The sequence below is a fragment of the Elaeis guineensis genome, chromosome 5 (genome assembly GCF_000442705.2).
Source record: "Elaeis guineensis isolate ETL-2024a chromosome 5, EG11, whole genome shotgun sequence".
NCBI lineage: Eukaryota > Viridiplantae > Streptophyta > Magnoliopsida > Arecales > Arecaceae > Elaeis > Elaeis guineensis.
In genome coordinates this window covers 10740334-10811912 of record NC_025997.2, presented here as the reverse complement: position 1 = coordinate 10811912, position 71579 = coordinate 10740334, and the positions used below count along the sequence as shown (strand labels likewise).

Genomic DNA, 71579 nt, shown 5'->3' with positions numbered 1-71579 from the left:
TTAAGTATCCAGAGCTGAGAAGCCTCGTCTCTGGCTTTAAGGTCGCCCGTTTAAACACGGTTGTCCAAAAGTTCTCTGCCTCCTATTCTAAATAAGGTCGCCTTCGTGCCACAAGGACGGCACCCGAGCTTGCCATTTTCTTTACGTTTCCTTGCTTTAAAGTCTCCCATGGCAACAAAAAAAGGTTTCCCGTCGTCTGGGTTATGTCCAGACTCAAGACTCACCTTAACTTAAGCCTTTACCTTGAATAGCTAGCGGTCTATTTACCAAAAAAAATATCTTGGGGTCTTCGATCGGTCGCGTTACCTCTGGATTTTGATATGTTTACCTGAATTTCTAGCTGGACTACATAATTTCATGTCGTGTCGTGGAAAACATGTCAAGGTTGACTATATTAACTGTGCTGTAAAATTACACCCTATTTGGTATTTTTACCCGGGAGGGAGTGGCTTTGTCAGGTTGGATCTGCTAAAATTGCAACCTGGTCAACTGCCTCCTCCGGACAGCAGAACCAGACCGGTAGTAGGATAGATAAGATACAAGTACATATATGCCCATTGAATGCACTGGCCCTCTGAACCAAAATGAAGGCTTAGCCAGAGAGTTGACCTTGCATTTGATTCATGTTAGAGTTTTAATTTGAAAAAAAAATTGAACTTGGAAAAAATAAACCAACCTTATCCTCTAATTGTTAGGTGTTTTCAAAAGCTTTAAAACTCCATTCTTTTTCTTAGGGACCTCTTGCTTAAATGGAAAGTCCTTTCCCTCAAAGGGTAAGTTGGGCTTTTGAGAGAAGTAGGCTTGTGGGATTTTTCTTGGTGAGCCTGCTGTCTGTAGAATGCCCTGATATCAGTGAACACATCTTTTCCCTGCTCTAAGACTGTTTCTGAAAAGGGCTTTTTTTTCTTTTGTTTTTTTTTGATGTAACGTTGCAAGGCTTTATAATTTTCTGATTTTCTGTATTAAGATTTTGATATTTATAATCAGGAGAGTATACAAGTGATTTTTAAACTCCGAAACACGCCTATTAACGATTTTTTTGAGAACCAACGGAAGATCCCCAGCTGATACTGGGGTGAGCACAAAACTCAAATTGAGATAATGACACCTTCAACGTACGAGTTGAGCAAGATAAGGTTTCAAATATCAAAGTATTTCTAAGTCATTTTCAATAGCAGAACATAATTAACCCTAAAACACGCCTATATACGATCTTTTCGAGAACTAATAGAAAATCCCCAGCTGACACGGGGGTGAGGGCAAACCTCGTACAATTTGAAATCCTCGTACAAACCCTTAAAACTTTAGCAACTGCACTAATTGACACCCCCAACGTACAATTTGATCTTTTCCTGCCCAAAATTAAGGCTTCAAACATCAAAGTATTCCCAAGTCATTTTAAATAGCTTAATTCATAATTAGTTTAAACGTGAATTTCAAATCTAAACATGATGATTATAGCATTTGAACATCAACACTGAAGAATCCATGTAGCAGTAAATGGTGACAGGAAACACCAGACATGGCTTCTTTATGCTTGACCAAGACAAGCTTGGAAATCAGTGCACGGGCAAACCTATAACCAAATCTTTGCCATCCTTGATGTCTCTTTCCTACCCTATTAATGACAAATTTTCAGAAGAAGATGTAGGGAGGTAGACCAGTGTAGCCACCTTGAAAATTAAGCGCCCTCCTCCTCTAGACTTTTCTCTGGTGTATGAGGATATTTTATGTGCATATTATGCACCACAAAGTTCTTGGATAGTCACCACATCACTCATCTCAAAAATAGAGATGGAAGACATGCACCACAAAGGATCGTACCTGTTGGGTGGATGTCTGGCCAGGACACCACCTCCCAAGACCCTTTCAGTACCACGCGATGCAGCAGGAAGAAAGAAGAAACAAAACAGAAGAAAAACAATCAAAATACGTGGATCAGCCACAAAAGGGCTCGCCTCCACGGGGCATGCAAACTTCACTATGAAAAGAAAATTTTACAAGAGGAGACCTCACCCTCAACCCTTGTACACCCAATTCTCTCTCACATGAAGTTCCCCTCACAAAAGCTCTCTCTCTCTTGGAGACCCCCTGAACCCCTGAAGAGCCTGGCGACCGCTGTCCAGGAGCCTCCTGCTCCTTCTCTCACAGCGCCTCACGCCTCTCTCTCTCTCCTCGGTTCGTACGGCGGCGAGAAAACCAAACCCACTCGTTCTCTGCTGTGTCTCAGGCCTTTTAAAGCCTTAAACATAGGTTAGAGGGTGATTAGGAATCCTTAATCAAGCCAAATCACGTCCCAAGCCGTCCGATCAACACCGGGAGCTCTCTGGACCCTTAGATCGCGCTCCGGTCCACGGAATAGGGCCGTGAACCGCGAGAAACGAGTGGGAAACGTCCACGCGGTCCACAGGCCGCGCCGTAGACCACCCGGTCCACGGTGGACCGGGGATGGGCCAGCAGGCTGCTGGGTCGCGCGTCCCGCACGGGCCTGGGCCTGGGTCGCGCGTCCCGCGCGGGCCTGGGCCTGGGACGCGCGTCCCGCGCGGGCCTGGGCCTGGGACGCGCGTCCCGCGCGGGCCTGTGTCCCGCGTCCCGCCCGGGCCTGGGTCCCGCGTCCCACGCGGGCCAGCGGGCCTGGGACGCGCGTCCCGCGCGCCGCTGCCGCCCGCCGCCGGTCGCCGGCGGTCCTCCGCCGCCTCGGTTTTCGTGCTATCTTCGAAAGCTCGTATCTTCTCCATCCGAGCTCCGATTCAGGTGATCTTGGTCTCGTTGGACTCCGTTTTTCGCCGCGAACCTCACTGTGGGCTCAATGTGGGCTGAATCTCGAGGCGTCAAATCCTAACAATCTCCACCTCGACTCGATATTCGGCCTCCTCCAAACTCCGAGAGCTTCTGGATCTCCTCGCCCCCATGCCCTGGGGCAATCGCCTGCTGATCATGGATGGGCAAACATGAGAGTCGAGCCAGGCTGCTCGATCCCATCTCCGTCGTATGCTGTGCTCCTCCTGATCTGAGACCTACTCGGGGCATCATCCTGCGGCAATAGGAATCTTACCTTGCGACGTCGCCTCTCGTCCTCCCGAGTCTCTTGTCTCGTGCCCGATCCGCCTCCTGGAGCTCCACCTCGCTCTGGGCTCCACCTGGCTCCCGATGCTCCACCTCGCACTGGGCTCCCTGCCAGGTAATAATGTCCTCTGCTCCCCTTCTTCCCCTCCAGCACAATCCTATCGCCGCGTAGCACCCTTAGGATTCCTCCACCAGCTACCGTCCTGTAGCCTCTCGAATCCAGTCTGCTAAGTGAGATAAGATTCCGCCTGAAATCGGATATGTATCGGACCTCCCCCAATCTCCTCACTGCACCGTCATGTGTCCTCCAGCTGACCGTCCCAATGCCTCTGATCGCACAGCTCGATCCATTCGGCAGATATACAGTGCTCTCACTGTTCTCCAGGAAGTCAAACTGCTCCTCTCTGCAACACACATGATAGGGACATGCAGAATCTAATATCCACTGCTGGGAAGAAGTAGATACCTCGTCAGATATCTCCAGGACATCTCCATCTGAATCGCTGCCGGCCGTCGCTACAGCAGCCACCGTCCGATTTTTCAGTTGAGGGCAATCTCTGGCTAGATGCCCCAACTCCTCACACCGGTAACATCTGGTTTTGCTCAAGTCCCTCCTGGACTTAGACCGCCCTCGATGCGATCTCCTGTCGCTCCGTCTACCGCCTCCTGCACCTCCAGAAGCCACCAAAGCTGAGCTATCGACACCTGAGCTCGAAGCTGGGTTCTCCCTCCTGAGAACCTCGTTCTGGAGTATCGCCGCGGTGACCTCGTCCATCTTGATAGTGCTCTTCCCCACTAGAAGAGCAGTCACCAAGGACTCGTACGAAGAAGGAAGCGACGCCAGCAAAACCAGCGCCCTGGTCTTCTCCTCAACGTTCTCGCCAACGCTGAGAAGGTCGGTGAGGATCTTCTGGAAGTGGCTCAGATGCTCCTGCACGCTCTGTCCCTCAGTCATCCGCAGTTGGTAAAACTGCCTCCAGAGGAAAAGAGTGTTGGTGAGAGACTTCGCCATGTACAACTCCTCGAGCTTCGACCACAGCACCGTCGGGGAAGTCTCGCTCAGCACATGGATCACCACCTCATCCGCCAGGTACATGCGGATGGTACTCACCGCCTGCATCTGTAGCCGTTTCCAATCCCGCACCTCCATGGTGGTCGGTTTCTCATCGCACAAGAGAGCTTCGATCAACCCCTGTTGGATGAGCACGTCCTTCACCCTTGCCTGCCACAAGGAGAAATTGCTCTTACCATCAAACTTGTTGATCTCCATCCTGATTGTTCCTGTTTTCTCCATCTTCAGTCTTGCTCACCACCACTGCAATCTGCGTCCTTGTACCGCCTTGCTCTGATACCACTTGTTGGGTGGATGTCTGGCCAGGACACCACCTCCCAAGACCCTTTCAGTACCACGCGATGCAGCAGGAAGAAAGAAGAAACAAAACAGAAGAAAAACAATCAAAATACGTGGATCAGCCACAAAAGGGCTCGCCTCCACGGGGCATGCAAACTTCACTATGAAAAGAAAATTTTACAAGAGGAGACCTCACCCTCAACCCTTGTACACCCAATTCTCTCTCACATGAAGTTCCCCTCACAAAAGCTCTCTCTCTCTTGGAGACCCCCTGAACCCCTGAAGAGCCTGGCGACCGCTGTCCAGGAGCCTCCTGCTCCTTCTCTCACAGCGCCTCACGCCTCTCTCTCTCTCCTCGGTTCGTACGGCGGCGAGAAAACCAAACCCACTCGTTCTCTGCTGTGTCTCAGGCCTTTTAAAGCCTTAAACATAGGTTAGAGGGTGATTAGGAATCCTTAATCAAGCCAAATCACGTCCCAAGCCGTCCGATCAACACCGGGAGCTCTCTGGACCCTTAGATCGCGCTCCGGTCCACGGAATAAAGCCGTGGACCGCGAGAAACGAGTGGGAAACGTCCACGCGGTCCACAGGCCGCGCCGTGGACCACCCGGTCCACGGTGGACCGGGGATGGGCCAGCAGGCTGCTGGGTCGCGCGTCCCGCACGGGCCTGGGCCTGGGTCGCGCGTCCCGCGCGGGCCTGGGCCTGGGACGCGCGTCCCGCGCGGGCCTGGGTCCCGCGTCCCGCCCGGGCCTGGGTCCCGCGTCCCACGCGGGCCAGCGGGCCTGGGACGCGCGTCCCGCGCGCCGCCGCCTGCGGCCGCGCCGCTGCCGCCCGCCGCCGGTCGCCGGCGGTCCTCCGCCGCCTCGGTTTTCGTGCTATCTTCGAAAGCTCGTATCTTCTCCATCCGAGCTCCGATTCAGGTGATCTTGGTCTCGTTGGACTCCGTTTTTCGCCGCGAACCTCACTGTGGGCTCAATGTGGGCTGAATCTCGAGGCGTCAAATCCTAACAGTACCCTTGAGGTCATCACTCCTATATATCCCTATTGGTGATTGCCATGAAATCGAGTAATCTATCAAAAAATCTGATAAAGGATCTAACAGTGGGCCGGGGCCATATCCATCCCCACATGCAGCCAAAAATTGAAAGCTAAGGATGAGAGAATGATTTAAGTATCCCACTTGCAGCTATAAACAGCAGCTACTCTGTAGCTATCGGACCATACAGCAAACATCAGTCCTCTGCAGGACAATCATGATGTGAATGACATAAAATTACTTTCGTTCATCTGTTGCTTAAAAACCACAATATCATTGATATTTTTATCCTTAAAATTCATATTGACATTGACCGATAGTTTCTCTAGAAAAAGAACGGTCTTTAGTAGTTATTCTAACCTCCGGAGATGGCAAGCTTGTCGGTGGTAAATCTTTTCTTTGAAGCTTTCCAGGCTCTGTAATAGGCATTTTTTTCCCCCTTCTAATCAAATGGTAAAAAAAGTAGAGCTACCTTTTCACGTTGAGAAGGGTTTTTCTACTTCCCCTTTCTCACCACCTTCACTTTCCAAGTTGACAGCAGCCCGGACATTCTCAAGATCTTTGGCACAATCCAATGTCCTCTTGTTGTGACAGCTATTTGCTGCACGGCCGGAGCATCATCTAATTAAAAACCTATTTCCTTCTTTGCATCCTTCTAAGCTATCTATCATCCAGCCATCCATGAACAACCAATCAGTTCCAAAGTAGCATCAGAGCCCGGACTTCATCTCCTGGACCGTGTATATACCGAGGGCTTAACTGGCAATTCCCCTCAACTCCACCATACTCAACTGTGGAATTGGTAGGAGAATTTATTTGAGTGCTCTTGGTCCCCATTACCACCCTTCCAATAGCACTATTTGAAGCTAAAATAACAAGCAAACATCATATATCGGATGCTCTAAATTCTTTATTCGCTTCTTGTTGACAACAGTCATCATCTCCTGAGCTCTTTTCCTAAATAATATAAAAAAAATTATTTACATAAATAATATAAAATCTAACTTATTTACAGAAATAATACAAAAGAAAAAAACACCATTTTGAATGGCATTTTCTCCCTGCCACGTCAGCCATTTTTTTCCACATAGGCATCCTCCGAAAAAAAAAAAAAAAAGAAAACGTCATTTTGAATGGTGTTTTTAAAAACGTCATTCAAAATGACATTTTTTATTTTTTCCCACCCCCCAAAAAAAAGAAAAAAATAGAAAAAGAATGAAAAAAAATAAATTTTAAAATTTTAAATTAATAAATAAATTAAAATTTTAATTTTGAATGAAATTTAAAATATAAAAATTTAAATTTATAATTCAAATAAAAAATATAATTTTAGAAAATTTTTTTAAAATAATTTTTTTAAAAAAATATCTAATCAAAAATCTTAAAATTTTAAAACATTAAAAATATCATAGAAAAAGAAAAAGAAGAGAAAGAAATGCGAAAGAAATAAAAATTATAAATTTAAATTTAAAAAAATAAAAATTTTAAATTTAATTCAAAAACATCATTTCAAATTCTTGCCAAAAATATTCAAAAAAATAAAAAAATAAAAAGTACCATTAAAAAATAAAAAAAATTAAAAAAAATAAGAATTATAATTTGAAATTTAAAATAAATAAAATTTTTAAAATTAATTAAAATAAAAATATCATTTCAAATTACTTTTTCAAATTCAAATTAATTTATTTAAAAAATATTCGAAAGAAATAAAAAAATATTCTAAAAAAATTTCATAAAAACAGAAAGAAATGAAAAGAATAGAAAAATTATTTAATTATAAATTTAAATTAAAAAAATAAATTTTAATTAAATTTTGATAAAAAATAAATGCCATAAAAAAGTGAAAAAATGAGGAAAAAATGTGAAAACAAAGAAATTTGTAATTAAACTTTAAAAAAAAAGAATTTTAACTTCAATTCAAATAAAAAATATCATTTCAAATTACGTTGTCCATTTCAATTTATTTTTTAAAACAATTATCTCAAGAAAAAAAAATATTTTAAAAAAATAAAAAATACCCTAAAATAAGAGGAAAAAGAAAAAAAATAGAATTGAAAAAAATAAAAATTATGATTCTAATTGAAAAATAAAATTTTTAATTTTTAATTTTAAGAAATAAAAATTGTAATTATAATTGAAATAAAAAATATCATTTTAAATAACTAAATTAATTTAAATATAATTATTTAAAAAATATTTTAAATAAAGAAAAAAATACATAATAGAATGCCAAAAGGATAAAAATGAAAGAAAACTAAAATTAAAATTTAAAATTATAAAAATTTTAAATTGAATTTAAAAAAATATCATAAAAGAAGTAAATAAAAGAGAAAAAAATGGTAATAAAATAGAAATTATAATTATAAATTAAAAAAATTAACTTTAATTTAAATTAAAAATTATCATTCAAATTATTATCCTCATTATTTAATTAAATTTATTTATTAAAAAATTATAAAAAAATAATTAAAAAAATTATGAAAAAAATTTAAAAAAACCAAAAAAAAAGAAAAGAGCAAAAAAAAAAGGAGAAAACGTCAAAGGGAATGGCGTTTTCTCCTTCCCCCCCTTCTTCTCTCCTTCTCCCTTCTCCCTCTTCTCCCTTCTCCGGTGTCTCTCCGACGGCACGACGGCGAGCTCTCAACGGTGGTGAGCTGCCTTCTCTCTCTCCCTCTTCCTCTCTCTCTCTCCCTCTTTCACTCTCTCTCTCCCTCTTTTTTGTTGGCCGGCGGTGGGCCACGTGCCGGTTTATAGGTATCGAAATATTATTTTTTTGATTTCAAATTTACTGTTTTAAATTTGATAAAATTTATTTAACATTAATACATTGTGAAACAGATGGAACGTTGCATTCAACATTCATCACGTATCGATGAGAGTGGCACGGGTTTATAGGTGCCAGTTGGATACATTAGTTGATACATATAGACGGGTAAATTTTAAATTTTTTTACAAATATTATTTTACAGTATTCATAATCTATTAAAATTTTAGCTTACTAATTTTTTTTATTTTAACTATATCAGTTTTTGTAGGAGCCATATACAGATGAGATATTGGCTATACTGCCGCAGATGTGTACAGTTGGACACGACATATGGACTGCTAGGGTGTCACTTATTTATTTTGATGTGGTAGAGTGGCATCTTCCGATCGTGTCCTGCGGCAGTTTGGTCAGATTCAGGATATCCCAGAGCAGTGTGATACCAGTCAGAGACTTCATCGTATTGATCGATGAGGGAGAGCTCGTATTGACTGGCGTATCAGACATGCAGAGTACATCGATATTTGGGATGCACGTTGAGATCACATTGTTCATGGTGATCCTATTTTGAGAGGCCGTTCATATACCGATGACTACATGGCTTGATTTTTTAGCATTACGGTGTGAGTCATTGGACAGTCTCGGTATGCAGTTCCTGCATACGAGGGCGAGAGTTCTACTATGCATCTTTTGGTAAGATTATAAAAATTATTTTATATTATTTGTGTTATATTTTTATTTTATATTTTACACTATACTGATTGTTTTATTTTTATTTTGTAGACTGATTCTATGTCGGATCTCGTGTTGGACGCTCGTCGTGCTTTATCTACGACTGATGAGGACGAACAAATTCAGATACTGCGGGAGATAGAGAGAATAAGTTTTGGAACATTGGTGACGATTGGTGTTGATCTATATAGCTGTGCGCCTTGCTATGGAGCAGCTTCAATGCCAGATATGAGATATACGCCGTCACCATATGTTTCACATATGCCATCATCGCATATTCCGCAAATGTCATCATTAGATGCTGCACAGATGCCACCACCTTTTGATCCACAGATCGCAGCGCCTTCTTCTTCCTACATCCCTCAGATGACATCATCGGGTACCAGTTGGCCACATGAGTATGATACTTTCTTTTCAGGTCCATCCATGTATCCAGATGAGAGGATTGAACGGATCTCTCAGTCCGTAGATGATCCGACAGTATTAGTTATTCCTGAGCAGCATGATCAGCAGATCTCCTCCATTGATATAGAGGAGGAGCCATCACAGCAGAAGCAACTGGCGATGACCTTCCTGAGAAGATCCAAGCGACCACGGGCACCGCGACGTCTTTGTGGAACTTAGTCTTTGTTATATTTGTACTTAGTATTTTTTACATTTTTATTGTACTATTTTTTGTACATTTGATATTTTTATTCTATTTAATAATATTAAATATTAATTTTATTTTATATTATTTAATTTCAAGTGATCGGATATTATGCTTTGTGCATATGGATACACATACTCGAATGTGTCTCAGAACATTAGGAGAAAAAAAGTTATACTAAAAGAACTATAAAAATTATAACGTAAATAATAATATATCGAATGTTGCTCTTTGAATTGATTTTGATGATTACAAAGTATTTGAGAGAATTACTAATGATTTTGGCTTGAAAAAAGATTTATTATATTTCAGGGGCAAAATCGTAATTTTATCAGACCTGATTCGAAAGCCTCAAAAGCAAGAACAAAAGATGTGTAATCTATTAGAGGCAATTTCAATATTTTTGAAAGTGTATTTTGTAAGAAAAATAGGTTTATATTTTTGAGTCGACCCCATGAATCGATTCATAGCTAAAAGGACTGAACGGCACGCAAAATTTTTGACTGGCACACTCTGTGAGTCGACCCCTTGACTTCTTTATGATAATTTTTATTTTTTAAATTTATTTTTTTTGATATTTTTTTAAAAAATTTAATTTTAAATGAGAAAAGTAAATTGAAATGATATTTTTTATTTCAATTAAAATTAGATTTTTTAATTCAAAATTATTCCTTATATTTTTTTACCGACCCTCTCACACCAGCGGGCAACGAAAAAGAGGGAGAGAGAGAGAGGAAGAGGGAGAGAGAGGAGGCAGCTCACCACCACCGAGAGCTCGCCGTCGTGCCGCCATGCCGCCGGAGAGACGTCGGAGAAGGGAGAAGGGAGAAGGGAGAAGGGAGAAGAGGGAGAAGGAGAGAAGAAAGGGGGGGAAGGAGAAAACACCATTCCCTTTGGCATTTTCTCTTTTTTTTTCTTTTTTTCTTTTTTTTGGTTTTTTTAAATTTTTTTCTTAAGTTATTTAATTATTTTTTATAATTTTTTAATAAATAAATTTAATTTAAATTTTTAATTTAAATTAAAGTTAATTTTTTTAATTTATAATTATAATTTCTATTTAATTACCATTTTTTCTCTTTTATTTACTTCTTTTATGATATTTTTTTAAATTCAATTTAAAATTTTTATAATTTTAAATTTTAATTTTAGTTTTCTTCTATTTTTATGTTTTTGGCATTCTATTACGTATTTTTTTTCTTTATTTAAAATATTTTTTAAACAATTATATTTAAATTAATTTAGTTATTTAAAATGATATTTTTTATTTTAATTATAAGTATAATTTTTATTTTTTAAAATTAAAAATTAAAAATTCTATTTTTTGATTAGAATTACAATTTCTATTTTTTTTCAATTCTATTTTTTTCCTTTTTCTTTTTTTAGGGTATTTTTTATTTTTTTACAACATTTTTTTTTGAGATAATTTTTTTAAAAAATAATTTGAAATGGACAATGTAATTTGAAATGATATTTTTTATTTGAATTAAAGTTAATTTTTTTTTAAAAAATTTTAATTTATAAATTTTTTTTTCACATTTTTTCCTCATTTTTTCACTTTTTTATGTCATTTATTTTTTATCAAAATTTAATTAAAATTAAAAAAAATTTAATTCAAATTTATAATTATATAATTTTTCTATTTTTTTCATTTCTTTCTATTCTTATGAAATTTTTTTAGGCTATTTTTTTTATTTCTTTCGAATATATTTTAAATAAATTAATTTGAATTTGAGAAAGTAATTTGAAATGATATTTTTATTTTAATTAATTTTAAAAATTTTATTTCTTTTAAATTTTAAATTATAATTCTTATTTTTTTTAATTTTTTATTTTTAATGATATTTTTTATTTTTTTATTTTTTTGAACATTTTTGGCAAGAATTTGAAATGATGTTTTTGAATTAAATTTAAATTTTTTATTTTTTTAAATTAAAATTTATAATTTTTATTTCTTTCACATTTCTTTCTCTTCTTTTTCTTTTTCTATGATATTTTTAATTTTTTAAAATTTTAAGATTTTTATTTAGATATTTTTTTAAAAAAATTAATTTGAAAAAAAAATCATCTAAAATTATCTTTTTTATTTGAATTACAAATTTAAATTTTTATATTTTAAATTTTATTCAAAATTAAAAATTTAATTTATTTATTATTTTAAAATTTATTTTTTTCATTTTTTTTTATTTTTTTAGAAAGAAAAAATAAAAAATATCATTTTGAATGGTATTTTTAAAAACGCTAATGACGTTCTTAAAAATGTCATTTTAAATGATATTTTTTATTTATTTTTTTTTTTTGGAGGATGTCTATGCGGAAAAAAATGACTGACGTGGCGGGAAGAAAATATCATTCAAATTAATATTTTTTTTATATTATTTGTATAAATAAATTAAATTTTATATTATTTATGTAAATATTTTTTTTTATATTATTTAGAAAAAGAACTCTCATCTCCCTAAACAGTATCATTGGCTGTTGGACTAGACGTAGAAAAAGGTGAATGGTGACAAGTCCAATCCCATCTTATCCTGAGATAATTATTCTCAAGACCCAGAAAAAGAGAGCCTTTGAGACGACTGTAATCACACCGATCCAAGGTTGACTGACTTCGAACATAAGGCAACGCCTTTTGGACAAAGAATTCTTTTCTAACTTCCAGTCTCATGATTTGATTCCTGGAACCCAGAAGCCTTGATGGAGAGAATGATGGTAGTTACCAGCTCCTACTGTGCTAACCCACTAAACTAAGTGGCTTCTAATACCAGGCTGATCGCTGAGGGACGACAGGGGGGGATACTCGCCTTCTCCAAGCTGCTGCCGGCATGGGAACGGGCCTTCTGCTGCTGCTTGTATTTGTTGCAGGCCTTCAAGTCAGTTCTGGCACCACAGATCTCACGGATGGTATTTCTCCTATCTCTGTCCCTCTGTATTGTTAAGTTGATAAAGAAAAGACGGAGGTTTGTCTTTGTTGGATGTGGATTCCACATCCCCAAAATTTAGCAGTGGTCCGCTGAGAGTGTTGTAGTGCTATTACAACACAGATACATGAAGATGCTGTACCTCCTATAATTTCTGTCAGAAAGACCTTTCTCCATAAAAAGTCCTTTTGTCTGTAAAAATCACACACACACAATTAAGCTTCAGTTATACAACAATAGAGTTGAATTACCCACTCATACATGCAAGAGAAATTTTAGCAAGAGGTCTCTTGATATCAATCCACGTTGATTCAGATAAACCGAGCGCCTTAGCCGAGTGATCCTTCCACGGCACCCATTGACTCATAGATTCAGTTGCCGCAACCATATTTCAGGAAATATCCATCATCTGGTTGGTTTAGAAAGTAGAAAATTCTTTCCATAATCTAACAATTCATTTCGTAATACCTTTTTGGGTTTGGACTTCAGTAGGGAGATTTCTGGTTCACTTCAGAGATTTCTCCTTTCAAGTGAGGGAAGCATATAAAACTAACCATGAACCAATGAATCACTTACAGCTGCTCTTCTCCGATCTCTAATGGGTGAATGGCAGAACACACTACCAAATTGGGGGCAGTCGGATGATCCCTGTGGTACACCATGGATAGGAGTCAACTGCAGCAATTCCAGAGTGACTGTCCTGTAAGCTTCTGAAATTATCATCAGCTGATATTGCCGAGTCTCTTTACTAACCCATCATATTTTCAGGAAACTGTCAACTATGGGCCTCAAAGGTACTTTAAGTGGGGACATAGGGCAACTCAGCGAACTGCAGATCCTGTAAGTTTGACACTGCAGATCAGATAAAATTTGAATTATTCCAGTGTTGCATGGATGTAACAACATGCAGGATGCTAATAAAAGATTATAAAATACAACTATATTTAACCTCCTGGATCAAATAGATAGTGCCTTAAAAATCAATAGAATGGGACGCCTGCACTATGCCATTTTGGATGCAAATTTCAACAACCAACTTCAAATCATTAGCACTTATCAACTTCAGAGCTTGACAAATGTAACAGGGTCTAAACCTTTTTAAGTAAGCCACTAATACGCAAGCTCAGTCGTATTATTAGGATTTAACAATTGCACCTGCAGGGACCTGTCCTACAATAAAGAGCTCGGCGGTCAACTTCCTGCAAATATTGGAAACCTGAAGAAGATCAACACCCTGTAAGTTCAACGGGCCTGTTACCGGGACCCATACTTCAATTCAAGCTTATCTAGACATTTTGAAGTTTCCTTGACACTCACAACTTTCCTATTTCATAGAATCTTGATCGGCTGCAACTTCGGTGGTGAAATTCCAGAGGAATTAGGAAATATAGGAAACCTCTCATTCCTGTAAGATTTACTGTAACATTCGTATATTCTGCTCCATCTTCCTGACTGAAATGATTAACAGGTTGAAGGATTTGATTTTTATTCCAGAGCTCTCAATTCAAACAAGTTCACTGGGAGGATACCTGCTTCCCTGGGTACCCTTTCACATCTCTACTTGCTAGATGTGGCGGACAATCAGTTGAGTGGGCCTATCCCCATTTCAAATAATGGGACTCCTGGACTGGACCAGCTTTTGCACACAAAGCATTTGTAAGTCTTTGATATTCTTCATGACTCTGCCATCAATGATGTAAATTACACAACATGTAGACAAGCGTATGTTATTTCTGTCTAATGATTATCTGTTTTTACTTCTGTCTAATGAATATATGTCGCTATTTTGTGTGCTAAGCAGTCATTTGAACAAGAATCAGCTATCAGGTCCCATCCCTGAAGAGCTCTTCAGCTCAAATATGACGCCGATACATGTGTAAGTTGCTATATCCCTGTTGCTAGTTTCCGTCTCTTGGATCTATAGTTTCGACTCCTGATGGTTATCTTTGGTTAGACTTTTTGATGGAAATCAACTTACTGGAGAAATTCCATCTTCCATAGGGCTATTAAAATCTCTTCAGGTTTTGTAAGTGTCCTTCAACCGGATATGCCTCCAGTTATACTATCACATCAATCAGCAATCTCTTTTCCAACTTGATCATATTGTATCAGGTGTATTGATCATAATTTGCCCTTCTGTAACAGGAGACTTGACAGAAATTTTCTGAATGGCTCAGTTCCGTCAAATATTAACAACCTGACAAGCATCACTGATCTGTAAGCTATCTATTAACCAATCAAAATCCGACAAAAGAATATCAGATATATAATAGCTTACAGTTTTTCCCTATTTGCATCTTTCAGTAACTTAGCAAACAACCAGTTAAGTGGAGCTATGCCAAATCTAACTGGGATGAACGACCTCAACTATGTGTAAGAACTCAACTATGTTCTAGTGGTACTTTCATGCCTACCCTTCATTTTCAAATTAACCGGTAACTTGCAAAGCCTTCATATGGTCCACAGGGATTTAAGCAACAACACATTTGATCCTTCAGAAAGTCCAGCTTGGTTCTCGCAAATAGAGTCTCTCACTGCTCTGTAAGTTCTCTGACTGCCCATGAAAATTGCAAGTAATTTTGTTTTAACTAGCTGGAAGTCTTAACAAAAACCTTCATGTTGGTGGTCATTCAGAGTGATACAATTTGGAGGGCTTTATGGGCAAGTGCCACAAAAGCTGTTCAGCTTTCCTCAACTACAGCAAGTGTAAGTTTGCCATAACAGATGATTGACTGAAAAGTGGAAGAGATCCAATGAAAGGAAATCTTAAGTACTGATACACAACAAACTATTTGATTGTTGTAAACCTTTGACAGAATACTTGATGACAACAAATTCAATGGAAACCTTGACATGGGCCACAACTTTAGCCAGCAATTACAGCTCGTGAGTTTCAAAAATAACAACCTGGAATCCGTCACCCCGACTTCCAGATATAACAATACTTTAATGTGAGAATTCCAACATTCCAATCTACGATTACTGAGAAATGAAGTGCATCCCTGTTTTGCCCATCACAATATTTTTTTGATTACCTTCATTTCCTGTTAAATGCAGTCTTGCTGGAAACCCTGTGTGCAATAATAAGCCCGCAAATATAGATTGCAGCCCTCAGGGAAAGCCATCGGCACCTTACTCCACCAGTCTCGCCAATTGTGGTCCTAACCTATGTTCCCCAGATCAGAGTCTCAGTCCTTCAAAATGCAACTGCGCCTATCCATATGAGGGAGTGATGTTCTTCAGAGCACCTAGCTTCCGAGATGTGACAAACAGGACATTGTTCCAAAAGCTGGAGATGTCCATGTGGACAAAACTTGGCCTAGAACCTGGCTCAGTGTTTCTTGAGAACCCCTGTTTCGATGCTGATTCTTTTCTGTGGTTGCGAGTAAAACTCTTTCCATCTAATGGAATGTACTTCAGCCGGCCTGAGATTCTGAGAATTGGGTTTGATCTGAGCAGTCAAACTTACAGACCTCCAAATATTTTTGGACCATACTATTTCATTGCATCATCATACCCTTTCCCAGGTGTCCACTCCATTCCTTACTCAACAATATAAAACAAATGAATTTGTTATACTGAACAAAACTTACATTCCAGATGTTGAAGGAAGATCCTCGAGAAGCATTGGTTTGATCACTGGAATAGCAGTTGGTTGTGCTCTTCTACTCCTTGGACTTGTAGTATCAGCACTGTATGCCTTGAGACAGAAGAAACGGGCACAAAGAGCAATGGAACTGAGTCGACCTTTCGGTAATGTGCTTCATAAAACATGCCATTTATAATATCTTTCTTCAGCAAGTGAAGCATTTATCCATCAGAGAAGGCAGGATGTGTCAAATTGCATCTTACACAGATCGGTCAACAGGCTTAAATCTTAGACTCAAGACCACAGATCCATCAATATTCGTATAACTGATAGATACGATTTTCATCTGCTAATGTACCTCATCATGTACTGTACTAGAGAAAAGCATCAAGAAAGCACATAGAGCTTTCTGATAGTATTCTTTTTCTTTCAGCATCATGGACTTGCAGTGGTGAAGATAGTGGTGGTGCACCACAATTGAAAGGAGCAAGATGGTTTTCATTTGATGAACTAAAGAAGAGCACCAACAATTTCTCGGAAACTAATGAAATTGGATCAGGTGGCTATGGAAAGGTAATTTGATAAATCCTATGCCTGTCGGAAAATATCATATATTGGGAACATATGACAAATATTCAGACTACTCTATTTCCTCTTCAGGTCTACAAAGGAATGCTTTCAAGTGGGCAACTAGTTGCGATCAAGAGGGCACAACAGGGATCCAAGCAAGGTGGACTTGAGTTCAAGACAGAGATTGAATTGCTATCCAGGGTTCATCACAAGAACCTACTAGGACTTGTAGGTTTCTGCTTCGAGGAAGAGGAGCAGATGTTGGTATATGAGTTCATGCCTAATGGAACGCTACGTGAAAGCTTGTCGGGTACGTTCTCCAAAATATCTCAAAAAATTTGTTATAGTCATTTACCTTTTTATAGTTATTTATATATTTTGTTGCTACAATAATCTACTGCAGGGAAGAGTGGAGTACAACTGGATTGGAAGAGGAGAATCCGCATTTCACTAGGCTCAACAAGAGGATTGGCTTATCTCCATGAACTTGCTGATCCTCCCATAATTCACAGAGATGTTAAGTCAAGTAATATCCTATTGGATGAAAACTTAACTGCAAAGGTTGCAGATTTTGGCCTCTCAAAATTGGTATCAGACAGCGAAAAAGGATATGTTTCTACACAAGTAAAAGGAACGCTGGTGAGTGTCAGTCTATATACTAGTGCGAGTATTTATTTTGTTTATCAGCATCTTGCAGTACCACAAGCTTGTTTTTGTCTCTGTCATACATTGCAAAAGAATCATCTATGTGAAATATTATATCACGAAGTATACTAGTCGATTCAAATGATACATGCATTAGAACTTGATTGAGTGTATGCAACTAAGAATTTGACATAATCAGCATGGCTTTTCAGCAACTAGCATGACTGAAAGATAGTGTTCTAATCATCTCAGTTTCATCTTTACAGGGTTATGTAGATCCTGAGTATTACACAACACAACAGCTGACAGAGAAGTGTGATGTTTATAGCTTTGGAGTGGTGATGCTAGAACTGATAACTGCTAGGAAACCAATAGAGAAGGGCAAGTATATTGTTCGTGAGGTGAAGATGGCAATAAATGTAAAAGATGAAGAGTACTATGGTCTCAAGGAGATAATGGATCCCATAATTCAGAATACAACATATCCAGTAGCTTTCAGACGATATGTAGAATTGGCTATGTGCTGTGTCGAAGAATCAGCTGCAGACCGCCCAACAATGAGTAATGTTGTAAAGGAAATTGAGACCATGTTGCACGATGATGGTCTGAACACAAACTCAAATTCAGCATCTTCATCTGCCACAGACTTTGGAAACTCTAAGGGTGCTCCTCGTCATCCTTACAATGACTCATATCCTCAAAAGGATGTTAGCAGCAGTGCTTTCGCTTACAGTGGCGGATACTCTCTCTCAGCAAATCCTGAACCCAAGTAGCAGATATTCCTTTCTTTTTAGATGATCTTTCTTTATTATATATTTCCACCACATATTTCTCGGAGCACTAAACAAGTATATTTTGATGAATAAATGTTACTGCATTTTGTATGTCCAGAAAAAATTTCCCCCAAAAAGCAATGCCAATATATATATATATATATATATATATATATATATATATATATATATATATATATATATATATATATATATATATATATATATATTTTTTTTTTTTTTTTTTTTTTTTTTTTTTTTTTTGATAATATGAGGGGTACTCTAATTACCTCAATAGCAAATTGCTATTGATATCAATAATATGAGGCTTTTCTCACAAGATTTTAACATTTCAATTAACGTTTATAATATGTCATAAGTTTTCACCCTTTCTTATAATTTCTAATTCTTTTATCTTGTGAATTATTCTTTCTTCCATATTTTCCTTTTAAAGAAAACAAAAGTATCCCTTGTAGATGGTCCAGAAGTAAGTAGCTTTGTTGTAAATGAAACAACACTTGGTAATCAACTAGATAATTGTTCCCACACCGTCCACATAATGCAGTCTTTACCTAATGTATGGCACACCATATAACAAAAGAAATTGATATATTTATATGCTCAAGGACATTCTAGTAATTACAACCTCAAGGAACAAATCAAGATGAAAAATGTTACTGACGGCTGATGGAGATCCAAGATCATGTCACGTTGCATGGGAGATCCAAGGATTTAGGAACTTATATTGGAGTTAATTTTAGTTGTCAATTCTGTATTTTTATTTATCTTTGGTTATTTTTAGTTCAAACGATTAGTGTGAATCAGGGGCTGTGATTAAAAAAAATCTCAGATTTAATTGATAGCTTGATGATCTAGTTACTGCAATGATACTGTTAATGCAATATTATTCAGGCTACAAGTCCTGGGTACTGCTTTCAAAGAAAAGATGTGAACAGTAACTGCTACACTATGATGGCTATTTTAGGGAGAGTAAAGTCCTCAGTTTGTTTTTTCTTTAAATAGAATGAAATTTTGGGTTATCTTTTCTCCTTCCCTGAGGTATCCAACTCAACCTGATCCAAAATGGGGTGGATATGAGTTCGAGAAAAAAAAATTACCCAAAGTGGATTCGAATCGGATACAAATAATAATATACCCCACCATAATATATATATATATATATATATATATATATATATATATATATATATATATATATATATATATATATATATATATGTGTGTGTGTGTGTGTGTGTGTGTGTATCGTGTACTCTCTCTCGTTAAATAAAATCTTCTCTCCCCCTCCCTCCAACCCCGACACCCAATGCTGAACCCTAGCCGAAAAGCAGCCTGGCGGCTCTCCACTTCCCTCCCAACCCGACGGCTAACACCCCAACCCTAGATCCTTAGCAGCGGCCCGACGGGTCCCCACTCAGTACTCCAACCCCCCGTCCCCTCACCCTGGCACCTAAACCCTAATGATGGCCCGATGGATGCTTGTGGTGGATGTGGAGGGTGCCTGTAGTAGAGAGGAAGCGATGAGGCCTTGCTCCGGCTAGGTGATGGACGAGGATCATACCGACGGTGGAGAGGAAGCGGGATCGAAAGTTCCCTCGAGAGAGGCGACAGCTTGGTGTAACACCCTATGCGATAAAAGAGAGAATTTTAGTAGTAGAAGAGAAAGAAATAGTTAAACAAAAAGGGGAAAAGACACTTATATGTGAAGTAGCACCAGAGAATGGGAAGGGAAAAGCATCATTGATCATCTGGAACATAGATCTGAGACCAACGAAGAAGCTTCAGCCCTAGACGGTGGTAGGGTTTGAATACGAAAGGAGAGAAAGAGAGGAAAGGTTCGGCCAGGATCTAGGGGATGTTTGGTTGAGGGGAGTGGAGGTCTGGAATCAAAATCGAAATGGATGACTCCCATTTCAACCGTTTGGTTGTGAGGAGTTTCATTCTGATTTCGATTCCAGGATAGAATGGGAATGGCTCAATCTATATAGAACTCAATCCCTACTCTCTTCTATGGATTTAAATTTTCATTCCCATTTCGATTTTCATTTCGGTCACGAACCAAACGCTTCGAAGGATTTGGTCATTCTGATTCTGATTCCAAGCCATTCTAATTCTCATTCCCATTTTGATTTCTGTTACAAATCAAACATCCCTTAGAGCCTTCCAGATTTTATATATCAGTCGTATTAACGTGGGGTGAGAGAGATCCAACTCGATCCATTTTTTTCAACCCGTCAAGAAGTAAAATGAGCAGCCCAAGTCCAGCCAACAGAAGTCCAACCAGGCCCATTCAGATGCCAAACAAATCATTTAAATAACCAACCATATATTTCATTTCACAGGCATTCTATTGTAATTTCAGCTTAATAGCTGAGTATAAATAGAATGTAATAGAGCTAAAGGAAAAAAAAAAAAGGAATGAATAGTCAATTTTCCCTCCTAAAATTCTCCCACTCTTCCTCCTCTCAGATCCATCTCCCAGATCTCTTCTTCTCTTCTCTGAACTCTTCTTCTTCTCTCTAACTTACCTGAATTCCTCCCCAAATCCTTATTCTTCCTCTCTGCTCTTAATCCAAACCCTTCCCTTCTTCCACTGTACCTGGGATCTGCACAGATCTGGGTACTGTCGGCCAGGAATTACTACTTCAAAGCATAGGAATGTACAAATTTACCTGGGATCTACACAGATTTGGGTAAGATCGGCCATGAGTTCCCACATTAGAGCATAGGGATGTTACACTAGGGCTCCATTCGCTACTTCGTTGGATCGAGCGTCGTCGACTAGAGGAGGCGCCGTTGTTGCTCAGGGGAAGCATCCTCGTCGCTCGAGGGAGGTGCCATCATCTAAGTTTCCCTATTCAGCCGCTCCAAGCCTCCTACCTCCGGCCTCCCACCCAATTAGGCAAGATTTTTTCCCAGATATTTTGATTTTTTTTTTGTATGTTTGTTTGTTGTTTTTTTTTTTGGTTTATCTTCTTTTCTATCAGAGATTGGAGGGGCCTGGGATTTTTGATTGAAGATCAGAAGAGATGGAAGATGGATTTCGCGTATACTCGACCCGAGTCGGCTACGGGGTGGGTATGGATTTCGATTTTTGTCAAATGAAGCAGGTATCGGTATTGGTCGACCCAACCAATACCCTCCCTATTCTTCGTACGGTGTGCTTCCTGGGTGATATTCTCTATGTTTTAATTTTATATTTCCTTATCGTTTAACATCTGATTATGTTTTCCCTACTTTCCTTTCAAGTACTAATCCTCAAATTTAGTTCTATCAATACTTATCCCTCTAGCAAGACTTAACCCTTGCTACATAAATTAATTTTTAACATCCAGCCAAATCCTTTTCTTTTTTTCCCCTTTTGCACCTACATCTCAACACACCCCTTAAACCCTGAATCCAAAAATCTTCTTTCCTGTAGAGAGCTTGCCTTGTTAGTTCACTTGATATGAAAAATCAGATCTAACTTCTGAACAGACACCACTAATATATTGTTTGGATTGGAGATACACGGGATTTCATAAAGGGAGAGAAGGAAAGGATAAAGAATGGAGGGTAGAAAAGGATTTTCTCAACCCCTTCGTATCCCTCACTTACTCAATTTTTTATACCCCCGATTTGAGATGTAATGGAGGAAAAATTTCATACTTAATTTTCATTTCCCTAACTTATTCTTAATAAAATTTTAATATTATAACTAGATCATTGCATACTCTATCTTCTCAACTGTCCCTTTTCTCTTCGCATAACTCAAAAACCCTATAGAAATTCATATGTTTTTAGTTAAACTAGAAAATGCTATGGGAACATCAATCTACGTAGAAATTCATATTTTTTTAATTAAACTATCTAGAAATTCATATATTAACCTTTTTATTTGTCAAAAGGAACGGATATTTCAAAAAGCTAAAATCATTCTCGAATAGATTTGTATGGATTCATATGAATGCCAACAAAAAAAAAAAATTAAAGAGAGCAGATTTGATAAGTATATTTGTCAAAAGGAATAGACATTTGTCAAAATATCATAAATATAATACATCTATTAATGAGAAAGGACATATTTATCAAAATATATATAAATTTTTTTTTACCTCTTCCTTAACTCCTCTATCCAAACAAAGATAAGGTATGTATCCTTTTTTATCCTTTCCCTCTCTTTCCAAACAAGAGTTCGTTAATTTCGTTATCCTCCCCTCCCTTTCCCTCCATTACCCTCCTCTCTCCTCTCTTTATGAACTCTCGTGTACCCTCAATCCAAACAAAGTGTAAGGCATTAACTCCATTCCTAAGAACCTCCAACCCTCTTATTTCCTATCTGAGCCCTAATTTCATTATGTTTGGATTCATAGCCCTATCTACTATCACATTTGCATTGAAATTCCATCTTTCATTGTTTTATTTTAATCAAAACTCAAGTCTGAATTGAATAGGTTCAGTCCTAAACCCAATCAGTTCCCTTTTGCAGATGGTACTACATCACAACATGACTTACACAGGATGGAACATAGACAATCTTTTGCTGAATCATTATTCTTAATCAACGATAGGCAAATTTACCTGAAGAAAATATCAACATTAACAACATTTGATTCTCATTTAAAACTTTACTTGAGAACAGTACGAGGGTTAAAATATCTATGAACAAGCACCGGAACCAGAGAAGCATAGACCTGCTAACAAAAAAGGTTGCCAGATCAATCTCCAGGAAACCTTTTGCATTGCATGAGCAGGAGAGAACTACCTTGACGCTATTTCTATCCTCAAGAAGTCCTTATCCTTATGAAAGACATCACAACTCAACACCATCGACAAGAATCATTTCACAGTTATTAACTGAAAACTAGTAAAAGCTAAAACACATCCATTCTACCGGCAAGTAGCCGTAAATATAATATTCATATTTCCAATATTTCTACCAAGATGGCATGACCAATTGTTATAGCCCGGTCCAATTAGGCTTTAAATCCAGCCCACAAAGCACAAACGAAAAAAAAAAAAAGGAAGGAAAAACAGAGGAGAAGACTCCCTTCAGTCGGCTGACTAATCGAGGGGACTGTGAGGTCCCCTGTTTCGATCCAAGGCAACCCGTGGAAAGAAGAAAAGAAAAAGAAGAAGGAAAAAGAAAAAGAAAAGAAAAAAGAAGAAGAAGAAAAAATAGAAAAAAAATATAGACTCTCTCCTATCTCTCTCCCTCTTTTCTTCTCTCTACTTTCTCTTTCTCTCTCTAGTCTCTTTCTACTTTCTCTCTCTAAGTTCTTTCTCTCTACTAAGATTTTTTAAAATTTTAAGAAGAATGATGATGAATTTAAATGATCCTAGTGATGGATTTTTGATCTGTGATAGCCGGACGGTACACCAACATCCACTTTGATTAGATTAGGTATTTTTAAGATTCTATTTTTCATGATTTTATTGAATTATCCACATGATAATTTCAGTATGATTTGATCTGATCGATCGAATTTTTTGAATCATATTGTCTGAGGAGTCCAAGATGAATTTTCTCTCTCTAAGCCATTTCTCTCTCTAGAATTTTCTCTCTCTAAGCCATTTCTCTCTCGATCGAATTCTCTCTCTAAAAAGATTAGTCAATGAAGGAATTTTTTTTAATATTTCTGATCTGATAAAGAATCTTGATCCATGATTGTTGGGCAGTGTATTGGCACTCACCTTGATCAGACCATAAATCTTTAGATTTGATCATCCATGATTTCGATCTAGTTGTGACTTGATTTGATCATATTGATTACACCAATCGAGATATTGGACCAATCGTAATGTGGGATTGTATCATCTGATCAATTCAAATTGTACCTCCTGAATTCTCTCTCCTCTGATTTTCTCTCTCTACTTGATTTTATGAAACCAATAAAGAAACTTCGGTTCTATCACTTCGAATCCGATTTGATCTGATAGTCAAACTTTGGATCGTCTATGTCCTAATTAGATTTTGATTAGATGAAATTAGATGATCGGACTCAATCTAAACTGTTGAAATATGATATTCGTATTCTTTCTGATTATTGAATTTAATCTCCTATATGTATCATTGACACCTGATAATCGAATATTGTGATATGGTTTATGAACTGAAGAATTTTGAAAGAAAATTTATAGAATTATGTGGATTTATTGGAATGCGTTCGAGGTAAGTAATATTTTACTTTTTCTAGATTTATCGATAAATTATAATATATTTTTCTGATATGATTTGTGAAATGATGCATAAATTAGATGAATGATATTTTGTTATGAAAATATCATATTTTGAAATGTTATGATGAAGTATGATTGAACATATTAATTTCATAATGCATTATATTGATTGATTTTGATACTACATAATTATATATTTTCTTATCGAAATTAGAATATGAAAAATGATTTATGAAGAATTCTGATATAAGAACAATATGAATTGATAACCTGACTATGTAAAGGACCCCGTCAATGGAGGTATATACGTTGGCAATTGATTTGTTCTGACGGTTTATGTCGCCAGTGAGACCAGTGACATGTCGCCAGAGAGACCAGCGACAAACCGTCGGAGAGACCAGCGGTTCTGAAGGACTTTGCTGTCAGATGATTCACAGCTCACCGCAAGAAGATACGCGATGTTATGATCCTACCACAGAGAAAATATGGTCATAGCTCGTGGTTGATGAAAAAAATTTAAAAATGAAAGAAATTAAAATCTCGAAGAAAATTTGAATTAAAAAAAAAAATAAATTTAGAATGAATTATATTGCATAATTGAAGTTGATTTCGAATTGATGAACTCTATATGCTTATAAATGATTATTTACTTAAATGCCTGATGAGATATGTTGAAAGTGATCATTGCTTACTGGGCTATCTAGCTCATTACCTAATATTTTACTGTTTTTATAGATGTTGAGGAATTAAGATGATACAAGATATGAATGGAAGAGTAATGAGAAGCAGAATCTCCATACTTTTATTTTAGACTGAAAATCTTATTGAATTTGATGTAAGGTGTATTGAATATTGTTGAATTTATTGAGATATTAAAGTTGAAATTTTAGATTGTTATGTTTTAGATTTAAATTATTGACTAATTATTTCGCTGTTGTTTTAGGATAGCATAATAAGATGCCTTGCATGCTTATGGAAAAAATTTTCTATGAGTATGCGGTGGTTGCCATGACCCTCGATTCACAATCTCGGGTCGGGGGCGTGACACCAATGCTTGCTGATTTCATCATTCAGGCGATTTAGAGAAAATATCTTTTCTTCTTTTTTTTTCCTCTTCTTTTTTTTTTTTTTTGGATTTGTTGGGGGGGGGGGGGAGGGGGGGATAGATTGGAAAAAGCTACCATATAATTGTTTGATAGTTAATTCAATATGCTACTTGAATCCATTTTACCAAGGATATGAGATGAATGGTAGTTGACTGCAAACTATAGTCTCATGCATTAGAAACTTAAAATTTATGTAACAGCATCCTTGCAAATTGCCCCTTCTGATGATGAAAGGACCAATTGTCCCACCACTTAAGCGAATCTAAGAAAACAAATTAGGCATATAACATTTTGGACTACGTCACCCAATAATCTAGCATGTATATGGAAGGTGCAGCATGGTAGTAGGTCGATTCCGGATTTCACTTCATTGACATGTGCTAAAACTGTGGCCGAAGAAAGCACATGATCTAAGTAGCCGATTTTTTTTACCCTATCAAACAGCACATAGTACAAAAAAATACGAAGGACTAACAATGAACTAGTGTATTTCTTAAACATTTAGCATCTAAGTTCTTAAGGATAGGCTTCTGGTGCAATGCTAAAGTTGCTCCACCGTGACCTAGGTGTCATGGGTTCAAAACATAAAGATAGTCTCTCCGCATTCAGAACGAGGTAGTGCAAATCTAACCCTCCCCATTGCAAAATTGTTATCTGAATCTGCAGGCTTTGCAAGATAATTAACAAAGAGTACTCTAGTAATAGAAGTGGGTATTTTGGGAAAAGAACAAAAATAGTGTACCAGGACAACTTATTTCAAGTAAAGAGGAACTTTTAAAATCAAGCACACACATATATCAGTTCCAATCATTTCAAAGAAGATTGAGTTTGTTCATAGTGAAAAATAACAACTGCATATAACTTTTGCTTAAATTTCAGGAACTAAAAAAACTTTTTGCCTCTTGTCTGTCCAAGTAGAGCAGTCCAATAACATCCATTGCTTGGTATTAGAGTTACAAGTTAAGATCACAAACTGAGAGAAGCAAAGAAACATAATCACGGCCTCAAAGAGGAAAGGATACTTTTCTGGGGGCTGCAAACTCAAGTAAATGACATGAAGTATAGAGGAGCACAACATCAGCGAGGTCGCAAGTGCTCTCTTTCTAGCAGAGATACTGTTTGCTCTCATCCCTTCTACCATCAGATGAGTAGCAAATTAAACCAAAGAGAGCAAGAACTGAAATGTATTGCAATATCAAACGATCGCGGCAAAAAAGAGGCTACATGGAAAGCAGGGCATAATATATCAACCACCCAAAAAGTGGAGGCTCTTGTAGTGCTAAAAGGCTTGCACGTAAAATAGGCAGCAGGATTGACTTCTCATGCACTATTTCAGTTCCCAACATGCAAAATGCAAATTAAGTGTTAAAAAGTTTCATATTAACATGATATCAAGATGTGACTGACTATAGACAGTGCTAAAGAAGATCAATGCTTGAGGAACATACAAGAAGAGGTAGAAGGAAAATGAACTATTAAGCAAAGCATAAAGAAAACCACAATCATTGGGAGCCTTTACCTGCTGAATGAAGGAGGGCAGGAAGGCTGAGACGGTGATGACGAAACTAAGAAACTTCATTGACTGCATTGTGAAAAGTCTCTTCCACTTTATGAAAATTGAGGTGCTACACCCAAAGTTGGCAACATAATCCTCATAAATTCCTCTCTCAAAGGGAGCTAATCACAAACGAACCTGTTTATGCTCATGGACAAAGACTAGTTTTAACTTCAATTTCAAGGAGACAGGCAAAAAGTGGACAACCCCATGAAATTAGCCAGTTAAAACAAGGAGTTTGAAACAGAAAGTCGAGGGTGTACTAATTCACATAAAAGCTATTGCAAAACATGATTTCAGACGTTGATCAATCAACAAGATAAACCAGATGATACATCAATCACTGATAATGCGAAGACAAATAGCAATGAGGCTTTTTACCTCCATCACTGCTTCCAGAGAATATGGACAAGGCCACCAGACAAGTACAAAAGTTCCCATGACCACAAAGCCCGGTTTCATCACCTCAAACATTGGATTCTGAGGCTGAAGGCATATTCCCAGAAGATGGCTGAAAAATGCTGGTGCAAACTCATCTGGAAACAGATGCATTAATATAATGAAAAAGCAAAAATAAACAATATGATAACTAACAAAAAAAATAGTCACTTGTTAGTATAAGTAACCGCCAGCACACCTAGACATTTTTCATGATTCTTCTCTTACAGCAGTTGAATGTGGTGCTAAATTTAAAACCTTGTAGGAAATGTTACGGTCAAGGAAGATAGGCTGGACTGACTGGATACTTCACCTAGATATCAAATTGATCAAGTTGACTATGCATAGCAGCAGCAGAAGTAGATAAACAATTTTGGTCGAACATAGTGAAAATTGATCTGAAAACCATTTCACGTATTGTCATATTTGCTTTTTAACGGCATCGGAATTTCACCTTCCAGTGGTCACTATGTTCGACCAACTAACTTAAAAGAGGAAACAATGTAAACCATCATCAAATTGATTAAATGCAGATTTAAGACCTTTAAAGATTGTCCCATGAATGAAAAGAGAAGAAAAGAACAGCTAGGGAGCTCCGAAATGACATGGTTGTGGTTGATTGCAAGACTGAAGAGGGCAGAAGCAACAAGCTCATTCCTTGATTGGATAACAGCAATGGCTTCGAGTGTTAATCCAAGGCTAATGCAATGATACTGAGGAAAAAGCATTATGAGGGGAAAAAAAGCTAATAGAAACATTGGCAGACAATCAAACAAACTGTTGCGGCCAATTTTCTTGTCGTCTGATCGCCGAGAAACGAGCGCCTGCAAAAGAAGTCCACACTGACCGGAGATGACTCCGGCGGGGACCCTCCGACGGTCAAATCAGAGAGGAGACTAGGCAATAGTAGAAAAGAATCAGGGGAGCTCAGCGAGAGAGAGTGAGCTAGAGAGGGAGAGTTCAAGGGCTTCGAAAGAACCTCCTCCGGCACTGTTGCCTTCTCCGTTTTATAGTAGAGAACGGCATGGTGCCGTCATTAATGACGCAGACAATGGAGAGTTATCAAATCATCGGAGGCTGTCAGAGTCACCGTGGGGCTGTCAAATCACCGTGGGACTGTCAAATCACTAGGGTTGACCCATGTCCAGGATAGGACGATGTCCCACGGCGGCTATGCCGCACGCCTCTGTCAGAACGGACGGCCTTCAGCAGTCGTACGGCGTTTGGAGGAGCCGACCGACCATACGTCGGTATTTGGTCGTAGGATGTCGGGTGAGGACCCAGGGACACCGTCGGCTGGCGCGGTGCATCGCGGGGATCGGACATCGGCCACCACCCCCGATGGTCAGTTTGATACATTGCCAAAGTCAGGGGTCGGGCCGTGTCGTTCAGCCAGTCGAAGACGGAAAGGGCCTTCCCGACCGACATACCTTCGGTCGGACGGTGTCGGTCGGTGCAGTCGGTGCGGTCGGTAGAGTCGGGCATCGGTTAGGCGGGCCCGACGGTGAGTCGGTGTGAGAGTGACCGGTCAGTATGTCCCAACAGTTGCCCCCCCACTCCTGAGTCGGATGTCGTGCTGGCCAGCGTCCTTGCGTGGGCGGCGGCTTCGGACGAAAGGAGTGGACATCCATCGCATTAAGTTCCGACTCTGACGATCGTACCGTTGGGCAGTGCGGCGTCAGGCGACTCGTCGGTGTCAGACGTCCCATCGATGTCAGGCATCTCATCGGTGTCAGACGTTCCATCGGTGTCAGACGTCTCATCGGTATCAGGCGTCCCGTTGGTGTCAAGCGTCCCATCGAGAATAGAAACTGCCGCTTCCGCCATCTCTTCGGGGACGTGAACCGCCACGACTTTTCCGCCGCATGGCGGGGGACCATTGGGCCGAATCTGCTCAGGCGGATGGAGGCGACGTGGCTTGATCTGGGGCAGGTGCGTCGAATCATCGGACCGAAGGAAGGCCAAATGCTGCCACGTGTCGTGATCCGGAAGATCCTCACTGGTCGTGCTTTCATCTCGACCGTTGAGGAGTACTATATATACAGGGTCACCTGCATCCAGAATTTTACTTTTCAAACCTGTTGCCGAGACTCAGGCCGTGTGGTCCCTTGCCTCAGGTATTCACCTCCGTTTCCTCCCTTAGAAAGTCTTTTTCCCTAGGAGTCTTCATCATTGTCCTTCATCTTCTCCTCGCTTTCTTGTAGTTCTTTTCCTTCTTCTTCTCATTCTTTGACTTCGGTGCTAGCGTAATGGCTAGAACATCTCTACGAGAAAGTCGGTCAGGGAATCCGACTGACGATTCTCGATCGACCCCGAAGGTAGAGGCCTCTTCACTTTCGGGGCCGAACGTTGATCGGCTCCGGGAGCAGTACTGCATCCCGGAGCAGTTTCAGCTGTTCGCACCTGGAGCCGATGGTCGGGTTAACAATCCGCCTGCGAGCCAGGTGGCCTTCTACGTCGAGGACCTCCGGGCCGGTCTTCGCTTTTTGGTTTCGGAGTTTGTCCGGAACGTGCTGGACTACTACGGGCTGTGTCCGGCGCAGCTTGCACCGAACTCGGTCCGACTGGTAGTCAGCTTTGCCCTGTTGTGTCAGCTTTTGCCGACCAATCCTCGCCTTTCACTCTTCTGAGCTTTCTTTATTCTCTGACCCCACCCTAAAGCTCGAGGGTGATGGTATTTCAACCCTCGAAAGGGTCTCTCCTTTGTCACTGGTCTTCCATCATCGATTCATGGATGGAAGAACCAGTTCTTCTTCGTCTCTTCTTCTGTTCCTTAGGGGTTCTCTTCCCGCTGGGGGGACCCCCGAACCCAACCAAACGAGAATAGTCGGGTGGAGGTCGGGGATCGGAAAGACTTCCATCGTCTGAAGGATATCTCGGTGCCGAAGCAGAAGGAGCTCGTCACCGAGCAGGCCCTGTATGATGCCGGTCTCAGCTTGGTTCCTTGCCTAGGTCTATTTTTTTTTTTTGATGCTGATCCTCTATCGTCGTTGCAAATATGCCACTGCGGATGAGGTTGACGGCAGCCGATGTTCGACAACATGCGGCACGAAAGAGGCTGGCGCATGGAGCCGAACCATCGCGGCCTCCCAAGAGGCCTCAAGTAGCACCGACGGCGGGAGCGGAGTCTATTTCCGAACAGGCGTCGGATCGAGAGCCGATCATCGCACTGTCGGTGCCGACAGTGTCCACTGAAGTCCTGTCCGAGGAACCATCGGTCGAGGGAGCAGCCTCGCCCGAGGGACGAGCGACTGAGGAATCGATCGAGGATGTGCCGGCCGCTCAGCCGGCAGAAGAGGTTTGGGAAGAGGCACGCGAGCCCGAACAACCTGCGTCGGTGGCTGCTGCGCCTTCGGGAGGGACCCAGTCGGGCTCAAGCATGCCCTCCCTTTCTGACATCAGGGCCTGGGTGTCCGCACGAGGGAAGGCCCCGATGGCACCTGGCGACGATAGGAGGTCGGCCGGTGGTGGAGCGTCGACCGACTCCCCGCTTCCCGAAGGAGCGTCAGCCCTGTCCAACCATGACTTGGCCAGGAGGCTATGCCAGGTGGTCATCCTTCCGGCCGACATTGAGGTCATGAAGAATCAGCGGATATCTGACATGCTGTCCTCCTTCTACCCGACTATGATCCGGGTAAGTTTCTCTTTTTTTTATTTTTGTTGTCGTTTTTCATAAGTTCGGTCTTCTGACGGTCAACTTTATTTTTTGCAGCTGATTTATAACATATCCGAGCTGGAGGCCGGATATCGGAGATTCGGCGATCTGCGTGCGGCCTGAAAAGATAAGGCCATGGCTGCGAGGCCGATAAAGTGATACTGGTCAACCAGTTGAAGCAGTCGGTCGATCGGGAGGCCCGACTTGAGGGGGAGATCTCCCACCTCATCGAGGAGGTCTCCCGACTCACAGGCGCTTTGGCCGCTTCGGGGACCGAGCTGCAGTTGGCCCGAGATGACGCCAAGCGGAAGTCCCGCACTGTTCGTCGGCTACGATGCGAGCGGGACAACTTCGCCAAGGAACTCAAGGCCGAATGCGAGCAGCTCCGAATAAGTTTAGGAAATCTCGCCAAGGTCGAAGAGAACCTATCCACCGCTCAAGCTGACGCGGACATAGCAAGGGGGAGGCAGAGTCGGCGAAAGAAGCCATGGGTCGGGCCGTGGAGGACTTCCACGACTCCGAGGAATATCGAGAAGAACTTCTAGAGAGTGGCTTCCTCTCGTACCGAGTGGGGTACGAGAACGCTCGGGAAGCCGTCCGGAGCCTGTATCTGGAGCTCGATCTCGGTAGCATCATCCCGCTAGAGTCGGAGGCCCAAGCTGCGGAGAAGATGGCTGACCCATCGTCGGAAGATCGCACCACCATGGTGGAGGCCGACGCAGACCAGGCTGCCGAAGGCCAGGCAGCTCCGACCCCTGAAGCTACCCCGACCCGAGCAGATACGCCGATCGCCTCCGATCTTCTCCCGATGGAAGAAGCCGACTCCGGTGATTAGTCGGAGTTTTGTTTTTACTTTTGTTTGATGTACTTGTAGTCGAGCTTCAGCCCACTTTTGTAATCTCAACTTCAAGTCTGAATGAAATCAAAAACATATTTTTTTAACCTTTTCTCTTGCTTGAATTGCTTAGTATGTTTGGAATGTATGCTTCGTTGAAACACCTTTGAACGTATAAGTCGTAGGCCCGACGCACTAGGTAAGATCCCAGACAGCTAGTCGGGACAGTCGGGAGCACGTGCGCCATTTAAAGGTGGAGCGAACCCTAATTTTCGATCGGCTTCCCGACGGTCGAGAGTTTAAGTCGAGCGCCCATCGCCCAGGCCTAAGTCGGGCATGTTCGTCGAGCCGGGCGTAGCTCTTTGAGCCGATCGTGTTGTAGGGTCCAATAGTTGAACAATGTCTGATGCATTTAGTAGATGACAAGTCGGTCATCTGTTGCCTGATTCTCTATCGGGCATATGCGTCGAGACGTGCGATAAACGGTGGTAAGCCGAATACCCTTCGACTGATCGTGACCTGGTCGGTGGGTTGCAAACGCGACATGGGTCGCGTTGGCCTTTTGCCTATCTTGGCCAGAGCCAAGTCGGCAAGTTAGCCAGTCGCCTTGCTCGGGTGCTGGCTGAGAAAGGGGCATGACTTAAACTTAGGGGGGTCCCATCGCCATCGTCGGCCTTCCACCAAAGCAGATACGTCGGCCGTCGTGAGAGTCCGACGCACCATTGGAGAGCCGAGATTGTAGACTCTGAAGTTTTGAAGCTAAGTTTGTATTCCGAACAAGGGTACACAAAGTTTATCGATAGTACAACTTTAGATTGTCGGCATTCCAAGTCCAGAGAATGGTGCTTCCTTCTAGAGTCTCCAGTCGGTAAGCTCTCGACCCGTAGGTATCCGCTATCTTATAGGGTCCTTCCCAGTTTGGAGCCAACTTTCCCTGGTCTAGGGGCTTCGAAACTTCTGCCTTTCTTAAGACTAGGTCCCCAGGCCTGAAAAGCTTCGGCTTAACCTTGGCATTGTAGTATCGGGCTACTCTCTGTCGGTAAGAAGCCATGCGAAGTTGAGCCTCGCACCGAAGTTCGGGTAGGAGGTCCAGGTCGGCTCTCCGACACTCGGAGTTGTCCGGCTCTTGGTACTGCTCGACTCTAGTCGATGGTAGCCCGATCTCAAGTGGAATCATCACCTCCGTCCCGTAGGCCAAGCTGAAAAGAGATTCTTCGGTCGGGACACGGGGTGTCGTTCGATACGCCCACAGGACGGAGTTCAATTCTTTGACCCAGAGGCCTTTGGCTTCATTCAGTCGGGTCTTTAGTCCATGCAGGATAGTCCGGTTGGTCACCTCGACTTCGCCGTTGGACTATGGGTGCCTGACCGAGGTCAGTCGATGTGTGATATGAAATCTCGCACAGAACTCCCGAAAGTTTCGATTGTCGACTTGTCATCCATTGTCGGTGATGATGGTATGTGGTAGTCCAAACCTGAAGATGATAGACTTCTGGACGAAGTCTTCCATTTTCCGCTCAGTGATCTGTGCCAGAGGTTCGGGTTCCACCCATTTAGTGAAGTAGTCAATTGCGATGACTATGAACTTTCTCTGGCCGGATGCCGGAGGAAAAGGATCGAGTATGTCGATCTTCCACTGGGCGAAGGGCCATGGGGCGACAATAGGAGTGCTTTGGTTGGCCGGTCGGTGTTGCAGGTTAGCATACCTTTGACATGGCTCGTACCTCCGAACCAACTCGGCCGCATCCCTTCTCATGGTGGGCCAATAGTAATCCTGCCGTAGGACTTTGTAGGCCAAGGATTTGCCCCCCAAGTGATTTTCGCAGATCCCTTCATGCACTTCTCTGAGCGCGTAGTCCGCGTCGGTCGGTCCCAAGCATCTGACCAAGGTGAGAGAGAACGACCTTTTGTAGAGTCGGCCATCCATTATCACGTATTGGGAGGCCACCCATCGGAGCCGTTTGGCTTCCGTGGGGTCTTCAGGGCTGATTCCGTCGGTCAGATACTGAACGATCGGATCCATCCAGCTTGGTTCGGCTGCCAATTGCAGCACCTCCTCAGCCCTGTTGATGCTCGACTGCTCGAGATTCTCCATAAATGTTCGACCCAAGGCATCGTAAGCCGAAGTCGCAAGCCTGGAGAGTGCATCGGCCCAAGCGTTCTCCATCTTAGGAATATGGGAGACCTCAAAATACTCAAGGTGTGCCGCGAGATCTTTCACCTTCTGGAGATATTTTGCCATGGTCGGGTCTCGCACCTCAAAGTCACCTTTAACTTGCCCTACGATCAGCTGGGAGTCAGAGAAGACTCTGAGGCTGTCGATCCCAAGCTCTTTCACCATCCTCAAGCCAGCGAGGAAGGGAGCAAATTGAGATGCTGTGACAGCGTTTGTCGAAAAAGAGCAGAGCACAAGTGTTTAAGCTCCCGGATCTGAAGGTCGCGCCCCAATGGGGAATTTCTTTTCATCTCAAATCTAGGTGATTGGATTTGCACCAATGTAAACCATAAATTCCAAACACAATATAGGTATATGATAGATCTTATCTATCTATCCTATTCATTGGTACTGGTCATTGATACTGGAAAATTATCTCATTTGTTCGAACTCATGATCTGAATGAGTCGGCTTGATTGTTGGAGGTTTTAAAGTCGAATCGGAGGGCGTACTCGATGACCACTCCCTCCGAGTTGGTTAGCAGGAACCCAGCCCCGCTCCCTCGAGCATTGGAAGCTCCGTCGATGTGCAGCACCCAAGTAGACCTGGGGTCAGGTTCGGAGATTGCAACTTCTCCGGAGCTCTCGCCTTTCGATCCCGGTCGGTCGTCGGGCACTCTGCGATAAAGTCGGCCAGGACCTAGGCTTTCAAGGCCGGTCGTGGTTGGTACTGAATGTCAAACTCACTGAGCTTCATTACCCATTTCGCCAGTCATCTTGATGTGTCGGGGTGGCACAATATCACCCTCAGGGGCTGGTCGGTGAGGACCACGATAGCATGCGCTTGAAAATATGGATGGAGTCGTTGTGCATACATGATCAGGACGAATATCATCTTCTCCATCTTTGAGTATCGAACTTCAGCTTCGTAGAGCACTTTACTGGTGTAGTATATGGGTTGATGGATTCGGATCTCGTTCTCCCGGACGAGCACCAAGCTAACCGCCTCAGGGGAAGTGGCCAAATAGAGGTACAGCATCTCTCCGACTTTCAACTTCACAAGCAATGGCGGGGAGGCCAAGTACTTTTTTAGGTCCTCGAAGGCCCGCCGGCACTCATTCGACCAAGAGAAGTCCTTCACCTGCCTCAGGGTTTTGAAGAACGGGAGGCATCTCTCAGCCGACCGAGGGATAAATCGGCTGAGTGCGATGATCCTTCCGTTCAGTCGTTGGACCTCCTTCTTGGTGTCCGAGTGCCGCATGTCGATGATTGCCTTTATTTTCTCAGAGTTAGCCTCAATTCCTCATGAGAAATGAGGAATCCGAGGAACTTTTTCGAAGTCACCCCGAAGACGCACTTAGTCGGATGCAGCCTCATCTGGTGTTGTCGCAGAGTGCGAAAAGTTTCTTCAAGATCTCGAACATGATCTATAGTCTGCGCACTCTTTACCAGCATGTCATCCACGTACACCTCCATGTTGCGCCCGATTTGATCTTTGAAGACCTTATTGATGAGTCGCTGGTAAGTGGCTCCGACATTCTTCAGTCCGAAGGGCATAACTCGATAACAGTAAAGACCCTTGGCGGTCACGAAGGCTGTGTGCTCCTCGTCTTTGGGTGCCATCCGGATCTAATTGTATCCGGCAAAAGCATCCATGAAGCTGAGCAGTCGATGGCCGGACGTTGCGTCTATCAGGTGGTCGATCTTTGAAAGTAGGAAGCTGTCCTTCAGGCAGGCGCAGTTTAGGTCGGTATAGTCGATGCAGATCCTCCAGCTCCCATTGACTTTTTTCACCATGACAACATTGGCGAGCCAATCGGGGTACGTCATTTCTCTGATGAAGCCTGCCTCGAGTAGCTTGTCTACTTCCTCGTCGATGGCCTTCTGTCTTTCGGGAGCAAAAGACCGCTTCTTCTGCCTCACCGACCTCATTGCTGGGTTGATGTTGAGTCGGTGAGTCATCATCTCCGGGGAGATGCCGGACATATCCACTGCTGACCAAGCGAATACGTCGGCATTGGCATTCAGCAGCTCCACTAGTTGCCGTTACTCGGGGTTGGATAATTGAGACTCGACCCAGACCACCCGTTCGGGATTCTCCTTTATCGGGACGGAAACAAGCTGTTTGGCCGGTTCGCCCCGTTCTTCCTCCCCCCACTGGTCCAACTTGTCGGCTGTCAGGGAGTCCTTCGCTTTATTACTCTGAGCAAAGATTTGAAAGTATCGTCGAGCGAGTTGTTGATCCCCGCGCATCTCCCCGACTCCATTTTTGATCGAAAACCGAACCAGCAGGTGGTAAGTCGAGACTACAGCTTTGAGGGCGTTTAGCCCAGGTCTTCCAAGTATGGCGTTGTAGGCCGAAGGTACTTGAACGACTGCAAAGATCAAATGGATTGTGCTTTGTCGTGGTTCGATTCCAGCTGTCACGGGAAGAGTAACTTCCCCTTCCACCGTGACAGCATCTCCAGCAAAACCTATCAGGGGTGTAGAGACTCTCTTGAGCCGGTCAGCCGACAGTCGTATTCGGGAGAAGATCGAGTAAAACAAAACATTCGTCGATCTTCCATTATCAACAAAGATCCTTCTTACATCATAATTTGCTATTGTTGCCGAGACAACAACAGCATCGTCATGGGGAGTTTGGATACCCCGAACATCTTCATCTGTAAAAGTAATTACATCATCTTGGCGCAGCTTCTTCGTCGGCTCCCCTCCAGCAGTCATCCTCGGGCCCAGTCGTTTGGAGATCATATTGATGACCCCGATCGTGGGCTGGTTAGTCGCTGCTTCTTCAGTCGGCTGGGATCGTCGGTCGGGGATGGGTTGAGTCGGCGAGCTCCTTCAAAATTTTTTGAGATACCCTCGACGTATGAGGGCCTCGATCTCATCCTTGAGCTGGATGCACTATTCGGTATTGTGGCCGTGGCCCTGATGAAATCGACAGTACTTCCGTCGGTCGAGGCCCTTTGCCTTTAAAGGTGGAGGCCGTCGCAAATATTCTTCCTCTTCGATTTCCATTAAGATCTGCGCACGAGGAGCAGAGAGGGGAGTATAAGAGTCATACCTGGGATGCATCGGCCTCGGACTTCACCGTCGAGGCGACCTCGGGCTCCGTCGCTGGGGTGAGACCTGTTTGTTGGTCGAGGGCCTGCTAGGCTCAGCAGGGGCCCGACCCTTCCTTCGCTTCTCTTTCGGGCCCTTGGCCTCAGTCAGGCACCGGTCGGAAGCTCCTTCGTCTGCGCGCATGTATTTATACGCGTGCTCCAGTAGTTCGGCGTATGTCCGGGGGAGGGTCTTGTCCAAGGAGTATGTGAATCGGGACCCCCTTAGCCCCCTCTTCATGGCTGAGATAGCCATGTCTTCGTTGAGGTCCCGAACCTCGAGCGTGGCCGCATTGAATCGCATCACAAAGTATCGGAGCGTCTCATTTTCTCTCTGTTTGAGAGAAAAAAGACTGTTTGAGGTTCGTGGCGGCTTCCGACTGGTGCTGAAGTGGGCCATGAAAGAGTGCTCAAGCTGCCCAAAGGAGTGAATACTTCCTAAGCGGAGATCTGGCAGCTTTGCGAAGTGTGGCGGGGAAACCGATACAGAGGAGGGCATCGGTTGCCCCTTGGATCATCATGAGAGCCTTGTAGCTCTCTAAATGGTCAACTGGGTCGGTGGAGCCGTCGTAGGGCTCTACATGGGGCATCTTGAACCGACTAGAGATCGGCTCATCGAGGATGAGTCGGGAGAGAGGTTGGGCGGCCTGGAAGTCGACATCGTTCGAGGACTTCTGTCCATCCACCTACAGCTGGGCAAGCCGACGGTCGATTTCTTCGAACCTGTGTTCGTAGTCGTCGGCCCGTCGGTGCTGAAAGACCCCGGGGGTGGAGTCTCCCGACGAATCTGAGAGGGAGGCGGACGGTGTTCGCGGCCGCTTCTCCTTCCTTGCTCGTTCCAGCTGGGAAGGAGACGATCGTCGAGACTGATGGGTATCATGCCGTGGCCGCCTACCCTCCTCTCGGTGGGAGTACTGTGACAGCTGCTCCCGAGGAGGAGATGGAGTGCGATGCGGGTGTCGGCGGCTGCTCCTGGAGGGAATCGGGTGTGCCGCCAGTTGCTCCACCGGCGAATGCGGCAACCGGGTTGGTTGTTGTTGAAGGCTCTTGACCGCGTCCGTCAACACGATCATCTGCCGCACGATCGCCGCGATCTGCGCCTCCGTGGTCACCACAGGATGCGGAAAGCTAGGTTCCGCCATGGAGGGTGAAGGAGAGGCCTCTTCCCGATGGGAAGAGTGCCTCGTCGATCCGGTGGCCCTCGATCGCTGAGCCTTGGTTCTTGTCATCTCGAAAGGATGTTTCGAATTCTGTGGGGGTCGTGATCCCTGTCGTCCCCTTCCTGGCGTGCCAAAATCTGTTGCGGCCAATCTCCTCATCGCCTGATCGCCGAAAAATGAGCGCCTGCAAAAGAAGTCCACACTGACCGGAGATGACTCCGGTGGGGACCCTCCGACGGTCAAGTCAGAGAGGAGACTAGGCAACAGTAGAAAAGAATCAGGGGAGCTCAACGAGAGAGAGAGAGAGTGAGCTAGAGAGGGAGAGTTCAAGGGCTTCGTAAGAACCTCCTCCGGCACTGTTGCCTTCCCCGTTTTATAGTAGAGCGCGGCATGGCGCCATCATTAATGGCGCAGATAATAGAGAGTTGTCAAATCGCCGGAGGCTGTCAGAGTTGCCGTGGGACTGTCAAATCACTAGGGTTGACCCATGTTCAGGGTAGGACGATGTCCCAGGGCGGCTATGCCGCACGCCTCTGTCAGGACAGATGGTCTTCAGCAGTCGTACGACGTTTGGAGGAGCCGACCGACCATACGTCGGCATTTGGTCGTAGGATGTTGGGTGAGGACCCAGGGACACCGTCGGCTGGCGCGGCGCATCGTGGGGATCGGACATCGATCACCACCCCCGATGGTCAGTCTGATACGTTGCCAAAGTCGGAGGTCGGGCCGTGTCGTTCGGCCAGTCGGGGACGGAAAGGGCCTTTCCGATCGACATACCTTCGGTTGGATGGTGTCGGTCAGTATAGTCGGTGCGATCGGTAGAGTCAAGCATTGGTTAGGCAGACCCGATGGTGAGTCGGTGTGAGAGTGATCGGTCGGTATGTCCCAACACAAGCCATTATAAATTATCTAATCTGGAAATGACCGTGATCAATGAGGATCCAACAAGGGTTGAGGAAAATCATAGCGGGCAACGGTGCTGACCCTTCTTTATCACCACCTATACTGCGACGACCATAAACCCAAACGAAATAGAGAACAGCCGGAAAGAAGACACGCAAGTCCGAGGACAGCACCGTCCACCTCATCAGAAGCTTCCTACATAAAATGCTCAAAATCCCAGCACAAAGATTCGATCTTTACCGCCCGGACAACGAAAGAAGCATAAAAAGATCTTTAATGAGTAAAGAATTTATCCTAAATTTTGTATTTTTAAATAAATATTTTTTGATAATATTTAAATAAAAAATAATTTATTTATATTTTTTGTGCATGGGAAGCGGTTTCAAAATCAATTATCCATGGAACGATGGAGGCAGTGGAAATAAGGATGGGACATTTTAAAAATAAAATTAACTACTTTTGGGTGGACAAGATTTTCTCTATTTCATGAATAAATGCTATCCATAAAAAATAATATATTTATCTTGAAAAGTATGAGAATATGAATAAGTTGATTAATAAAAAAATTGATCAATTTTTTTATGACATTTATTCACAAAAGAACGAGCCCTTAAGTTGGTGATACATGATCAATTAGATCATATTGAACAATTCTTAGGGCTAAGTAATATGAAGTAAGTAATCTTATTGCACTTTTTTTTTTTTTTTTTTTTTTTTGAGTCCAAGTGTTTTAAATCATGCCACACCGTGCAACTACATGATGAGAAGAAATGGATCCAGAACCTTGCACTAGATATAGACCTTTGGCGCACTAGTCAAAGACAAGAATGTTGATTTGAGCTGAGCCAGATTCTTAAATTTTGTATGATATTAGACCTCAACCATTGTAACGTAAATTCCTGGAGATGGGCTTTTATGTCTGCATTTGTACTATATTTATAGCCAACTTCTTTCCATTAATTTTCCTCTATATATTTGTTAAAAACATGGATTGTAATCTGAAAATTAAAGGGGAAGGTTACATGAGACCAAATGGAGTGTATTAGTTATCATGTTCTCTTCAAACAATTCCAATCAATTTAAAAGGAGGCATCAATCTGAAAGATGTCATACATGAAAGTCCAATGCCCGTTGAGAACAGATCCATCAAGAAAAACCAAACATTTGGGAAAATAACTAGTAATAGGTAATATAAAAATATCTTTATATTTTAAATTATATTTTAAATACCAGCAACTAATTATTTTCTATTTAAACTATAATAAATTAATGCATAATACATACAAGATTTACATGCAATATTATGCATAGAAGAAGATATATCATTCGATGTAAATCTTCAATTATTGCAATTATGTAAAAGCCCTATTGAAGTCATTAGTTAACCTTGACTAAAATCAGGTACTCATCATAAGATCGCAAACTACATATATAACACCACTCAATTTTAGTGAAAAATTACATAGATCTTGCTTAGCACTTCTAATGGCCATCTAGTTGTCGTAGTTTCATGAATGATCTCAGAGTAAATCTTAAACTCTTGATACCACTTATACATTTGTATAGATAAAGTTCTAAATGCATCCCCGGCCCATTATATATATATATATATATATATATATTTTTTTTTATTTTTTTTTTTCTTTTAAAATTTGAACTTCATTGAGTGGATTGCTCAATCTTCTTTCCACAATGACGAGCACTAATTAACTTTGATGAGACTTTTATAAGATAAAAGCATTGATCACTTACAAATAACTTGTTCTTACCCATTGAATACAATAGTAAATCTTACTCGGCTTCACATACATAACAGTAATCATTGCATTTTCAGTTGTATATACCTAATTCCTTTATGTTTTGAAAGTCTATGTAGAAACACCAAATGAGAAATATCTATTAGAAAACCAACCACTCGAATAATTAAGTAGCGTTAGAAAATTAAATTACTGGTTTAAAATAAATAAAATTGTATAAAAATATTTTATTATATTTGAAATACAAAAAATGGGTATGAAATGTGTAGGAGCTGGCTGCCTAGGTTACAAGTAATTTGTGCTATATATCTTTAAAATATAATAAAAAAGAACCAAGTTATCTATTTGACTTGTTAAATTTTCGATATTTATGTTCTATAGGAGGTTATCTATCATGATGTTTGCATTAAGTTAAAAAATTAATAGTTTTAAAACCAGTTAACATGAGATTTATTTTTTGAGATACACAAATGAGGTGATGACTATCATCCATCATATATACCACCTCCAAAATCTCGGGAGTTGGGGGCAATATGGGAACTTTACTTTAAAGTTAGTGTTCTTTTTCGCTGGAGAGTTTTATTTAAACCTCCAAATATTCGACGGTCTTGACTCCCTGATCAGTCTGAAATCCACAGAGAACTGCACGATGGTCATCATCTAATTTATATAAACTCATAACAGATATTGTTGTGTAGAGGACTAACATGAAGGCACATAGCAGCGACCCCTTCTCTCTCCGCCCTCCTCGTTCTTCTCCTCTCATGCCTCCCCCCGAAATGGACGATAACCGTTGGGACGGAAAGAACGCCAAGCGCGGAGAAACGAGCGAAGGAAAGCAACGCTTTGAACGGGCATGTGGCCCAAAACCCCTCCACGACCCCTCTCTTTAATTTCCATTCTCTATGTAGGACTTGCGTTATAAATTAAGGAGTCAGCGCCAAGACAAGATCTAAAGACAGAGCCAAGCTCTCTGATAGGCGATAGCCCTTTCTTTTCTTCCATACCCCTCCTCCATGACCTAAGTTCTCCCCTTCCTCCCCCCTCCCTTCCCCCAAAAACTGAAATAAAGGCCGTATCATTCCTATATATCTTATACATATAGAGTAGATAGAAAAGGCCAGAGAGAGAAGAATAAACAAAAGGAGAGATGTCAGGGGTCGCGCTCGTCGTGCTATTAACCCTCCTCGGCCTCTCGACGGTCCAGGCCGAGGACCCGTATCATTTCTTCGAATGGCACGTCACCTACGGCACCATCTCCCCTCTCGGTGTTCCCCAGCAGGTCATCCTCATCAATAACCAGTTCCCCGGTCCCGAAATCAACTGCACTTCCAACAACAACATCATCGTCAATGTCTTCAACAAACTCGACGAGCCCTTCCTCCTCTCGTGGTTTGCTACCTCTCTCTATTCAACACAAGAACAACAAATTAACAACACTTGCATGCATGCACGAGTTGAAGGAAACTTGTTTTTATTTTATCATCTTTTTTGCATGCATGCACGAGTTGAAGGAAACTTGTTTTTATTTTATCATCTTTTTTTTTTTAATTCTTGCATGGCAGGAATGGGATTCAGCATAGGAAGAACTCGTGGATGGACGGGATGCCGGGTACCAACTGCCCCATAATGCCGGGCAAGAACTGGACGTACCACTTCCAGCCCAAGGATCAGATCGGCAGCTTCTTCTACTTCCCGTCCATCGGCATGCAGAAGGCGTCGGGCGGCATGGGCATGATACGTGTCCACAGCCGGCTCCTCATCCCGGTCCCCTACACCGACCCGGCCGACGAGTTCAACATCCTGGCCGGCGAGTGGTACACCAAGAGCCACAAGGTGCTGGCCCGCTTCCTCGACAGCGGCCGCGGCATCGGCCGCCCCGCCGGCGTCCTCATCAATGGAAAACACGGCAAGGACGCCTCCGGCAAGGACGAGCCGCCGATGTTCACGGTGGAGGCCGGCAAGACCTACCGCTTCCGTGTGTGCAACATCGGCATCAAGAACTCCCTCAACTTCCGGATCCAGAAGCACGCGCTGAGGCTGGTCGAGATGGAGGGCTCCCACGTGGTGCAGAACATGTACGACTCGTTGGACCTCCACATCGGCCAGTGCTTCTCCGTGTTCGTCACCGCCGACCAGCAGCCCGGCGACTACTACATCCTCGCGTCCACCCGCTTCACCAAGTACAAATGCGATGGCAGCGCCATCATCCGCTACGCCGGCTCCAACACCCCGCCATCCAAGGACCTGCCACCGGGCCCCTCCGGCTGGGCCTGGTCCTTCAATCAGTGGCGTTCCTTCCGCTGGAACCTCACCGCCAGCGCCGCCCGCCCCAACCCCCAGGGCTCCTACCACTACGGCCAGATCAACATCACCCGCACCATCAGGCTCCGGGGCGGCACCGGCCTCGTCAACGGCAAGCGCCGCTACGCCATCAATGGCGTCTCCCATGACAACCCAGTCACCCCGTTCAAGCTGTCGGAGTACTTCGGCATCGCCGACAAGGAGTTCAAGTACAACATCATCGGGGACGAGCCACCCACCGGCAAAAGTCCCATCACCATTGCACCCAACGTCGTCAACTGCACCTTCCGGACCTTCATCGAGATTATCCTCGAGAACCCTGAGAGAAGCATCCATGCTTATCACATTGATGGCTATGCCTTCTTCCCTGTGGGTAAGTCTGCCTCCTCCTTGCTATATATCATCTCATGCCATGCCATGCCAAATCACAATTATTTAAAATCTTTGATGCAAGCAATGATGGTGCAGAATGGGACATGGGGAATGGGACCCTGAGAAAAGAAGAACCTACAACCTTCTCGATGCATCGAGCCGGCACACGGTCCAGGTGTACCCGAAGTCGTGGTCGGCGATAATGCTAACGTTCGACAATGCCGGAATGTGGAACCTGAGGACGTTGGTCTGGGACAAGCAATACCTAGGGCAGCAGCTCTACTTCAGCGTGGTCTCGCCGGCAAGGTCATTGAGGGATGAGTATAACATTCCAGAGAACGCCCTGCTCTGCGGCAACGTCGTCAAACTGCCACAGCCGGCGCCTTACACCTAAACGCCGGTCCTCGCCGATTACCGTCCATGGCACCTGATCCTTCCTTCCTCTGCTACCAGGGGGGTGGGAGGGGGAGGGATTTATGAAGTCGTAGTAGTAGTCCGAGAGAGGCAGGGAAGGAGAATGCGATCGAAGAGAGTTTAGAGGTACGAATAATTGACGTGTTCAGGGCCGCCCTCTTCTTGTTTAGTTGGCTGGTCGTGTTAGTGCTCTCAACACTCTCCAAGCTTATAGAAGACGTTTTTATTTTACGTATGTAATTGTCGAGGCTAAACCTTTCATTTCTGTTGCCCTTCCTGCAAGAGTTTGTTTCAGTGTGTGGTTAATGTCCTTAAAGTCTTTCATTTTTATTCTTTTTCTCGGAAGATAGGTTGTCCTGTTCGTAGTAACAAATTTATGTCGATCGAATCAGCTTTGCAAGATATCGGTCGATGAATTTTTGTGTTGATTAATCCATTAATTTCAATAGTGCGAGTATTGCATTACAGTAGAGGGCCAGAAAGTACATCTGCTGCATCTACATTGTGAGAGATTAAGAAACCAAAATATTAGAGATGTAATAAATTATCCCGCAATATGATCCACAATATAATTGACATTTGTACCTTGTGAATAAAGCTCCATTAGCGGTCAATAATCCGCGAAAGCAAGAACATAGTTGGTAGGCAGCAACAAAGAAGAAAAGCATGCGTAGAAGAACTGAAGAACAACAAAGAAGTAGCGCCCTGGAAATGTTTTCTGCAACTTCTAGAGCAACTGGAGCTCAATGCCATTATATTAACGTTACTATTAACTATTGTCAATTTAGCCAAAGATAGGTCTTATCTGTTCCTAAATTTCAGGACTTGGAATAAATTTCCCTTCCAGAGCCGCCACTGGAGCATGCCACCGAAGTAGAAATAGTCACCAACAGAAAACTATTCAACTGATGCTGGAATACTGTGGTTTCGTCAGGAGACCTCAGGGCCCAGCGCATTTGGAGGGAAGGGAACAGTAAATATGTTGGCTCAGACTAGAATGCAGGTTGACGCGGACAGGTGCTGCTTTCCTGATGTCTATCTGATTGTCCAACGAAATATTCCGTAACCTGATAAGATGAGGACATAATAATCTAGCTCCTAAGGCTTGATCTTGTATTATGAATGGTTATTTTGGCAGGATGAAAAATAATGCTAATTAAGCTATGATTTCTTTTGTTACTAGATTGACAATTTGTACAGTACTAATGCAAAAACGAAGCAATAGATCAATCATCCATTTACAATTTTACATGATGCTTTCGAGTTTTGACAGAGATTTCGGCCTACTACGTTAAGAGCCTTTGGCTTCAAACACATACCAATTGTGATACTCTCATGTTGCATGTGCTTGAACTCCTGCAAGCCTAATTACTGTAAATGACGCTTTTCTGATTTATCTTTGCTGCAAAGGGAAAGTCGAGGCTGATATTGTTCAAAAAAAAAAAAAAAGGGAAACAAATAATCTTGGGAATGTGGGATGCATACCATGCTCGCTGGGAGCTCAAAGTAGCCCGCTCGGTCCGCATACCCAAAACACCCTTACAGCCGGCAATGTACATGTCATTAAAGCAAGCCAATGGTTCGACCGTGTCACTGAACTGACCTGATGCTGAAAGTTTAATTTTAAGATTACTGTTAGAATATGCTGACTGATCTTTGTACGTCGATTTATCTTCGATCCGATCTGATCGATATCTGATTCTATCGATCGGACTGATGAACGATTCCGATGATGATTCCGACAATGACTACTGACGATGGCTGTCGATAATATCCGCCGAAGGTATGTCGGTCGAACAGATCCATACTGTTTCCGACCGGTCGAGCAGTCGAATCGAATCACCGATTCACTGTCGGAGGTGACAGCCGACGTTCGACTTCCACAAGGCACCAGATCAATCGACGGTGTTCTCGAGTCATCACCCGACATTCCGGCAGTCGGATGCCGATATATAGTCGGCCAACCCGTCCAAACACTGTACAACCACTGTGGGCAGTTGTCCTGTCAAGGACATACGGTATGGCCGTCCTGGGCATTGTCCTGCCAAGGACATAGATTAATCTCAGTGATTTGACAGCTCCCGATGATTTGACAACTCTCTAGTTGTCTGCACCATTAATGGCGGGACCATACCGCGTTCTACTATAAAAAAGGGTAAAGCAACAGTCTTGGTAAGTTTTAAGCAAGCTTCCTCAAGCTCTCTGAAGCGCTTTTATGCTCTCGAGCTCTCTATCTTCTCCCGCTGAGCCCCTGATTTTTCACTGTTGCCTAGTCTCCTCTCTGACTTGACCGTCGGAGGGTCCCCACCAAAGGCATCTTCAGTCAGTGAGGACTTTTCTTGCAGGTGCGCGAAACCGGTGATCGAGCGACGGGAGGATTGGCCGCAACAGATTTGGCGCGCCAGGAAGGGGGTTCCGATAGAGGTAAGCCAGCGAGCTCCATAGGGCTTGAAAAATCTCTCGAGATGACGAAAATTAGAGCTCAGCGATCGAGAGCCACCGGATCGGCAAAGCGCTCTTCCCACCGGGAAGAGGCTCCTCCTTTGCTCTCCATGGCGGAACCCAACTCTCCGCATCCGGTGGTGACCACGGAGGCACAGATCACGCGATCGTGCGGCAAATGACCATTCTGATGGACGTGGTCAAAAACCTCCAACAGCAACCGACTCAGTTGCTGCAACTGCCAGTGGAACAACCGGCGGCGCACCCTATGCCGTCCAGAAGCAGCCACCGACGCCCGCGTCAACTTCCATCTCCTCCTCAAGAGCAGCCATCTCAGCACTCCCACCGAGAAGGAGCGAGGCGGTCACGACGCGACACCCATCGATCTCGGCATCCTTCTCCTTCCCAGCTGGAGCTGGCAAGGAAGGAGAAGCGGCCGCGGACACCGTCCGCCTCACTTTCAAATTTATCGGGAGGTTCACCCTTGGGTTTCACAACACCGACGGTTGGACGACTACGAATGTAAGTTCGAAGAAATCAACCGTCGGCTTGTCCAACTCCAGACGGATGGTCAAAAGTCTTCGAACGACATCGACTTCCGGACCACCCAACCTCTTCTCGATTTATCCTCGACGAACCGATCCCTAGTCGGTTCAAGATGCCTCATGTGGAGCCTTACGATGGCTCCACCGACCCAGTTGACCATCTGAAGAGCTATAAAGTTCTCATGACAATTCAAAGGGCAACCGATGACCTTCTATGCATCGGCTTCCCCGCCACGCTCCGTAAAGCTGCCAGGGCCTGTACTCCGACCTCCGCTCAGGAGCATCCACTCCTTCGGGCAGCTTGAGCATTCTTTCGTGGTCCATTTAGCACCAGTCAAAAATCGTCACGAACCTCGGACAGTCTTTTCTCCCTCAAACAAGGAGAAAACGAGACGCTCCGACACTTTGTGGCCCGATTCAACACGGCCAACTTGAGGTCCGGACCTCAACGAAGACATGGCTATCTCGGCCATAAAGAGGGGGCTAAGGGGGTCCCGCTTCACATATTCCTTGGACAAGACCTTCCCCGGACGTATGCCGAATTGCTGAAGCGCGCGTGCAAATACATGCGTACGGACGAAGGAGCTTCCGATCGGCACCTGACCGACGGCACGGGCCAGAAAGAGAAGCGAAGAAAAATTGGCCTACTGCTGAACCCAGCAGGCCCCCGACCGATAGATAGGTCTCGCCCCGATGATGGAGTCCGAGATTGCCTCGACGTCGGAGTCCAAGACCGACGCAACGCAGATATGACTCCTACACCCCTCTCTCCGCTCCTCGTGCGCAAATCCTGATGGAGATCGAAGGAGCGGAATACCTGCAACGGCCCCTGCCTCTGAAGGCAAAGGGCCTCGATCGGAGAAAATACTGTCGATTCCACCGGGGCCATGGTCACAACACCGAGCAATGCATCCAACTCAAGATGAGATAGAGGCCCTCATACGATGAGGATATCTCGAAAAGTACCGAAGGACCCATCGGCTCGGCTCCTTCCCGACCGACAACCCCAACCGACTGAAGAGACAGCGAATAATCAACCTACTGCTGGAGTCATCAACATGATCTCCAGACGACTGGATCGAGGAACGACTGCCGAAGGAGAGTCAGCGAAGAGGCGACGTCAGGATGATGTAATCATCTTTACAGATGAGGATGCTCGGAGAATCCAAATTTCCATGATGATGCTGTTGTTGTCTCGACGACAATAACGAACTATGATGTAAAAAAGATTCTTGTTGATAATGGAAGCTCGACTAATATTTTATTTTACTCAGTCTTTTTTCGAATGCGACTGTCGACCGACCGACTCAGGAGAGTCTCTACGCCCTTAATGGGTTTCGCCGGGGAGGCCATCATAGTGGAAGGAGAAATTACTCTTCTCGTGACAGCTGGGGCCGAACCGCAACAAAGCACTGCCTACATGACCTTCGCAGTCGTCCAAGTACCTTCGGCCACAACGCCATACTTGGAAGACTCGGGCTAAATACCTCAAAGCGATAGTCTCGACATACCACTTGCTGGTCCAATTTTGACTAAAAATGGAGTTGGAGAAATGCACGGGGATCAACAACTCGCTCGGCAATGCTTCCAAATCTCTACTCAAAGCAATGAATTGAAGGACTCCCTGACGGTCGACAAGCTGGACCAACGGGAAGAGGAGGAGCGGGAAGAATCGGCTGAACCGCTGATTTACATCCCGATGATAAAGAATCCGGAACAAGTCGTCTGGATCGGGTCGCAGTTGATCGATCTGGAGCGATGGCAGCTGATAGAGCTGTTGAAAGCTAATGCCGACATATTTGTTTGGTCGGCAACGGATATGTCCGGCATACCTCCGAAAATAATGACTCACTGACTCAATATCGCCCCTGATGCGAAGTCGGTGAGACAGAAGAAACGGTCTTTCCCCTTGAAAGACAGAAAGCCATCGATGAGGAAGTGGACAAGCTACTCGAGGCGGGCTTCATCAGAGAAACCGCATATCCCGAATGGCTCGCAAATGTCGTCATGGTGAAGAAAGCCAACAGGAAGTGGAGGATCTGTATCGACTACACCGACCTGAATCGGATCTGCCGAAGGACAGCTTTCCACTGTCGAAGATCGACCAACTGGTGGATGCGATGTCTGGTCATCGACTGCTCAGCTTCATGGACGTCTTCGTCGGATATAACCAGATCCGGATGGCGCCCGAGGATGAAGAGCATACGGCCTTCTGATCGCCAAGGGCCTTTACTGTTACAAAGTGATGCCCTTCGGTCTGAAGAATGTCAGAGCCACCTACCAACGTCTCATCAATAAGGTCTTCAAAGCTTAAATCGGAGCAATATGGAGGTGTACGTGGATGACATACTGGTGAAGAGCGCACAGGCTTCAGATCATGTCCAAGACTTGGAAGAAACCATTCGCACTCTTCGATGATATCGGATGAAGCTAAATCCGACTAAGTGCGCCTCGGGGTAGCTTCGGAGAAGTTCCTCGGATTCCTCATTTCTCAACGTGGAATCGAAGCCAACCCCGAGAAGATAAAGGCGATCATCGACATACGGCACCTGAACACCAAAAAAAGGTGCAGCAGCTCAATGGAAAGATCATCACGCTCAGCCGATTCATCTCTCGGTCGGCTGAGAGATGCCTCCCATTCTTCAAAACCCTAAGGCAGACGAAGGACTTCTCTTGGCCGAATGAGTGCCACAAGCCTTTAAAGATTTGAAGAAATACCTGACTTCTCCACCCCTGCTTGTAAGGCCAGAGGTCGGTGAAATATTGTACCTTTATTTGGCTACCGCCCAGAGGTGGTTAGTTCGATACTCGTCCGGGAGAACGAGAGCCGAACTCACCAGCCCGTATATTATACCAACAAGGTACTCCACGGAGCCGAAACTCGATACTCAAAGGCGGAGAAGATGATATTTGCCCTGGTCATATCCACACAGCGGCTTGTCCATATTTCCAAGCACACGCCATCGTAGTCCTCACCGATCAGCCCTGAGGGCAATCCTCCATCGTCCCGACACATCAGGATGACTGGCGAAGTGGGCGGTGAAGCTAAGCGAGTTCGACATCCAGTACCACCGCGACCTGCTTTGAAAGCCCAAATCCCGACCGACTTTATTGCGGAATGCCCGACAGCCGACCAAATGTTGGAGGGCGGAGCTCCAAAGAAGCTGCGACCTCTGAATATGACCCCGGGTCAACCTGGGTGTTACACATAGATGGAGATTCCAATGCCCAAGGGAGCGGGGCCGGGTTCCTGCTCACCAACTCGGAGGGAGTGGTTACCGAGTACGCTCTCCGATTCAACTTCAAAGCTTCCAATAACCAAGCCGAGTATGAAGCGCTTCTCGCTGGCTTGAGAATGGTGAAGGAGCTCGGGGTCGACAGCCTCAGAGTCTTCTCTGACTCTCAGCTGATTGTGGGGCAAGTCAAAGGTGAATTCGAAGCGCGGAACTCGATCAGGCGAAATATTTTCAGAAGGTAAGAGATCTCGTAGCACATCTCAAGTATTTCGAGATCTCCCACATTTTCAGGTCGGAGAATGCTCGGCCGACGCACTCTCTAGGCTTGCGACGTCCACCTATGGCACCTTGGGCCGGACGTTTGTGGAGAGTCTCGAGCAACCGAGCATCGACAGGACTGAGGAGGTGCTGCAACTGACGATCAAGCCAAGTTGAATGACCCGATCGTCCAGTATCTGACTGACGGAACCAGCCCCGAAAATCCTGCGGAAGCCAAGCGACTCCGATGGACGACCTCCCAATATGTAATGATGGACGGGCGACTCTACAAAAGGTCGTTCTCCCTTCCTTGCTAAGGTGTCTAGGACGGACGGATGCGGACTACGCACTTAAAGAGGTGCATGAAGGGATCTGCGGGAGTCACCTGAGGGGCAAATCCTTGGCCTACAAAGTCCTACGGCAAGGTTACTATTAGCCCACCATGAAGAAAGACGCGACTGATTTGGTTCGGAGGTGTGAGCCATGTCAGAAGTATGCCAACTTACAACACCAGCCCGCCAACCAACTGACTTCCATTGTCGCCCCATGGCCCTTCGCCCAGTGGGAGATCGACATACTCGGCCCTTCCCTCCGGCGTCTAACCAAAGAAAGTTTATAGTTGTCACAATCGACTACTTCACCAAGTGGGTGGAGGCCGACTACTCCGACAATGACTACCGACGATGGCTGCCGACAATATCCGACCGAAGGTATGTCGGTCGAACAGACCCAAACTGTTCCCAATCGCTGAGCGGCCGAACCCGAATCACCGACTCACTGTCTGGGGTGGCAGCCGACGTCCGACTTCCACAAGGCACCAGATCAGCCGACGGTGTTCTCGAGTCATCACCCGACGTCCCGACAGTCGGATGCTAACATATAGTCGGCCAGCCCGTCCAAACGCCGTACAACCACTGTGGCAGTTGTCCTGTCAAGGACATGCGGTATGACCGTCCTGGGTATTATCCTGCCAAGGACATGGATTAATCCCAGTGATTTGACAGCCTCCGCGATTTGACAACTTCCCATTGTCTGCACTATTAATGGTGGGATTATACCGGTTCTACTATAAAAAGGATAAGACAACAATCTTGGTAAGTTTTAAGCAAGCTTCCTCAAACTCTCTGAATGCCTTTATATTCTCGAGCTCTCTCTCTCTCCTGTTGAGCCTCTGATTTTTCACTGTTGTCTAATCTCCTCTCTCATTTGATCATCGGAGGATTCGCCAAATCATTTCGACCAGTGAGAATTTCGCAAATGCACGACCCGACGATCGGACAACGAAAGGATTGACCGCAACAATATTACCTCCAAAAATCTAATCAAGTGTCCGTCTCCTCCCCGACCACTTTCCCTCTCGGGATTGCAAACAGGGAATAAAACTCTCTTAGCTCAGAGTGCACGGGTGCTCTTACGACTTGCCGAATTACCCTCACAAAACCATGTCATTCCAACAGTACTAATGGAAACATGGAAAGAAAAGCGTGGATCTCATAAGAAACAAAGATGACCTGGAGGCTTTCTTTTTTTTTAATTTAATTTATATTAAAAAAAAAAAAAAAAACCCCGGAAGACCTATAACATCATATAGTCATTAAGGAAAATTGCTTGAAATTAAAGAGCCAAAAATCCATTTTCATCAACTTTGCACAGCCGAAAATGGTCTAACATCCATGCAAACCTTGCAAAAGTCATAGTTTCATTCTAATGCAGCTGCCGACAAAAGATTAGCAATTTGTTCGGTAAACAAGCGTGTATCCTTATTGGGAAGGATAGCAAAACAGCAAATGCTAAAAAATAAGGGAAAATATTAAAAAATAATAATAAAATTACATTGATCTTAGACAGGGCGGACACCAATCCAATTCAAGGTGCCAACCGACCGATCATCCAGCCGTATCATAAATAACGAATGGATCAACAGTGATTGCGAACACCCATCAACAGAATAATGACCTCCTGCCCTGATTTTGATTTCATTGTACATCTTTCCAGCCATACGTAACAGCCAGAGAACCAATATCCATCATGTCCCTCACCTCCAACAAACCAGTTCTGGTCTTCAGCTCTTCTTGGAATTAGTGGTTCGATAGTACTCTCTTTAATCCCTTTTATAAGTGAACTTAGCTGCCCTTTGGAAGCCATAATGCGTCCACCCAGCTCAGGGATGATCTTTTGTAAAGCCTTAAGAAAGTCAATAAGTTTGTCCGCCACTTCCCTTGTCTCAGATTTCCAAAGAGAAATCCTTGCACTTCATGCCTGTCTGCTATGGGCTTACATTGCACTCCTCCATGAACCGCTCCTCTTGCGGAAGAAATTTCTTCCAGTACTTTTTGTAATTTGGAATACCCAATTCAAGCCAAGGTTTCATGTTGCCATTGTAATGCAGTGATACAGCATTACCTATAGCTTCTGCATTAACTCCGAAATCATGACCAAGTCCTGACAGAGTCCATCTATCATCTAGGGGATGTATAAGATTTTGAAATGCAAGCAAGCTTATGGGCAGTGCTGCACCTCTCCACGATGCTTCACCTCTGGTTTGTAACTGTTAAGTTGGCAGTGGATGTTCAAGATAATTACAGTTTAGCAAACATAATACAATTTCAAATGCATCTCAATATAAATTTAAAAATTCAGATCGTCATCTTAGAGCAAATATGTAGGCAGTTCATTATTTCTCATGTATAACAAAGACAAGTTGTCAACTCTTGAATAAACAGTGTAAAACACTTGTCTTCATTCTTGATCTAAGTAGAGATATATGTCTGCATTTAGCAACTGGCATTAGAAAGACGTGCACCAAGCAAACAGAGGTACATTCTCTACATATCACTACTTAGGGAATAAATTACCTGGATACATGCTGAGCAGCTAACAAGGGGGGAAGCTTGAATACATGCTCAGATCTCACTGAGCCAGAAACGGAAGAAAAAAAATAGCCACTTCTTTCGTTCAGTAGTAGTCAAGACATCAGGACACAAAATTTGGAAATATTGGATCAGTTTATCAATGACGGAAATTAGCCTCGGGCCCTCAACTCAACACAACTACCTCTCGAGTTTCTTTTGCATTTATATGGTGTCTCGATCAATATAAAAAATGAAAAAGAAAAACTCACTTCTCATTACCAAATCCAAATTCTCTAACACAGCTAGAACAGTGACACACTGAAATGAATATAATGTCCAAATAAAATTCATACACTCACCTTTTGGAGGAGCTGAAGGTATGTCCCTGTAACATTGTGTTCCCTCCACTTCTCCAGATCAAGTATATTAAATCCAGATATCCAGGCACAAGAATCAGCATCATAGATATTTCTGCCTAAGTATGTTCTCAGCTGACCCAGCTTTACCCCACAGAACTCCACAGCGCCATTAACTTTTCCTTCCAAATCAAGGTTCCACAAGGATGATAAATCATGCTGAACAACCACATCATCATCCAAAACCACCACCTTTTTTAGATTCTTGAATATTTCTGGTAGAATAAAGTGTGAGTGACCAAAAACTGATAGGTACTCTGTTCTCATCTGTATGGAGGGTTTATCAGCATCAAGAATGGAAACATGAAATTCCTCAGTTAATGAAAGCTTTGCTGTGCCTTCATTCTTAATGTTGTTAAGTTCTTCAAAGTTCAAGACACGTATTGTTGCCTCCTTGTAAGAATTTCTGGCAAACCAGAGTTTCATAGCATAGTAATTTTGACCATCCGTTAGCACATGAAAAACCATATCTTCTGTCGCCTATAGAATTATGATGAGATTAATCATTGGTATCTATCAAATAATGCACATTCTATAATGCCCAGATATTAAATTAGAATAATAAAAATACCTCAGAATTTGCCACTGTCGAATTTATGGCAACAGAAGCAGCAAGCATGTTTCTAGAGAAAATCACATAATGCCTAAGCTCTGGGTTTTCAAATTTGTGAGCGTGTGAGGATGCTGAATCCATGGGAGGAGATTTAAAGTATTCTACAGTCAACCTCATAGACAAGCAATGGAGACTTTTGGGCATGGTTTGAACACTGAGGTGATAGAGAAATGCACTCTGCTTCTTATGGAAAAGAGCCTCATCCTCCGTCAGATCAAGTATCTGTCTGAGTTTCTTGTCAACATTCTTGCAATCAACAGTGCATGATTTGGCTCTTGCAATGGTCTGGTCCATCTTCTGTATGTTCCTAGCAACACTGAATGTAACAGAAAAAGTGCTCTTAGTTTGCCATCACAACCAATCTATGGAAATTATAAGCAAGCTTCAAATAATCTTCGAAACTTGCTTGGTAGTTCCATAGTTAAACACACCAATTTGCAAAACTTTTACTTCTAAGTTGTCACTTATGGATACAAGGAAGAATTATACTAAACATACAAACAAAATTAGATACCACAGCCAGCTTTCTATTTTTTTTCCCAATTTTATGGGTTCCTTGCAATTTATTCTCTTTTTAATTAGGTCAGACAGCACAGAAGATATTGCTGAATAAACCCAAAAGATAGATACATAGCCAGAACAAAAGATGTCCTGACGACTGACTGATATTGTCATACCAATTTACCACAAGGTTATGCCAAAAACTAAATTCTCACACTAGCACCAGCCCAGCACATGCTCCCATTCAATATTGTTTAGGATCATTCTCTTGCACCAACAACGTAGCATGATACTATCAACACCAACTTCAAACTGGTTAAACAGTTCGACATCAAAACTATCATTCTATGAAGTTTATGAACTCCAATGGTTATCTGCAGAACTAATAGACCACATGACGTTGCAATGCGAAAGGCGGTTTCCTGGTAGAAGCTATGAATATATAATAGGCTTCCTTGGTTACTTAATTTGTATATGAAAAAAGCATAAAAAAGGATCAAAGGTCATAATTACAATTGAAGGAAGAAATGATGAACAAAATCGATATTCCCTCTCTTGTACTTCTTTAAGCAATGCCAAGCAGTTGCCATAAAGATTTAACCCCCTTTGAACATTGATTTAATCAGTGCAAATTGTGAATCGTCTGAATCACAAAATTTTTCCATCTCAATCATAAATCATATTTAATATTCAAACCAACTGGTGTAGAACCAATCCCCAGACTGGATCTTGCCAATTTAGTTTTGTAATTGAGCATGTATCAATGGTAACATTGTCCTTGGAGTTCACAGTGAGAGTAACACCTGATGCAACCAATATTTTGGACGTCCTCGTGCACAATGAATTCAAATCAGGCCTTGTCAGTGCCGGTTGGTGGAAAGAAAACATCACATAAATTGGCAAAAAGATAATAATATTCAACTTGAGGATCCAGAAAACATAATGGAGAAGATAATTAGAAGTGCATGCTTACATGTTGGATCATCGATCATAAAAAAGGAAGCCATTCTTGAAGATACATCAAGACAGCGGGATAAATATCCTCTAAGGGTTCAACTCAAGTTTACACTTCTCACAACTCATGGAAGATTCACATTCCCATGACAATGGTAATCACATCTAAAAACAATCAACCTAGCTATATCCGAGGGGTTGGCTGCTATGTTCTATACAACGCCCAATCAAGAATAATGAGATCAATGAACTCCTGAAATTTCCTTTATAACATTTTGCTCCCTTCGCCAACAAGAACCACTCTCTTTGCCTACACCATTAGAAGTTTTGGAGAACAAACAATGAAAATGAAAACCCAACCAGGACAGATGTCAAGGCAAGGCCAATGTACCAACAGCTAATTAATGTGATAACAAAAGACAGAACAACTTTTTGCAGAATTCTCAATATTCTTGAGCTACTTTTTTATACATTCAACAAATGAACATATGTCCTACGATCAATAAGACTGCTTTAGGATTCAATTCTCAAGCTCAAAATGTACACATCATCTAGGCATACATGTCCTCATTTTAAATTAAATTTAAGCCCCACAATTTTGTTCTTGTTTCATTTAGCTTTATTGTTTCTGAGTTCAAAAAATAGGGAGTGTAGAAATTCAAAATAGCGTAGTAGAGGGTGGGCTAATAAGCATAGGTTTCGGTGTTGGACCTGATAGAACTATAAGTATTAGCAGGGTTGCATTAGTTAGGGACTTGATCTACACGTTTCTTAGAATAGGCTCCAATAGCTTCATGTATTAAGATAAATCACACTGACAAATTTATTATTTACCATTTCCAAATTATAACTAAATCATTGTATCTTGGGAACCCCCCCCCCCCGGCGCCCTTCCCACCACCACAAAAACCAGATCCAGGATGCTCAGAGAACAGAGCTGCCAATCTGTTCATTTAATCGTCAGTTCAATCTCTAAGTGTAAAAAGTTCAGTTCCATGGGATCACCCAGTCCAATAGTAGGTTCGCATGCAAACAGAAAGAATAGATAGAATAAGTGCTTTAAAATGCACAGGAGAAAACTCCAGAATGGGTTTAAGAGATCACTCACAGTGGAGGTAGATCACCATCTAAAATTGCTTCACTAAGCATGTGCTCATGTTCTTGAATGTTCTGCTTTAGTTCATGTGTCAGATTCTCTTGTCCACGAAGTTTTGCAATGCTTGGATAGTAAGCTCTAGCCACAAAAAGCTGATCTTTTAGTCTCTTTATGGTAGAGTCATTCATCATTTCTTTATGCTCCCAGGACCAAAGGCAATAGGTCCCAAATTCAAGTTGACAAGATCTTTCAGTTTCATCAGTGGTCAAACTTTTGATATTATTCTTCCTGCTTTCCTTGCCATCATTCTAAAAAGAGGGGGAGAAAATGTAAGTCATCCTAGAAATCCTACAATTTAAAACCACTATTAGGATAAAAAAAATCAGACATTAGCAAGACAGAATAGCTTTTTTAAGGCAAGGTCAGGAATTTAGTTTCGGCCACAGCTGTTAACATGTTCAATCACTAACTTCTTTGATTTATAAGAATTTTCTAAAAGGAACTTGCTATTAGATCAAATTATTCAGTTGCTAGATAAATAATAGAATTTAGATCATCAATTTGAAATAAACGATCATAGGCAACATTCGTTAATCAACCAAAATTCAATCTTACTTTTGTATTCGAAGCTAGAAGTGGTTGTGAGGTGACTCTTTGTGGTGTAGTAACAACTGCACATAACGAGAAAATAACAACAGTCAATACCTCAAAGATGAATTATTCAAAAGAAAATAATATAAAGGAATGGAGAAAAAATAAGGTGATACCAGCTCAAACGAGCTAGTTTATACCTGTACTGGCCCAAACTAGTGCCTTCTGTTTTCCTATGAACCAGCATATATGGCCACTTGACATAGACCACCCAAACATGAAGATTAAATTAGTGATACTGACTGGTCTAACTCTATTTGGGTCTAAAGCCTCTATATATCATTGGTAGCTTGTGTAGTTGTGTAGTGCTCTTATCTCTTCATTCTAATACTAAATAAGTGATATAAGAAAGCTGGAAGAAGAGAATGGGTAGAATAAAGAAAAGCATAATTCAAAAACAAAATTCAAGATATAAATGCAGATGGATCATGTTCATAAGAATAATGCATGCAGCTTGGCAAAATGCATATTTCCTGGAAAAAGAATATGTTTGTCCAAAATTTGAAATTTTCTTGTTCTTGATTGGACCTGCATGCTAAACTGTGCATGCATGATGAATGTAACATAAAAACATGTAATGCTTGTTCATACAATATACCTGCTAATTGCTATATAAACAATATCCAAAAAAAAGAAAGAAAAATAAGTATAATAAACTTTGCAATATTCCTACCAAAGAAAGACAGGTTATCTTATATTCCTCATGTTTTTGCTAAAATTTAAATTTCCACTAAAAGGAACAGGCTCGCTGAAAAAAAATAGAATTTTCTGAGAGTTAGTCATTGATTCACATAGCAGAGCATGCTTGCTTGTTAAATCTAAGCATTCTTTCCTTGTTCACATGGTAAGCATAGAAACTTCTATGTATCCTGTACTTAAAAATAATAATAATAAAAAAATAACAAAAAAAAAGAAGAGGATTTGCAGTCTTTCCTTACAAATTGTCTCTTTTTTATTTTCCTTTTTCCAAATTCTCCAAAATTTTTCATCTCAATTACTTTAGAATAATTCTTAAAGTTTTCAAAACAATCAAACCCAGTTCCTGACTTGCTAGCCAATACCTGGCAGCAGTGCTCCACCCTTATTGTACCCAGTACCAGCCTCTGAACCTTAAGCTAAGAATTAAAGATAACAGCATTTCATTTGGCATGCCTTTAGCGTGAGAGATGACATCTTCTATTGCAACTTGGCCGATAGGATCCTTTGATTCAGAGAGAGAAGTCACATCCATCAGTTGAGACTGAGAGGTAGCATGATTCAGCCTTAAGTTTAAACTCACACCATTGCCAAAGGATTCATTGTTAGTTTCTTCATGAAGCTCCCCACCAGCTTGGAACGTTGTGTTCTCAATAACATCCTGACAGATAGAGTAGCACATATTTTCAGAAAAAATAATCAGCCTATTCAATATATATTGCACTTCAAGAAACACAGGCACAACCTACGTAGCTCCCAGCTGCAAAATTTTAAGAAGCTATAAGTGTCAAGTCCACGATCTAGATGAGCTGTCATGATAGTCCATAGACTAGGTGTTAAAAGGGAAAAAAGAAGAGAAAAAGAAAACAAGAAGTATAACTACCATATAGATGCTTTTTGACCAAATGAAAGCACTACCCACTGAAACAATGACATAGCAAATAGCAGATCTTTTATTCCCTAAATATGGGATGAAATAATTGAACAGTCGATCCAAATAGCATGCTAATATTACATTTCAGCATTGATTTCAAATAAGGGAAAAATCATTTTTGCAACGAACAAATTTCTGACAACAATACAATCAACATCAGATCCATGAAACCATGAGATATATCAAATTAATATGAATGAATGAATAAGAAAACAGAAGGACAGGTGCATGTCTTGAAATGAAAACATCTGTTGTTTCGGGGAAAAATAAGATATAGTCTAATCAGTCTCTCTAGTGCACAGTAGCTTGTTTAATGACCTCATTTCCCTCAACAGGGAGTATTTACAGATGGTGCATTAGAAGCATCAAAAACTATAGCAAAGGAGAAAAAAGAAGGATGGCAAGGTCATTACGAATGTTACCAGATGGCATTTAAGATGATGACAATAAACATAAATAGCACCCTGTGTCACTTAGTAATGCAGGATGGATTCCTGTTGATTTGGACTTCTGGAGGTATTACCAAGTGAGAAATAAAATTTAGAGTTGATGGAATTTTCTGGCAGTCCTGTAATCAATTCTGTTTCGAAACTCTAATCAAATATAAAAAGGTGGGGAAGATCTGGTTTGAGGGTATGCAAAGAGAGCTGGGTTGGGATTTGAAGGGGTCTGTGGAGGGAAAAAGTAGATAAGATGTACCCAATCCAATTCAATATAGATATTCAACTTCAATTGATGTTGGAATGGTTAATATATCTGATTTATGTAGTTGTGAATTTCAGCAGGATTCAAAAGTCTAATATGGTTCTACTTCAAGATTTTGAATACAGTTAGATATATGCACAAAATTTAGATGCACATATGGCCATGCTATAGACTCTGGATAAGAATACATTTTCCCATGTATACTTGAGAAGAATACAAGCTCATCAAGACTCAACCAGTATTAAAAATCCTAGTGCCCTATCCACTCAAATACACCCGTTCTCGAGTTGATGGACCTTTTTCGACCAACAATTTAACACTTCAATATATGCCAACCATGGCCATGCAACTCCATTAACTAATAGGTTGCTATGTTTCTCTCCACCTTTATCCAACTCTGCACATATTCCACTGAAATGGTTAACTTTCAGCTACAAGTTCTCATCCACCGTACAATGTTTCTGCAGTTCCAACTGTCAGGCTTCTCTATATACATAGAACAATAAACAAGAAGGGCCCACTTTTCTGTATTCACATTCTTAAGCAAAACCAAGATTTTTAAGCTACTCCATTTGTACCTATAACAAGAAGACACATATTTCATCCTTTCTACAGGATATCTAGAAAAGGATAATTTAGGGCCTACCCGCACTCAATATGTAACTTGCTTTATTGCAAGTATAACTTATATATATCTTGAGTCAATTGTCAAGAGAGGATCTTGAAATGGTGAAGAAAGGTCAAACAAGATTTCAAATGAGAACATTATAAATAACATTTTTAGCTTGTGCTTATCTAATAACTATTCCTTAAATTCAAATAAATCATCTCCCAAGAACCCTCCTCTGATACCAATCTATAATGACCTAACACAGGATCAAAAATTTAGATTCTTAAAGGAACAACATATTTCTACCCTGATTTATATGCTAGACAAACTAGTCATAATTAGGTGTAATTTGAGAATAAAAAGCAAGGTCTAAAAGGATTTAAGGGCTTAGATACGGTAGAAAGAGCAAAACATTTAATTACTAGCACTGGGACGTAATACAATGTTAGAGACTAGAATTTAAGAATTTTTGCAAGTTTATTGCCAAAACAGGGGACAACTCCCACCTATATGGTAGAGAAAGTACATCTAATTACTACTATTCTGACGACAAACAATGTGGGAGATAAGAATTTCAGTGGTTTTGCTCATTTACCACCAAAAATGGGACAGCTCCCATCTCCAAGGTTAATTCAGAAACAAAAATCAAGGGATGTTTTGGTTATTTCAGCAAATGTAATACTTTCAAGTATTCAACTGCCACTTATATCCTAGCCAATTAGTGATGTTGTGAAATTCACAAGCATAATAAGTGAAATCGAAGTGGGAAATCGACATAAAAGAGAATTTAAGGTGCGAGGGAAAATACCAAAAGAAAAGGGAGAATGTGCTCTACTAACCAAGTTCATACAGGTCTCCCAGCTGCCTTAAATTGAGCAGTTCAAAAAGAATCTTAGACATCCATCCAGCCTTACGGCCATGAAATCAGGTAGTGTGATCAACTAATTGAAACATCTTATTAGAGTCAGATCCAATGTAACTCTGAAACAACATATTTTGGGTTTGCTTCTTAAATATGCACATCCATTAATGCAAAACCATGAGTCTTGTGGCGTGCATGGTTTCCATAGGAGGGCCACTTGATATTGATTTTACCACCAACATTGCTGCTCAAATAGTCTGCGAGAGCAAAAATTCAGATATATCTATCTCACTACAACAGATATATCTATCTCACTACAAGTAAGAGTTGAGGTAGGAGACTGAGCAGACTTGTTTTACATTCAGCAGCTTGCAATATGAGGAATCACATCTATCATAAGTTAATAAGGTGGTCTGCAAGCCGTAGGACTGTCTAAAAGTTGTGTTATATCTGAAAAGCAAAAGGAGAATGCTTAAAAAGATAAAAGTCAGCAGAGCACGTCCAGAGGGGGGGGGGGACCAATAAGGAGAAGGTTAGAGGCATCATTGCAATACCAGAGAACAGCAACAAGCAACATCAAGTCAATGAATCAATTTGTGGATCATGGACAAACTGATCAATAAAGCCACTGAATGAGAGTAATGACTCACATTGGTGATGGCAAGAAGGAAATGTTTTAGTAACCATGGTCACTAAGTCCAGCGGCAAGCTTCAGAAACAAGATTACAGCAATCTGATGAAATGATGTAGTAGGAGATATGAATTGGTGATGAACAGGGGAGATTGAAGAAGCACAAAATTGTTATAGCATAAGCAAGATGATGAGAAGATGTTTTTGCAGGAACATGATGAAGGCTCAAAAATTAAGATAGTAATTATTATGCCATGCATTTAATTATGAATATTAAATTCTTACACATGTTTTAACAAGCAGGTTCTAAACGAACAGTTCAGTTAGTTGGTGAATGCAAGATTACCAATTCAATAAACAAACTTCTTTTCTTCACATTATTGTCATGCATTGTCCATGAAAATATTTAGAGTGATAGAGCCACAAAAGCAATATATATATATGGTAGTTGACAACTAAAACAGGCAAAAGGAAACTTCAATAAAGTTTGTCCAAATTCCTTCAATGTGTTGTCAATCCTAGACAGATCACCCTGCGATGAACCAGAGCAAACAGGAAACCAAAGGTCATGATTCATATACAGAATAAGATTTTTCTGACCAAAAGAATCCATCAAATCAAACATATAAAAAAAAAATGTTGACAATCCTATCATCTCGTGATTCAATTTTACGAAGGTAAGAGACAAGAGAAGAACCTCCGGTAATTCTCGAACACCATCCAGCCGGCCATATCTTCGAAATTTAATTTCCTGGATTCAAAAGGCTCCAAAAATCAGCAAGTACCAGATAACCAGCAAAAGGAAATCAGTCCATTCATTACAGTAGTCAAGTCCTTTCGGTGTCAAAAAATCCTCACCAAAGATGAGCTGTCGTCGCTCGAGTAACCTGCATTTATAAAAAAAACACACGGACAGAGCATCAAAGTTCTAATAGTTCACCAAAAGTTTACACCCAAAAAAAGAAAAAAGAAAAAGATCTAGTAAAGAAACACGTGATGTAGATAAGAACAAATGCACGCCTTCGTTCCCCAATCCAGCAAAAGAAACAAAAAATCTCCAACCCATCCCCAAACTCAAAGTGAAGCAAAGGCAATCCCAGAACCAGATCCCTAAAGAAACAGAGAGATTCTGTCCCAAGAAACCCAATGCAGATCAACGAGAGGTCTAATTCCATCAACCGAATCGAAGAAAAAAACACAATGCTGCTACCAAAAGACTTTCCTAGTTCGATCTAACGAAATCGTAGGGTTTTACGAGAGAGAGATACCTCACAAGTGACGAGACTACCAGGGATCTCGGAAGCGTACCAGAAGGGAATCCGTTGTGGAAGCCAAGGAGAAACCCGAGGGGGACGAGCACCGAGCAGCAGACGAGGGCGAGCACCGCCACCGCGAACCCCCTCCACCGCCGCTTCGCCGGCGGCACCGAAGCGGCGACGAAACCCTTCATCTCCTCCTCCTCCTCCCCTTTCTTCTTCTCTTCCTCCAGACGCTACGAATGATTACACTCGGCCATCGCCTCCTCTTCTCTTCCCATCTCCTCTCCTCTCCTCACCACTCTAAAGTCTAGACTTTGATTCTTAAACGCGAAGTCTCTCTGTTTCCTCTTTTATCTACTCTCTCCTTTTGCTCTCGAAGAAACGAGAGAGGAAAAAAAAAAAGCGAAGGGAGAACGAACGAAGAGCGTGGGAACAGTCTCGAATTTTTAATTCCCCTCAAATCATTTAAACCTGCCGCTAAATAGTGCTAATGCTACTATTAGAAGGAAGATTAAAATTTAACCCACCGTTTCCCAAACGGTTCCCATGTAGGAATAGGGAAACGTTACGTTCATGGTTCTATGTGCCAACTAGGATATAAAGGAACAAGAATGACCAACTTTGAGAACTATGATAATGTGTATCCTTTATCCGGAGGAGCATATGATACGATTTCTTTTTTATAAAGGGATTTATGAAGTGGGGTTGGAGGTGGATGGAAATCATAAAAGGCTCCTTGCATTCAAAAAAGAAAATCTTTTGAGCCAAGGAATCTATGCCTTATTAGCTATTTGCTATCTATTGATTAAAAAAGTAGCAAAAGGAGGCTCCCAAAATGTTTGCATTCTTTTTATATTGCATTCCATTTAGTGCCAATCATTCACTAGGCAAAGGAATGATTTAATTCCCATAATACCCACAATTTTTATCTCACGAAGAAGTAATTATCTGTTTATGTTGATTTATGTATCCCTGCCACTGCCAGCCAAAAACCGAATGGAGGCCTCGGTCATTAAATCTTTCATTGGTTACCCACTTGCTCGAAAAATGTTAACTAGCCGGTAGCCATCCTTTTTTTTGCCTCCAGTGCAGGACAAAATGGTGGTCGTTCCCGCAGAGATGGGACATCCAACGGTTCACAGCACATGAGAAATGGGAGGAAAAGCTATCCATATATCTGGAGAACAATGTAGCATTCCTGACTCGAAGATATTTGAAGAATTGCACTTTCATTTCTCGTATTTTGGGCACAGAACTTTTGGAAGGCATCCTCTCTAGGATGAGATCCATAGGCTACAAGAATTTTGTCAAACATTACGGAAATAGCCGCCTTGTATTTGTTTTCACGTGTTCAAACTTTTGTTTTATTTGTTTACAGAAAAAGCCTAATGTTGATATTTTCAAACACTTTCTGGCTATGGGCTGTATGCAGTATGCTTAGTAAATATGTGCAGTATCTCGTGTGGAAAACCTTTGTCTCAGCTGGGGGGATGTGGATTTGACGTCACTTAGATATAAGAGAAATAAGCACAAGAACATGGGAAACTTTTAAAAGCAGATCGATCTCGAAAAGAAAACGATCTAAATCCAAAAAAAAAAGGGGTGAATTGTTGAAAAACTCTTAATCTTTTCTCTACAAGCAAATATGATATCATTTTATTCCTTCAAAATAAAGTAAAAGACTCCAAAGACTCCTTATTTGCGTTGTTGATTTCTCCATCTAAACGAATGGGAACACTTGAAGAATTTGCATGAAAAATCCTCTTTTTATATTAGAGAGATCGGTACCAGAGAATAAAGTTAAATGGAAGTGGGAGAATTGTGGGGTCCGGAAAAGCAAAATAAATATCCCTTCAGCTCTTTCCATGTAATAAGCGATCCAAAAGAAGCAGCAGCCAAAAACATCAAATTTTACAAGATTCCAGATTTAAAGCAACCGAAACTCATCCATTTTTTTTTTTTTTTCTTTTTTTGATCTCTTATTTTTCTAACTCAAATCAAATTTCAGTTATAATTAGACAACCTTCTCCATTTTTTCCTCCAATATAATTAACTCTCTTACTAAATTCCAATACCTATCATCTTAAATCCTGATAACCATCTCTCTTTGCCATTCCTCTCATCAGTGCATCTCTATTGTACTCCATTTGCACTGCTCATGCTTCACGAATGCTCTTGTTGGCACCCCTGCACCACGTGGGCATGGGACAATGACAACTGGAAGACACCATTATGTGGCCCAAGTCTTGCACTTTTGCCCCCTAACAGCCTGATATGCTATGGCCTTACGCATAAAGCAAACATAAAGCACGATATGATGGTACCATCTGGACACTAATTTTTCTACGAGGAAGTCACCAATCCTTGTAAATTGCAAGTTTGCATCAAAAAAAATAAATTGCAAATTCTATAAACTGTTTTATACTATTATGTCGATTACCGTGTCAACAGGCCCTGAACTGTGGTTGGCAACCCAGGTCGGGTCCAAGTACGGCATGATCCATAATTTTGGGATTGGTCAAATTTTAAACACTAGCTACTAATTTCAACCCAACTATTCTATAATTATATCCAGGGCCACTTCACCTACAACTGGTTCCGAGTTCTGCCCAGTTGGATTCCTGGTACTGTTACACAAATCTGGCCTCAATCTTTGCCGTGTCGGCCGCGTATCTTCGGTGCACGTAGTTATAAATAATTAAGTACAGTTGGAGCTACCAGGTGAATGGTCCTCTTATGGGGAGATCAAGGGAAATTGGTCGTGTGTCCCTCCTGGCCCAGTCCTTTACCCGGAAAAGCGCGGACCAATCTTCTCAGACGCGGTCTGTTATATGTGGTTGTGGAACCTGCGTTCGAGAGAGAACCTTGGCTAAGAACAAAGCAATTCAGCATATATAGGGATCATTCAGGGACGTCTCTACAGCATCAACAGTAGTTGAAAAGTTTGTGAGACATACCATCTTTGCACCATAGTGGATGGATAGAGGTTGAGAAACAAACTGGGAGGGTAATGAAGAAGTAAAAAACTTTCACCAGACTCACCCTTGAATTTTATGCCCATAGGTTCTACATGTGGTTCAGCCCATGGTTCCATATCCACCACTCATTTCAAGCATCAGAATATACAGGTTTAGTTACGTAACAGGTCTAAAATTTTCAGTAAATTGATAGCTGGTTCTTCTATTGATCGGACTGTAACTTTTAGTCTCTGTTAACTGGGGCTTCAACATCCACTTTAAGTTTTACTTGGAATATGCCAGGCAAGAATAAGAGGCTTCACAAGGAGCACTTTTGAATCGAATCATGGCTCGGGAGGAAGTTTCGAAAAATGTTTGTTGCCGAATTTATCCAAAGTCTGAGATTGAAGAGGAGTTCTAATGAGGAAGTTGAAGGCAAGAAAGAAGAACGGGTCTTAGTGGGTAGCCGGAGGTGGCAACTTCAAGCGTGTGCAAGGAAAAGTACAACTGGCGGCAAGTCGTGTGAATTATTCAGGTTTCTCACTACAAAAAAATTTAAATTTTAACGATAAAATTTTAGCGATGAAATTTATTTCATCATAAATAATTAAATTTTTACAATAAAATTTAAATTTCGTCCTCAAAAATTAAGTATTTACGATGAAAAAAATTACGTTGCAAAAAGTTATATCTTTTGCAACGAAAATTTTATTTTTGTTGCTAGAAGTTGATCTTTAGCGACGAACTTTTTTTTCGTTGTAAAAAATAATTTTTTTTACGATGAAATATTTTTTTCGTAGTAAAAAAATATTTTTTTGCGATAAAAAAAAATTTATCGCAAAAAAATTACATTTTTTACGGCGAAATTGATATTTCGTTGCAAAAAATAAAGGCTTTTCCGATCAATTTTATTTATATTTAGCGACGAAACTATTTTGTCGCTAAATTTTATTTTGTTAAAAAAATTTGAATATTTTGAGATGAAATTTTAAATTTAGTTGCTAGAAATTGATCTTTAGCGACGAAATTTTTTTCATCACAAAAAATTATTTTTTTTTGATGACGGAAAAATTTTTCGTTGCTAATTTTTTTTTTGCGACGAAAATAATTACGTCACAAAAAAATTTAATTTTATGCGATGAAATATTTGTTTCGTTGCGAAAAACTTGATTTTACAATTTTTTTTATATTTACGATGAAATTAAATTTTCGTTGAAAAAAATTAATCATTTGCGACGAAAAAATTTTTGTTGCAAAAAATATATTTTTTTGTGATAAAATATTTACTTTTAGCAACTAATTGATTTCACCGCTACATATTTTTTAATTAAAAAAAAATACTTTGAAATAGGGCCCTAATTTAAAATAAACCTCTTGATCTTCCCACGCCGTCGCGGTCGTCAAAATTTTTCTCCCTCCCCGATATCCAGCGACAGTCCTCCCTCCCCGGTCGCCGGTCATCCTTCCCGGTAAGTTCTCTCCCTCCCTGCCACCATCCTCTCTCTCTCTCCCCCTCCCGGCCACCATCCTCTCTCTCTCCCTCCCCACCGCCGTCGAGCCCTCCCTCCCTGCCACCGTCGCCGCTCGAGCCCGCCCCCCGTCGCTGATCGAGCCCACCCCCCAGCGCGCCATCTCCCTCCGGCCTCGCCACTCTCTTCTCCGCGCACCGTCTCCCTCTCGGTCTCCACTGTGTCACCACCGGTAGAGTCCTCCCTTCCTGCCACCGTCGTCGGTCGAGGCCTCCCTCCCCCATGGGCGGTGGAAAGCGTCACTCCTCCGCCGCCTCCACCTCCGGGAAGAAGAATAGGCCCTCTCCCAATCCCCCCTTCACCGCAGAGGACCTCACGCCTGTCCTCTCCCTCCTCGCCTCCACCGTTTCTCTCTCCCTCCGCTTCCTCTCCGACTCCGACCTCCTCCTCCTCCCCTCCCAAACCCTGTCCCTCGAATCCTCCCTCTTCTCTGCCTCCTTCCCTCCGGTTCCCTCCAATCCCTCGAAACCCTAACCCTAGAGCCCTCTCCTTCATCTTCTTCCTCCTCTTCTGCCCCTCTCCGCCTCGCCCACGCTGCCCCCTTCCGCGGCGTCGCACGCTGCTTCGGCCTCTCGTCCCCCGCCGCTGCCTACCGCGCGTTCTACCTGGTCTGCAAGGCTGTCACCGCCGCTGGTCGACCCCTCCCTCCCCTGTCTCCCCCCCTCATTTTCTTTCTCAGTCTCTTACCTGAGAAAGAGTTGAAGGTCGATCCCTTACTTTCTTTGTCACTCTCCCTTACTTGGCTTGTCTGGTTTCGTAGGGCCGCCGCCGCTGCCGTCGGGCCGCCGCCGCCGCCGCCGCCGCTGCCATCGCCGGTTGCCGTCACTGTCACCATCACTGTTCACGGAAGAGTTGAAGGTGAGAATAATTTTTTAATTTATATATTTTTTAATTTTTTTCTCAATAAATTTTAGCCATTAGAAGTAATTATTTATTATTTTAGTAATTAGATATAATGTTAAATATAATTATTTGTTTGATATAATTAATTTTAATCATGATTTAAAAATATTTTAAAAATAAAAATATTTATAATAATAATATATTAATTGTAGCATAATAAATTTATAAGCCTTAGAATTTTCGTTCGAGGATAGCGTGCATAAATCAATATTTTTTTTTTATGAAAAAAATTTTGGTGCTTTACACACTATTCTCAAATTGTCCTCATGGACAGTTTGGGCACGTGAATGAATTTAATATTGCAACACATGTGCTTCTATATCGCAGAGTTTTATCGGTATTTTCGTTCATGTTCTCTGGATACATAGCACAATTTTAATGCTTGTGTATCTGGAGAACTGCGTCGAAATGCTGTCGAAATTTTTTTGGTATAGAAGACATATACTGCAATATTAAATTCTTACGTTCCTGAATGGGATAGGACCATCACTCTATAGGTAGGAGATATAAGGCGTTAGTCAACTATTATTACATAAAATTGATTGTATAGTTTGCATCATAAATATGTAAGTATGGATCGTGGTTGGATGTCATTGCGTGATAAGTTCTGTCCCGAGTATATTACGGGTGTGACGACTTTTATGAATGTGGCATCCAATCATACTAGAGAAGATGGAAAAGCTCGTTGTCCATGTCGTCGATGTAGGAATTTATTTTGATGTACCTTATCGGACATTCAGAATCATTTATACAAATACGGTATAGATGTGACTTACAAGAGATGGACTTGTCATGGTGAAGATTTGCCGACTAGCTCGAGCATGTTGTCCAGGAGTCCCATAAATCTGTCGTCAGTCGGTGGATCATGCAGTCGTGAAAGACAAACAATCGGTGCAGAAGATAGAGAAATTTTAGAGGATCTTCATCCGGAATTATTTGAAGTAAATATAGAAGTGAGAGCAGAACATCAGCATTCCATTCCGAGACAAGAAGCTGAAGAGGACAGTAACATATCTATAAATGATAGATTCGAGCTTCTATTAAGAGATGCACAAAGTGATGTTTATCCTGGTTGTAAGAAGTACTCTCTGTTGTTCGCCGTAATAAAGTTATTACACATGAAGACACTTGGTAAGTGGTCAAATAACTCGTTTAATTGGTTGCTCAAATTTTTGAAGGACTTACTGGCAGAGGGAGAGTTACTTCCGTCAAGTCATTATGAAGCCAAAAAATTATTGAAAGGACTCGGTTTGGGAGTCAATGACTTGGGCCTACGCTGTGAAAAGATACATGCATGTCCGAATGATTGTGTTCTGTTTCGGAAGGATAAAAAAGATCTATAAGCATGTCCGATTTATCATTCAAGCAGATGGAAAGAAAGTCGTGGTAAGGATAAGAAGAAAAAAAAAATACCATGCAAGATTTTGCGGTACTTTTCGATTACACCACGATTGCATCGATTGTTCATGTCGAGGCATACTGCTTGTGACATGCGATGGCATAAGGAGGAAAACAATATCGACGATGATGTCATTAGACATCCATCAGATGGAGATGCGTGAAAATATTTTGATCGTGAACATCCATGGTTTGCAGTTGATTCACGAAATGTCAGGCTAGGGTTGGCAACAGACGGATTTAATCCATATGGTAATCTTAGTACTACTTATAGTATGTGGCCTGTTATGGTATTTCCTTATAATTTACCGCCATGGAAGTGCATGAAATCACCTTTTAATCTATTGGCCTTGTTGATCCCGGGTCCCCGTGCCCCTGGAAGAGACATAGACATATTTTTAGAGCCGTTGATCGAAGAGTTACAATATTTGTGGGAAGAAGGATGTGAAACATATGATCATGTTGCAGGAGGCATCTTTCGCATGCATGCAGCACTGCTTTGGACAGTTAATGATTTTCCTGTATATGGCGATATTTCTGGATGATGTACAAAAGGGTATAAAGCATGCCCAACTTGTAACGATGATATTACATCGGACCGTATTCGTGGAAAGATTTATTTTATCGGCCATCGACGTTTCTTGCCAGATGATCATAGACGGAGGAGAAGTCTTAAGTTCAATGGTAAGCATGAATGACGTGCGCAGCCAAGATTCTGATCTATGGACAATATTTTAAATCAGTTACCCAACCCACAGGATGTCATATTTGGTAAGGGTCTGGCTAGCCAAGTAGGGGTGTGAACAAGTATCGAAAATTGAAGAAAAAGGAGCAAGTTGTTTGATCTTCCATATTGAAAAATACTTCTTCTTCGACATAATCTTGACGTCATGCATATTGAAAAGAATATATTTGATAATATATTTTATACCATTCTCAATATCGAAGGAAGAACGAAGGATACCGTGAAGGCTCGTCTTGACTTAGAGGATATGCAGATTAGAAAGGAATTACATTTGATTCGATGAGGGGATAGGCTGGTGAAGCCATTGGCATGTTATATACTGAATCGAAGAGGGAGAAATCAATTTCTTTCATATTTGAGATCAGTGAGGTTTCCTGATGGATACGCCTCAAACTTGAAATAGTGCATCAAGTCGAAAAATGGGAAGATCGTTGGGATGAAAAGTTATGATTATCATGTACTTCTACAACATGTGCTCCCAGTTGGTTTGCGTGGATTATTGCCGGATAATGTGTGTGATGCGTTACTTGATCTGGAAACTTATTTTCGGGACTTATGTGCGAAGACATTGAGATGAAATCAGATCGACATATTGGAGAAGAAGATTATCATTACTCTCTGTAAGCTCGAGATGATATTCCCTCCCGCCTTCTTTGATATCATGATGCATCTTTCTGTTCATCTTCCACATGAGGCTAGATTGGATGGGCCAGTACATACAAGATGGATGTACCCAATTGAAAGGTAATTGTATGAT

General features: G+C 42.0%; 3 protein-coding genes and 2 pseudogenes across 6 annotated transcripts; 3 read left to right on the top strand and 2 right to left on the bottom strand.

Moving 5' to 3' along the window:
• The first annotated feature begins 12187 nt into the window (after nt 1–12187).
• Nucleotides 12188–18206, top strand: LOC105044887 (leucine-rich repeat receptor protein kinase HPCA1). The gene is made up of 19 exons (XM_073257503.1): nt 12188–12501; nt 13097–13220; nt 13287–13358; nt 13680–13754; nt 13854–13925; nt 14013–14174; nt 14320–14394; nt 14473–14544; nt 14664–14735; nt 14823–14891; nt 14985–15059; nt 15153–15224; nt 15335–15469; nt 15576–16045; nt 16119–16271; nt 16541–16680; nt 16768–16987; nt 17081–17316; nt 17589–18206. The coding sequence occupies exons 1-19, from the start codon at nt 12423–12425 to the stop codon at nt 18093–18095; spliced, it is 2880 nt and encodes a 959-aa protein (XP_073113604.1). The 5' UTR covers nt 12188–12422; the 3' UTR covers nt 18096–18206.
• An 8043-nt stretch (nt 18207–26249) lies between these two features.
• LOC105045101 (probable dolichyl pyrophosphate Man9GlcNAc2 alpha-1,3-glucosyltransferase) lies at nt 26250–41957 on the bottom strand (annotated as a pseudogene).
• LOC105044886 (L-ascorbate oxidase homolog) lies at nt 41884–44475 on the top strand. Its single transcript, XM_073256953.1, has 3 exons — nt 41884–42331; nt 42505–43620; nt 43712–44475. Exons 1-3 carry the CDS (start codon nt 42090–42092, stop codon nt 44007–44009), a joined length of 1656 nt encoding a protein of 551 aa, XP_073113054.1. The 5' UTR covers nt 41884–42089; the 3' UTR covers nt 44010–44475.
• A 7717-nt stretch (nt 44476–52192) lies between these two features.
• LOC105044885 (probable galacturonosyltransferase 7) lies at nt 52193–63716 on the bottom strand. 4 transcript variants are annotated; one of them, XM_010922954.4, is made up of 9 exons: nt 63340–63713; nt 62890–62918; nt 62729–62782; nt 58746–58950; nt 57558–57613; nt 56955–57250; nt 54350–54707; nt 53722–54258; nt 52193–53058 (listed from the first exon to the last, which is right to left on the bottom strand). In XM_010922954.4, exons 1-9 carry the CDS (start codon nt 63479–63481, stop codon nt 52777–52779), a joined length of 1959 nt encoding a protein of 652 aa, XP_010921256.2. In that variant the 5' UTR covers nt 63482–63713; the 3' UTR covers nt 52193–52776. The 4 variants fall into 4 exon arrangements, 3 of the variants coding, with proteins under 3 accessions (XP_010921256.2, XP_073113601.1, XP_073113602.1); XR_012141372.1 differs by having other exon boundaries at nt 52921–53058; nt 53366–54258; nt 63340–63716; XM_073257500.1 differs by lacking the exons at nt 62729–62782; nt 62890–62918; nt 63340–63713 and adding an exon at nt 59035–59104.
• Nucleotides 63717–67998: 4282 nt separating this feature from the next.
• Nucleotides 67999–70775, top strand: LOC140857928 (uncharacterized; annotated as a pseudogene).
• Nucleotides 70776–71579: the final 804 nt, after the last annotated feature.

What these genes read in the sequence shown, in the direction of transcription:
- LOC105044886 (XM_073256953.1), top strand. Translation starts at nt 42,090, where the DNA reads ATGTCAGGGGTCGCGCTCGTCGTGCTATTAACCCTCCTCGGCCTCTCG. An exon ending in GAGCCCTTCCTCCTCTCGTG is followed by an intron (nt 42,332 to 42,504) that starts GTTTGCTACCTC and finishes CTTGCATGGCAG; the next exon opens with GAATGGGATTCAGCATAGGA. An exon ending in GCCTTCTTCCCTGTGGGTAA is followed by an intron (nt 43,621 to 43,711) that starts GTCTGCCTCCTC and finishes ATGATGGTGCAG; the next exon opens with AATGGGACATGGGGAATGGG.
- LOC105044885 (XM_010922954.4), bottom strand. Translation starts at nt 63,481, where the DNA reads ATGAAGGGTTTCGTCGCCGCTTCGGTGCCGCCGGCGAAGCGGCGGTGG. An exon ending in GCGACGACAGCTCATCTTTG is followed by an intron (nt 62,783 to 62,889) that starts GTGAGGATTTTT and finishes TTTTGAATCCAG; the next exon opens with GAAATTAAATTTCGAAGATA. An exon ending in GATGGTGATCTACCTCCACT is followed by an intron (nt 54,708 to 56,954) that starts GTGAGTGATCTC and finishes TGTTACATTCAG; the next exon opens with TGTTGCTAGGAACATACAGA.
- LOC105044887 (XM_073257503.1), top strand. Translation starts at nt 12,423, where the DNA reads ATGGGAACGGGCCTTCTGCTGCTGCTTGTATTTGTTGCAGGCCTTCAA. An exon ending in CACCACAGATCTCACGGATG is followed by an intron (nt 12,502 to 13,096) that starts GTATTTCTCCTA and finishes AATCACTTACAG; the next exon opens with CTGCTCTTCTCCGATCTCTA. An exon ending in CTTTTGCACACAAAGCATTT is followed by an intron (nt 14,175 to 14,319) that starts GTAAGTCTTTGA and finishes TGTGCTAAGCAG; the next exon opens with TCATTTGAACAAGAATCAGC.